This window comes from Rhinopithecus bieti, unplaced genomic scaffold, assembly GCF_001698545.2.
Source record: "Rhinopithecus bieti isolate Rb0 unplaced genomic scaffold, ASM169854v2 scaffold_5476, whole genome shotgun sequence".
Classification (NCBI taxonomy): Eukaryota; Metazoa; Chordata; class Mammalia; order Primates; family Cercopithecidae; genus Rhinopithecus; species Rhinopithecus bieti.
In genome coordinates, this window is record NW_016805433.1 from 2,365,313 (window position 1) to 2,437,401 (window position 72,089).

Here is a 72,089-nt window from a genome sequence, read left to right on the forward strand (position 1 = left end):
AGGATCTAATTAAATTAAAGAGCTTCTGCACAGCAAAAGAAACTATCATCAGAGTGAACAGGCAACCTACAGAATGGGAGAAAATTTTTGCAATCTATCCATCTGACAATGGACTAATATCCAGAATGTACAAGGAACTTAAACAAATTTACATGAAAAAAAACAAACAACCTTATCAAAAAGTGGGCAAAGCATATGAACAGACACTTCTCAAAAAAAGACATTTATGCAGCCAACTCACATATGAAAAAAAGCTCATCATCTCTGGTCATTAGAGAAATGCAAATCAAAACCACAATGAGATACCATCTCACTCCAGTTAGAATGGCAATCATTAAAAAGTCAGGAAACAACAGATGCTGGAGAGGATATGGAGAAATAAGAAAACTTTTACACTGTTAGTGGGAGTGTAAATTAGTTCAACCATTGTGGAGGACAGTGTGGTGATTCATCAAGGATCTAGAACCAGAAATACCATTTGACCCAGCAATCCCATTACTGAGTATATACCCAAAGGATTATAAATCATTCTACTATAAAGACACATGCACACCTTTGTTTATTGCAGCATTGTTTACAATAGCAAAGACTTGGAACCAATCCAAACGCCCATCAATAATAGAAAATGTGGCACATATACACCATGGAACACTACAGAGCCATAAAAAAGGATGAGTTCATGTACTTTGCTGGGACATGGATGAAGCTGAAAACCATCATTCTCAGCAAACTAATACAGGAACAGGAAACCAAACACTGCATGTTCTCACTCATAAGTGGGAGTTGAACAATGAGAGCACATGGACACAGGGAGGGGAACATCACACCCTGGGTCAGTCAGGGGTGGGAGGTAAGGGGAGGGGTACCATTAGGAGAAAGAGCTAATGTAGATGACGGGTTGATGGGTGCAGCAAACCACCAGGGCATGTGTATACCTATGTAACAAACCTGTATGTTCTGTACATGTATCCCAGAACTTAAGTATAAATATATACATATCTATACATATATAAATATATATGTATATCTATACATATATAAATATATATGTGTATATATATACACACACAGAGAGAGAGAGAGAGAGAGAGAGAAATATAGCCCCAAATTCTTTGACACTTCTCCCATTGAGAGTGAGGTATATGTCTTCTCCCCTTGAATATGGGTGGATTTTGACTGCTTCCTCCCAAAACTGTAGTGGAATTGATGCTATCATTTCTCAGGCTACATCACAAAAGGTGATACTATTTCCACTTTGCTACATGGCATGTTCATTTTGGATCCCAGGAGCCACCCTGGAAGAAGTCCAACTATCTTGAGCTACCATGCTGTAAGGAGGACCAGGCCATATGGAGAGGTCACATGTCGAGACTCTTCTTGATACTCCAGCCTAGTTCTCAGCCAACATCAATGTTAACTGAATCACCGAGAGAGTGACAGGTTATGTATGCATTCTGGGACTTAAAAACATCAATATAAAATATCAATATAAGTGTGTTGGAATAACGTCTCTGAATTTGTCCATCAAATATTTATTTTCCAGTTTTCCTCCAAATCTAAGATAACTCCTATAATCAATGAAATTATAAGTGCCTGAAGTGATGTATCCAACAGAGTATTTTTTGTAACTTGAATAGAGGCTACATTTGTATCAAAATAGAAAAAGTATTTTTACTCTGAAAATGCTAGGAAAAGTTTGGCACCATGAAACTGTCTAACCTCAAAGAAACCATCACTAGTATTTTGAAATATCAGAGAAATGAATGGACTTTAATAATTTGAATGTTGGTCTAGAAGGCTGACTGGTGGGCTCCAAAAAGGTGTGTTCATGTCCTAATCCACAGAACCCATGAAGGAACTGTGACTCTGGAAAGAGGATCTTCCCAGATGCAATTAAATTGAAGATTTCAAGATGAGACCATCCTGGACTATCCAGGTAGGACCTAATTTCAGTGACAGGTATCCTCATAGGAGACACATGGGAGAAACTTAACAGACAAAAGAGAAAGCAACGTAACCATGGAGGTAGAGATTGGAGTGAGGCTGCCACATGTCAAGGAATGTTAACAGCCACCAGAAACTGGAAGAAGAAAAGGACGAGAGCCCCTGGAGTGTAGCCCTGGGAACACCTTAACTTTCCAGAAATGTGAGAGAATAAATCTCTGTCCTCATAAGCCAGTTGTGGTAATTTGTTACAACAGCCATAGAAAATGAATACCGTTGGGAAAAGTATTTCCTTATCTACTTCCTGCTTCCACATATGTGCAAAATTTAGTAAGTTGCAGTTTTTTATTCTTTAAACTTCTCATTAGGTTTCTACCTACAAAAGAGTTTTCAGTTCAAAATGTTATTCCTATAAAATGTCAGATTTTATTACTATTGTTTCTTTTGTTTAATGTTTTGCACACTTTTCTCTTTTCAATGTATGACCTAGCAGTGATTTTTTTTTTTAAGGCTCTGTTTACCAGCAATCTAGAGTACGAAGTGAAGGACTTGACTGAGCATTCTGAATTCTGCTGAGAGTTCATTTAAAATATATGTATTTGAGGCTGGGCGCAGGGTCTCACACCTGTAATCCCAGCACTGTGGGAGCTGGAGGCAGGCGGATCACCTGAGGTCATGAGTTCAAGACCAGCCTGGCCAACACAGCGGAACCCCGTCTCTACTGAAAATACAAAAATTAGCCGGGCGTGGTGGAGCACGGCTGTAATCCCAGCTACTCGGGAGGCTGAGGCAGAGAATCGCTTGAACCCAGGAGGTGGAGGTTTCAGTGAGCCGAGATCTTGCCATTACACTCCAGCCTGGGTGACAGCACGAGACTCTGTCTCCAAAAATAAAATAAAATAAAAATATTTGGAGGGTAAGTGGTGAAGAGTGGAGCCTTGGTACGGAAAGGAAAATGATACCTTTGCTGTAAAGTATATGGGGTGTAGGGAAATGTCTGTACATTTAAGAATGTCTGATGCTTTAAGGCTGTCTCACATTTCAGTTGAGGGATACCCTACAAAATACTTGACCGATACGACTCAAAAACGTCCAGATGTCAAAAATGAGGAAAGTATGAGAAACTGTCATAGCCAAAAGGAGCCTACAGAGACATGGGAACTAAAGGTAATGTGGTATCCTGAACAGAAAAAAAAAAAAAGGGCATTAGGAAAAAATTAAGGAAATTTGAATAATGACTTTAGCTCAGAAGAATCTACCAATATTAGTTCATTAATTTCAAAAAATATTCTATACTAACACAAAATGTTAATAGTGGGTGAAATTGGGTGCTGAATATATGGGTATTCTTGGTACTATCTCAATTTTTCTGTAAATTGAAAACTTCTAAACAATAAAGTCTATTTTGTAGAAAATCTATCTCTACCAACATTCATATTTTAAACAAGAAACTGTAGGATGAAAGAAGTGAAACAGTTAATACAAATCAGTGGTGTTGAGGAAATTTTCTAGACTGTCTCCCAGAATGCTAGTCCCTATTGCAAAGAATTACTTTTTTATGTAAAGCTTTTTCCCTCCTAATTATTTGCAATGTGCCGAAAAGGGAATACCAAAAAACATTTCCGGATTTGCCACACACACACACACACACACACACACACACACACAGAAAAATTGCTGGTTTGGCTTCCAGTCTGGTCTCCACGGCTAACTGGCGTGCCATCTGCTCACAGCAGAGCGGTAACCATGGTTCTTGTGTCACACCAGCGTGCGGTGTTAAGAAGTTTGCGCCGGCAAGTCTGGACAACTCCGCTTCCGCACAGGTTGCTGAGGGCGGGTGGGGATGGCGGCACCAGCATCCAGAGGGTGTAGATCGTTCTTCCAAATCCCATCTGCTTTCCTCTCCTCTGGCTGTGCCCGGGGTCCCCGGGCGCGGCAAGCCTTGGGGACGTGCGCGGGTCTTCTATGCATAACAAAAGAGCCCTCCTCCTCCTCCTCCTCCTCTTCCTTCTCCCGCCGCCCCGCGCCGCCCCCACCTTGGCTTCCCGCGGCCTCCCGGGCCCGCGTCCCCAGCAGGAATTGGCTCCCGGGCCCGAGGTTTCCAGGTACCCGGAAGGGGGAGGGGGCCGAGGCGGCAACAATTGGGCGGGTGAGGGCAAAACGCGCGACTCGGAGCGCCAAGACTACGAAGCGCGGTGAGCCCGGGCCGTGCCGCCGCACGATTGGCCGGGGCCGCCCCGCCGGCCGCCGCTGATTGGTGGATTCTCAAATTCGGTCTCAAGGCGCCAGAGGAGGTGTTTTAGCGGGGACTACGATCCAGGCTGGAGTCGCGCTCGGCCGATCTGAGCGCTGGCGCTGTCGGGACGCCGCGGGGTCCCCGGCAGCCCAGGGCACTCGGCGCGGGGATCTGCGCACCTAGCTCTCCCTTCCCGATGCCGCCGCCCGGCTGCTGATCGCCGCACCACCTTCCCTCATCTGCTTGGGTCGGTGGAGGTCCCTGCAGAGGCAGGAAGCCTCCTTCGGAAAGCAGGGGTAAGCGGTAAGCGTGCGGCCCCAGCTCTGGTGGGGAGGCGGGAATTGGGATACGGGGACCCCTTCCGCCCCGGCTGCCAACCTGCCACCCCTCACATCCCCCGGCTGGCGAGGGCTCGAGGTGTTTCTGCCGGGGGACCCGGTGCGCAGAGGGTGTGCCGGGCGCAGCTCTCCTTCTAGCCCGGCAGTAGAGGGAATTTGCCCTTCCCCACAACTTGGGGCTTTCATTGGAGGAGTTTATTTGGGGGATCTGCTTGGAGGCCTGGGAAGTGGCTGCGCTCAGCGCTGAGTGGGTTTGGTCTGGCGATCGGGTTTCCTTCCCCCTGATTCAAAACCCCTCAAAGCCGAATTCCTCTCAGTTCTTTGCGCCAAAATTAACTGACCTGGGAGACCCTGTACTTTCTGACAGATTTGCCCAACATCCTTCCGACTTGGTAACTTTATTTTGCCGTCTAGCTTTTCATAAAGAAGTACTGTTTTTGTAGATTTTTTTTCTTCCCAGATTTTCAGTATTACTAAGCACACTTGAGGTGTTTGAGTTTGTTCGTGTGTTTTAGAAAGTTGAGGGTGGCTACAACTCCTGGAAATGCCCAGGATTTGCTTAGGCAAGGGGGAGTTTCATACTGACAAACAAGTAACACATATGTAGATATTTTTGTTTGAGGAAAAGGTACCTAAATGCAAAATCATTTTCTAGTGTAATTGTGCATTGCAGATGGAGGTAAATTGTTTAACACTAAAAGACCTGATCAGCCCCAGGCAGCCCAGACTGGATTTTGCAATTGAAGATGGGGAAAATGCACAAAAGGTAAGCTAACATAAACACCTTAGTTTCTAACATATTAAGGATGGTGATGTTGAATTCAATTAAGTGTTCCAACATGCCATTTGTATTTGCATTTAAGCATAATAAGTAATATTGATAAACATTATAGAAACATTCTTTTTTAGAAAATAGAGCGATCCAAACCATTATTGTTGCAATTCTACTCTCAGATATAGTGGGAAAAATAGGCGAGGTTACATGTAATGTTGTAACCAATTTATATCCGTCAAAAATATGCTGGCTACAGCAATCAAAGTTTATAATACAGTTGTCAAGGGTAGTGTAGCTAATGCTCTGTAGGAATGCTAAGCCTCAGTTCCCAGGAAAATAGACCTTTGTAGGCATAAATGCTGGATTATTAAAGTGCTGTGAAATGTCTTCATACCGATGAACTAGCTCCCAGAGACTGTTCCATTCACAGTCTGTTCCATTCACAGGTCCTATATGGTAGACCTGTGCCTACCATATAGGGAGATAAAGTGGCTGAACTCATCAGTATATTCTGAATATTTTACCATACTATTGCTAGTTTTGCACTGAGCCATTCCCTTACATTTTGCACTCCTTGTGATTTGTAAGACCAAGGTGTTGTTTTCAAGAAACATTACAAAGAAACTGGCCATAACAATGTCTAAACTATCTGAGCACTTTTCGGCAGAGGCAAATAGAAATAACAAAATAAGTTTTAGAAACTTTGAATATAAATCTGTGAGTAGCAACTTGGGCATTGAACTTCTCTGAGCTCCTGGTCTTATTTTTAGGCTTAGCATCAACAGTGAAACTCCTTGGTTGCAAAGCAACCCATGCTCATATGAGCCTTTGAAGAATACTTGATAATTGTTAATTTAGGATAGATGCAAATTGTATGCTCCCCCATCTAGGGATTTTTTTTTTTTTTTTGTCCAGCATTTTGATTTATTTTTATTAGGTAAAGAAATACAGTAGTCCCCCTTATCCACAGGAAATGTGTTCCAAGACCTGCAGTGAGTACCTGAAACTGTGGATAATAGTGAACCGGATTGTCATTAGTTGGAACACATTTCTGCTTATTCTGTTTATGTTTTCCACCCCCAAATTTAGTGCCTTTTCCATCTTAACTAAGCACTTACGTACCATAGCTATAACTTTTGCAGTTTGGGGTATGACAGCAAAACTAGCATGAATTTCTTTTTCATTCTTTACAATTTCACAGATAGGAAATTAATTCTTACAGTAGATCTTAGCAACCTCGGCATATCTTTCCTTAAGTCAAGAACATTCACCTTTTCACTTAAAAGAGCACTTTATCGCTTCCCTTTGGCATATCCAAATGGCCAGCATCACTACTCTTGTGCTTTGGAGCCATTATGAAGTCAAATAAAGAGTTACTCGAACATGAGCACTGCAATACCATGACGGCCAGCCTGATAGCACAGTGGCTGCTAAGTGATTAATGAACGAGCAGGTAGTGTCTACAGTGCAAATACGGTGGACAAAGGGGTGAGTCACATCCCAAGCAGGACGGAGCAGGATGACGTGAGATTTCATTACACAGAACTGCACACAGTCTAAAACTCATGAATTGTTTATTTCTGGAATTTTCCATGTGATATTTTTGGACCACAGTTGGCCACTGGAAGTGAAACCACAGATAAAGCGACGATTATTTAAAGTGGCCCTTTTTTTTTTTTTAATCATCTAAGTCGTGAGGGTGGAAATGCCCAGACTTAAAGTGTATATTCAGAGTTTTGACTTTTAGAGTTTTAGAGCAAAACTTTGTTTTCCTTTCCAATTTGGATGGTTCAGCCTTGAAGATATATATATCCATACATTTATATAAAGTCTAAGTTAGTGCTTTACTTCTCTTCCTCTGGGTCAATGACTTTTATCAAGTACCTTCAACAAGGACCCTTCTCCTCTAGCATCAGAAAGTGCTACTGTGTCCAGTTGAACTTTCACATTCTAATGTGTGTAGGAAAAAAAACTCAAGTGACTTAAAGAGATTGGGAAAGCAGTGAAAATGTTTGAAATAACATTTATAAGCAGGGATTATGTCACCTCAAATAGAAGGCAAGAGATGAGAATAGTGTGCTTTCATAGAGTTACTAGGAGGGGCTTCTGTCTCTCGTTTTCATGCTGCTATGAAGTAAAGGAAGGACGCTTTCTAGGGATAATGAAAACATGGGGTTTAAGAGCCAAGGGGTCCTGGGTTTGATTTCCTGCTTTGCCATTTGTTAGCTATGTGACCTAAAACAAATATACTTACAAGGTCTTTCAACAAATATTTTTGTTCCAGATGCTGGCGATATGGTGATTTAATGAGTTTCCTAATCTCCCTAAGTCCCATTTTTTTCTTCCATAAATTGGAATTAATATATAATACTCCCCACATTGAGTTTCTGTAAAGCACCCATAGGCACATAGCCTTCACACTGTTTGGAATCAGACTGATAGCCTAAAGATGAACATGATGTCCACCCTGCCCTCAGTTAGCAGGGAGACTTTCAGAGGCCCAAATGTAAAACTATACTGTGATTTGGTAAGTGCTATACTAGGAGTAGGAATAAATGACCTGGGCAGAAAGAAGAGGAGGAAATAAATTCATGGGAAGTTCAGAGAGGGTTAAAAAGCTTCACAGAGGAAGGGACATTTGGGCTAAGCATTAGTGGATGAGGAAGCTCAACCTCCAAGAAAGCAAGAGTGAATGAGATGGACATTTTAGGCAGAAGAAACAGCATGAGGTATGAGCATTCAAAAAATGTTCAAGAAATCAAGAGTGACTGGAAGCTAGTGGTGCTGAGTTGTTCCTTCTTGGAATCTCTCTGGGGAATACCTGGAGTGGTGTCTTGCTGGATCAGCGGTCATTTAGAGGATTTCTTTCTTGGCCATTTGCCCTTTGGTCAAGGTCTGTAAGTACTGCATTATGCATGCACCTTCTTACCAGTCATGGAGAAACTTTTCTTTAAAACATGAAGGAGTTTCCGACTTCATTATCCAAAGTTACTATGCCTCTTACCTGTTTACAATGCACCTGAGACAACAAAAGTAGAAAACAGGTAGTCTGGAGCAAAGAAGCTAGGAGAGCTTTGTGAAGGAGCTAGCACTTGAGCTGTGGCTGGAAGGAAGGAATACTGAGTCTCAGGCAAGTAGAAGAGGGGAGCTAGTGAAGAAGTGGAAATGAGCATGGCATATTTGGGGACAATGCCCAAACTTAATGGACATGGGTGTTCTTTGAAGGTCATTCATCTCTTTTGGGAGTGGGTGAGAAAGAAGGTGCATTCAGTTTAGAATATGTTTGTAGCTGTGTGATTTATAGGTAAATAAATATGTGCAGAAAGCAGCAGGTAGCCTGATTTTGGAATTCAGGAAAGGTCGTAATCAAGTCCGAACGGGAATTGTCAGCATATAGGCCGATTTTAAAGCTTTATACATGGGAGTGGCAAATAGTGAGAGAGCAGCAGAGGGTTGTGTGTGGACTCTTGCGGTTTGGTTTGTAAGAGTGAAAATAGAAGAAGGCTGAGAAGGCACAGTCAGAAGTATGAGAAGAACCAGGAGAGAAAGAAACAGTGGAATCTCACAAGTTAAGGGCTGAGAGTTCTATAGAGCAAAGAATAGTCAACAGTCTTAACTGCTGCAGTGAGGTCAAGTAAGATATTTTGCTATTGACTTGATCTGGCAATGGAGAGGTGACATAAGTAAGACCAGTGGATCAGAACAGACTGGTAGTTTGAGGGACCCCCTAGGAGGTAGGCAGAGAAAACCCTCAGTGGGGATTGCTTCTAGAAAGTGTGCTCTGGAAAGAAGGAGAGTTGTTGGTCTATAGCTAGAAGGAGACACTTTCTAACATGTAGTCGTTGCAATGAGACTTAAATAGTAGACAGAATTTCAACAGGCAAAGCCAGTGGCATTAAAGAGGAAGTGGTGGTGTGAGCACCAGCTTTGCTGTGATAAAGTGCAGGGCAGGTCTGAGTAGCAAGGGGACTGTTTGGGCAGAATGTGGGATGTGCATGAGAGGGAACTGAAAAAGGTTGGCTAAATATGGCCCAAGCTAATATATACACTTGACTGTGTATATTGTTTGAGATAACATGATCAAAGCCGTATCGGACACAGGAGCAGGACTAGAACCAAGACAACGAAGACCTTTCTGTGGCAGCACAAACCAGTTTACCTATAGTCAGTGTGCTGGTGTTATTAGTAATAATAATGAACATTTGTATAGCACGTCACAGATGACAGAGTGCTTTGACCTTCAGAGCCCATCATCACAGCAACTCTATGGTAGGTAAGCCAAGGTGTATTACCTCTATTTATATAGAGAACTAGAGGGCCATTTCACAGGATACATTTCTCCAGACACTCTAATGGAGGGAGTGATTTCCAGGCTGTTGCAGGTTAGATTTCCTGAAGCAGATCTTACCCAGAGGTTAAGTGTGCAGGAGGTTTATTAGGAAGTACTCTTGGGATCAATGCCTAGGGAAGGGACAGGAAGGCATGGAATTGGACAGAAGGATAAGTGGAGCTGCAATACAGTCACAGTGGAAGTTACCTCTGGGGAGTTCTAGGGCAGCCATCAGAGGAGTCCAGAGTTGGGGCAAGGAGGCCCGGCTTTTTTTTTTTTTTTTTTTTTTTTTTTTGAGACGGAATCTCGCTCTGTCGCCCAGGCTGAAGTGCAATGGCATGACCTTGGCTCACTGCAAGCTCTGCCTCCCGGGTTCACGCCATTCTCCTGCCTCAGCCTCCAGAATAGATGGGACTACAGGTGCCTGCCACCACGCCCGGCTAATTTTTGTTTTTGTATTTTTAGTAGAGACGGAGTTTCACCATGTTAGCCAGGATGGTCTCCATCTCCTGACCTCGTGATCTGCCCACCTTGGCCTCCCAGAGGCCTGGCTTTTATATGTCTGTGCTACTTCTACCAGCCAGTGAGTACAGGAGAGGCTTCCCAGGAAGTGGTGTGACCTTGGACGAGTCAGCCGTTTTCAGCCAAAGCCTTCTGGTTATGGGATGACTGTTGGCATTACTTCCAGCAGCCGGGGAATGAGTCATGTCTGAAGAGATAGGCTGCATCCCAGCATCCACTCCACAGCTATGCAGCCTTGCTAGAAAACCTTGGAAATAGACACTTTCATCTAAATTCCTCATTTCATACATATGGAAACCTGGGCCCAGACAGAATAAACAGTTGTCCAGGATCAAAAAGATACAAACAGCTGGGACACAAATCAGGTTTCCATTGCAGTGCCCTTTCCACAGTCGTATGTGCTGTCAGCATAGCAGGACAGACAGATGGAGCAAGGTGTGACTAGATTGCAATTGACTTTCTGTCCACCTGAGACCCTAGAATACAATTGGCTTAGCATTTTTTTCTCTTGATGTAGAGGTGTAATACAATCATAACCTACCACATGACCTAACTCCCATCCTACTTGAAGTATTCAGTAAACTACAGTGAAAATATATCAAAGTGTATGAAGAAATAATCCATTTTCAATTGCTCCCTCGCTAGGGAAAAAGTAACTCTGTTGGAAGCAATGGAGAAGGCTTGTGAATCTCTGTCCACCCAGCATGCCTGGACCACACCCTCCACCATGAGGATACCTTTTGGAATAACTCATCAAAGCACAGTGTTCTTTGAGTACCTGCAGTGGGCAAGGCATTGTGCCGAAAATTGTGACAAACAGGACATGTAGAACTTGCTTCTTGACCTTCTCAAGAGCACAGTCTTATTATTGAGACAAGACACACATCCAGGAAGTTAAATAGCAATATGATGTGCTATAGTATATTTAGCTTGAAATGCGAGTGAATGGTAATAAAGAATAGAAAAGAGGGAAAAGATAATAGCTAAGTTTTATCGAGCACTCCCTGTAGTCCAGGAACTCATCTCATAACCCTTGAGATTGGTATTTTTATGAACTTCATTTTCAGTTGAGAGAAATAAAGTATAGTGAGGTACAGGAACTTGCCACACTCACCCCTGCTGATATGTAGCAGGGGCAGGTTAGCTGGACCTACATCCTGCACATATAACTATTTCCCCATGCTGCCTCTCCCTAGGTGCTAGTGGGGATTAGTGGCTTGCTGGCTACCTTTGGTTGGAGCTGTGAAAAAGATAACTTCCTCCCACTCTGTACCCAGGACACAAGCTCGTTTTTAGATGGAGAATTTCAGAAAGTTCTGCCTTCAGCTATTTCTTGCATACCAATGATTTTACACTGAATGAGGTCATAGGTGACCTCAGGCAAGTTATTTGACTTCTCTGTGCCTCAGTTTCTTCATCTATACAATGGAAACATGTTAATGCCTATGTCACAGGATTGGATGAAGAGTCAATACATGCAAAATACATGAAACAGGGTGTGGCACACAGTAAACAGTAATTTCCCTTGAGAGTTCACCTGTAGAAGCCTTTATCAGAATAGCACGCTAACAGGGACTTGTTAAAAGAGGTGGGTAGATGCAGCACTCTGGGCTGGGTACTTACTGTAGTATGAGAAATCGCCACTTCCACTGACTCCTCTCCTTCTGCTTACACTAGGACTGAATGTTGCCATGACTAGCTTGCAGCTTCTGCTGATCCAAGGAGCAAGAGTTGCCTTGCCTACACAAACTCCAGTTTCTCCCAATATTTTACCTCTTCACACATTGCTCATTTATAGGAAAACACTATTGTAAACCCCTGCTCAACCAAAACACAACCATTCAGTAGCTGTATGGAGTGTACAGGGAGAGAGTGACAGATAATTCATCTACCTTTGTAATTATGTAAGACACTGTTGACTGGAAGGGAATACTACAGAAAGCAGAATCTTTCTGTTTTTGAATATTGAATTACCAAATTCTCATATTGAATTTTTGAAACTTTTTTAGGGGAAAGATATGTTTTAATTACTTGGTAGTTCCAAAGGTGGATTCTATATACTTAGTCTTTTTTTACAATGGGCCCATCGTTAATCTTTTCTTAGAATTATTTAAGACATTCTAACTCAAAGTGTGGTCTAGAGGCAGATGCTATTCCACAAATTATCACCAGGGTGCAAAAAAGAATGAAACTTGGGAGTTAAGCACTTAAAAACCTCAGTAGTCTAGGTGTGGTGGCTCATGCCTGTAATCCTAGCACTTTGAGAGGCCAAGATGGGATGATTAGTTGAAGCCAGGAGTTTGAGATGAGACTTGGTAACACAGTGAGATCCCAATCTCTACAAAAAATTTAAAAAGGCCAGGTGTGGGGTCTCATGCCTGTAATTCTAGCACTTTGGGAGGCAGAGGTAGGAGGATCACTTGAAGCCAGAAGTTCAAGACCAGTCTGGGCAACATGGCGAGACCCCGTCTCCACACAAAATTTTAAAAATTAGCTGGGTGCAGTGGTGTGCACTGGAAATGGTGTGCACACCACTGTACTATGCACACCACTGGAAATCCCAACACTTTGGGAGGCTGAGGTGGGAAGATCACTTGAGCCCAGGAGTTTGAGGCTGCAGTGAGCTGTGATCATGCCACTGCACTCCAGCCTGGGTGACAGAGTGAGACCCTATCTCCAAAAGATAAAATAAAGTATTGGATGTAGTGGTGCATGTCTGTGGTCCCAGCTACTTGGAAGGCTAAGGCAAGAGGATTGCACATGCCCAGGAGTTTGAGGCTATAGTGAATCACGATCACACCACTGTACTCAGGCTGGCCAACAGAGTGAGACCCTATCTTTAAAAAAAAAAAAAGGAAGAAAAATAAACCTCAGTAGCAATTCAGTATTGCCACCATATCTAAGCTTATGATTAGTGGTCTCTTGTTGAAGAAGCTATGGGTCAGTTTGAGTGACAAACTCAAATGGCAAATCACATCTGGTGGAAGTTGTGTTGCATATTAGTCCTATGAAGTAAGGTCACATATCAGTTTGCAGGAGTTTGGAAATCTAAAAAAACGAGTCCTTTACCATGGGTAGTTTGAGATGCACTGCTCTAGGAGAATGACATTAGAGAGCTCTCTAGGGTGGCTTAAAATGTGGGATTTTGTTGGATGCTCTTCCATTAACTGGTCCTGCTACTAAGTGCTGTATTAGCAGTGGTGCACATTGAACTACAAAAGCATTGTTGCTCTTCACTAGTCAATGCAAACTTGTAAGTAGTGTTTGAAAAAAGATGACACTTAGAAACAATATGGACTCAACCGGCATTTGCCCTCATAGTCCTCATCTGTTACAAACATGCAACAGTAACAGATACGTTGTGATTTCTCTTACAGAGATATCATGAAAGATAGTTGTAAAAGGAGTAGCAGATTATAATCTACTTCTCACTGGAGCCACTCTTCGATTCCCATGACGCCTTCTACTTTTTGTTAGTCCTTTCCTGATACTTTTCAGCCCTAAACATACGGTCCTATTTGTATTTTCAAGTCTTAGTGAATGGTGGGAACAAAGTGTACTCTTAGCTGATACCTGCCCTTTCTCATTCTTGCTAAAAGTCTCTTTTTTAAAATAGGAAAATATATTTGTTGATCGATCAAGGATGGCCCCGAAGACTCCAATAAAAAATGAACCAATTGATTTATCAAAGCAAAAAAAATTTACTCCAGAAAGAAATCCCATTACTCCAGTTAAGCTTGTTGACAGACAGCAAGCGGAACCATGGACACCCACAGCTAACCTGAAGATGCTCATTAGTGCTGCCAGCCCAGATATAAGGGACCGGGAGAAGAAAAAGGGACTATTCCGACCCATTGAAAACAAGGACGATGCATTTACAGATTCTCTACAGGTAAACAGACTGTGCTTTTCAGGGATTTTATAGAGCTTAAACAATTTTACTTGATTATTAAAAAGTCATAGAACTCTCAACTTTTCAGCTCCTATTAAGCCAAAAGCAATGGCAAACTGAATATCTTTTGATTTATAGCAGAATTCTCATTCTATCTTATTTTTCATAACGAATGCTTTCTTTTCTGTATGATAGTCCCTGGACCAGGGCTCATTTTAAAATGATAAATTATTTTAAAGTAATGATATTTAATCATTTTTATTTAATGAAGGAATTTGGATTGTTTAAATGCTGCTGTGAATTTTAATTTTGCCCAAATTTTAGGGATAATGTCAATGTAAATATTTTTTATTTAGGAAATTCCATTATTATATATGTTCAGTTTGTTAGTTTGGGGCTCTATTGAAGTTAAGCCATCTTTAAATTACCTGTTCTGTGGGGAACCAGTGCTGTTGAATAAGCAGTATGTCTATACTTTGAAAAAAAAAAAAAGTCAATTATTTTCACTTCCCATCAAGCTTTTCCCAGACTTTCTAAGAAAAGTTTTGCAGATTTCAGTATTCTTAGCCATTTTCTCTTTTGGCGGATTTTCAAGCTATAAAATTGCCAAAATGAAATAATTGGGAAGAGAGAAAAAAGACGTCTTGAATTACAACTTGAAATTCATAGAACAAAATGAATTTAATCGGTTATATATATTGCAGTAGTAGATTAGTGCTAGTAGTAAGAGATTCTTTCACGTAACTAAATACAAATCACACAGTAGTTCCTACGTGCTTGAAGCCAGAGGAATTTCACAATTCCTTTTTTTAAGTCTGGGCTGTTCTTTGGCTTCCTTTCTGTTTTATATTTGATGTGCAACACACAAGGAGCTGGTTTCTAAGGCCTTGGGTTCAAATCACTAGCTGCGTGAGTGGGGGATGTCACTCAGGATCTCTGCATCTCAGTTTATTCGCCTGTAAAATGAGGGTGGTGGTACCTGTCCTGGTTTTATTGGGGTTCTAAAAACTAAATAAGAATATGCCTTTTGTTGTCAAAGGCATATAAGTATTAGATTTTTTGTAATTTTTTTTGACAAAAATATAGCAAAGTGAAAATCAGCCAGTGGGAATTGTTAGTGACCTCTTTCAGAAGGTAACATTACTTTGGTAGAACTAGTTGTTCTACCAAACATGCCCCTAAAACAATTAAAATTTTGGTTTCTACCCAGGCTTTATAGAGAGATTTTAGCTGATCAGTCGCTAGAAATGTTCACCACCTGCAGGAAATAAATGCCTAAAATTCTGGCGGATTTAAAACTGACTTTCTTTTAAAATGTAGGGCTTTAATATCTTTCAGCATTGTTTCACAATTTTTGGTATAGAGGTGTTATACATCTTTTGTCAGGTTTATCTCTAGGTTTCCAAATTTTTTGATGCCATTGCAAATTTTTTGTTTCAATTGCCAATAGTTTGTTTCTAGTATATACAAATACAATTGATTTGTGTGTGTGTGTGTATTGATCTTATATCCAGAAAACTTATTATACTGATGCTTTTAATGTCTGATTTATGAGATCAAAGTCAAGTATTTTAAGTAGGTTTTTCTTTTTTCCTTTTTCTAACTTTTATTTTAAGTTCATTGGGTACATGTGCAGGTTTGTTACATGGGTAAATTGTATTTTGCGAGTGTTTGGTGTACAGATAATTTGGTCACCCAGGTAATCATCATAATATCCAATAGGTAGTTTTTCAATCCTCACCCTCCTCTCACCTTCTACCTTCAAATAGGCCTTGGTTCTATTGTTCCCTTCTTTCTGTCTCGGGGTACTCAATGTTAAAACAGACTTTTAATACCTTTTTTAAACTAGTCTTTGTTACCTTTTGATAGGACTATTTGATCATCTAAAATACACTTATCCTTTGCAGTGCCTTTAACACCATGAATCTACCTCTCAGCCCAAAAATGGGTACAATGTAATTAATTTACATCTCCCTCCCCAACAGAGTAACCACTCTTCTGAATTTGTATGTATAGTCTTAGGGGACTTGCTTTTGTCAATCAACATACATCCTTAAGTTTTTGCATGTAGCTGTAGTTCTTTCATTGCTGTATGATAATCCACTGCATGACTACACCACAATTTATTCATTCTCCTGTTTGTAGCCATTTGGGTTGTTTGCAGTTTAGGGCTAATACAGACTCTGCTATGATATTCGTTCTTGTTTATGTCTCCTGGTGTACATACACAACAGTTTCCCTTGGATAGTGATTCTCAAAGGGTCATCTGGGGACCTCAGTGTCCACAGACAGTTTTCAGAGAGTGAGGAGGTCAAAACTCTTTTCATAATTATACAAAGACCTTTGCCATTTGAACTCTCATTCTCTCCCAAGTATACACTGGAGTCTTCCAGGAAGTACATGATGTGGATATTGCAACAGACTGACTACAAAAGGCAAACACAAGAATCAGTTCTCTTCTATTAATCCAGAAACTGAAGAGATTTGAAAAATAATATTTAAAATACGCCTTTCTCACAAAACATTTTAACTGCCTCAATTTTAATTTCTAACATGGTAGCTATCAATAGATAACCCACATAAACAAAAAGCCCTGTGGAATCCTCCGTAATTTTTAAGAACATGAAGGGGTCCTGTGAGCAAAATGTTTGAGAACTACTGTTTTGGGTACATACCTACTGGTGGAGGTGCTAGGTCATTAGATATGGAGATGTTCACAAGATAATGCCAAATTGCTTTCCAAAGTACTATTTGCCTCCCCCCAGAAATAAAGTTTTAGTCATCCATATCCTCTCTGACACTTGAAATTATCTAATTTAGTAATTTCTGCTAATCTCATGATTATACAGTATATATCTTTTTGTGATATTCATTGGCTTTTCTTTGATTACTCATGAGATTAAGCTTCTTTCCACATGTTTACTGGCCACCATGTTTTTTGCTTCTCTGTGAAATGCCTGTTTGTGTTCTTGGCCAATTTTAATTGGTTTTTGTTGTTGTTGTTGTTGTTATATTGATTTGCAGGAGTTGATTATATAATGATACTAAACCTTTATTATATGTGTTATGTATCTATTCTTTCAGTTCGGTAATTGTCTTTTCCCTTTATGTTATTTCTTGATGGACAAAAGTTCTTAAGTTTAATATAGTTCATTTTTTCCTTTTAAGGGTAATGTTTTTTGTGTCTGAAGAAGCTCTTCCCTATTCCAAGGTTAGAAAAATATTCTCCTTCATTTTCTTCATTTAAAATTTGCTTTACATGTTGAAATCCTTGATCCATTTGGAATTGCTTTTTGTGTATGGTGTGATTCAAGAATACAACTTTGTTTTTCTGTACGTATCATCAGTTGTCCCTGCACCATTTATTCAGGAGATCTTTCTCTTCCCCTCAGCTCGCAGTGCAACTGCTTTCATATCAAAATTCCATTTACATGTGTGTCTGTTTCTGAACTCTTCCTGTTCTGTTGTCCATCCCTGTCCTAATACCCTATTGTAATAAGCACTGATAATCAGGTAAAACAGGACCCTCAACTTATTTTTCTTCAGAGTGTGTGGGCTACTCTGGGCTGTTTGTTCTTCCATATGTGTTTCAGATTGGATTTTATTGAGATTGCATTTAATCTAGAGATTAAGAATTAACCTCCTTAAGATACTGAGTTTTTTATCTATGAAGACAATGTATTTCACTAAATTTTAAGTATTCTTTAAAATCTAAGTTTTAGGATTTTATGCAAATAGATTTTTGCTAGATGTATTTCTAAAATCCTTACCATTTTTGTTGCTATCATAAATGATGTCTTTTCGATGTATTTGCTGTTACTGTTGTATAGGAATGCAGCTGATTTTTAAAAACATATTATCTTGTATTCAACTACCCTGCTAAATTCTCTTACGATTTTTAATGATTTGTCTGAAATTCTTTTGAGTTTTTGTGTGAATAGTGACATCTTCTGCAGAAGGAAAGTAGCTGATTCCTTTCCAGTCCCTGTGCCTCAGTTTCTTTTTCTTGTCCTCATGCATTGACTAGGGTCTTCAATATGATATAGAAGAGAAAGTGATAGTGGGCATCCATATTGTTTCCTGACTTTAGGGGAACACGTCCAAGGTTTTATAAATAGATGTTTTCATGAATACCCTTCATTGAAGAAGCTCTCTGTTATTCCTAGTTTTTTTTATTATTGTTATTATTATACTTTAAGTTCTAGGGTACATGTGCACAGTGTGCAGGTTTGTTACATATGTATACAAGTGCCATGTTAGTGTGCTGCCACCCATTAACTTGTCCATTTACATGTAGGTATATCTCCTAATGCTATCCCTCCCCCCTCCCCCACCCACGGACAGGGCCCGGTGTGTCTTAGTTCCTGAGTTTCCTATGTTTTTTTGTTTGTTTGTTTGTTGTTTGTTTGGTTTGTTTGTTTTGAGATGGAGTCTCGCTCTGTCGCCCAGGCTGGAGTGCAGTGCCAGGATCCAGCTCACTGCAAGCTCCGCCTCCCAGGTTTACTGCCATTCTCCGGCCTCAGCCCTCCGAAGTAGGCTGGGAACTACAGGCGCCCGCCACCTCGCCGGGCTATAGTTTTTCGTATTGTTTTGAGTAGAGACCGGGTTTCACCGTGGTTAGCCAGCGATGGTCTCGATCTCCTGAACCTCCGATCGCCCGTCTCGGGCTCCCAAAGTGCTGGGAGTTACAGGGGCTTGAGCACCGCGCCCGGCCTATTCCTAGTTTTTTAAAGGTGTTTTTGAAAGTCGTGAATGACTGTTAAATTTATCAAATGTTTTTTCTGAATCTATAGAAATGATTATATCACTTTTCTCTTGAATCTATTTGTCGAAAAGCCTTTTACTTTCTTGGGGCTTGAATGGAGCCCCTTTCAAATGTGGGTTGAGACAGGATGATAGTTTAATGTATTTACAAATAAAAGGATAAGGAAGAATATGATTGGACTGCCTTCATTCACTTTCATCAACCTTTGGTCAATTGTAAAATCTAAAGCAGTTTGGTGACAGAATGTAGGCCAGTGCATCTAAAATTTCCACGTCAATAAAAATTACCTAGAATCTTATGAAAAGGCAGATTCTGATATAGCTGATGCCTGAGCTTCTGCATCTCACAAGCTCTTGGTGATGCTGATTCCACAGGCCCAGTGAGCGCACTAGTAGCTAGACCATAGCAACCTGTAAATGATTTGCATTTTTCATTTGTCAAACTTTTCACTAATAGACTCAGCCTCAAATTATAAAGGAGAAAAAAAAATCAGTCCAGGGAAGACAATAGATAAAACATTCAGGGAATTAGATTAGGAAATGTATTTTAACCAGAATCTAAGATGGTGTGGATTGAGATGTCCCCCCAGTTTGCCAGTACTGGCCATTGCCATTTCTCCATTAGGATGTTAACTGTGACATCTTCCCCCTCCCTTCTATCTGCCCTCTGTAGCTTGATGTTGTTGGGGACAGTGCTGTGGACGAATTTGAAAAGCAAAGGCCAAGCAGAAAACAGAAAAGTTTAGGACTCCTGTGCCAGAAGTTTCTAGCTCGCTATCCAAGTTATCCCTTGTCAACTGAGAAAACTACCATCTCCCTAGATGAAGTTGCTGTCAGTCTTGGTATGTATCATCAGATTACCTGGAGGCCTGTCTCCAGTTACAGTGGGAAACTGGTTTCCTTGGGCAGGCTGAAGGTTGAGGTAGTGTGAGCCCCTCAATTGGGTGAAGACAGAGGAATAGGCAGAGCTTCCTTTGTCATCGTCAGATTTGTTTTCATTATACACAGAATTTCAGGGAGACTTTCAGACCTCAGGACCAAATGAGAATGCAGTCTCTTTTAACCTTAAAATATATTTTTATAATGAGTAATATTTTTATAATAGAGTTACATTACAAATTAGTATCTCATTTTAAATTCATCCTACTTCAGACAGATGCAAAACTATTTAGAAATAGCCTGCTTTTTATTTTTAATAATGCTTCTAGGAGTTCAGAACTGGTGTGATTTCAACTTTGTAAAGCAAGATTTGAGAGCAAGAGCATTATGTTTAAAGCCCTATACGATGATTGGCATAGCAAGTGGGTCAAACTAGAAAAAGGTCATTTGGACATAACTCAAACAACTAAATCTTATAACAAAGAAGAATCCGTGTGTTCACGTGCATGAGTGTATGATGTGAGATGGGTGTATGTGCTGGAAATACGTATACACCTGCTTCAGAATAGAGACCCCTAGTGGACATTGCAGTTAGTTCCAGAATGAATGTATTGTTGACAATCGTTAAGTAAGCAGAAATCACAATGACTTGAAGGTGTCAGGGTGTCCCCTTAAAAATAGGAAGGTTTTACACACACACACAAAAAGAAAAAGTTCTGAAGAAATCAGCGAAATAAATGATAGATTATAATTTTTAGTTTGTTTCTTAGTTCTATTTCTTCCATATCCTAGAGAAATGTGCCCAAGTAGAGGAACGTCAACTTGAATTATTCAAGCTGAAAGCTAAATAGATTTTGGTTGTTGGAAACTGAGAAGAAGAGATAGTGGGTTATGATAAGAAGACCATGGGCTGGGCTTTGGGTCACATGGGGCTAGATTTGAAGCCCAGCTCTCTAACTTACAGGCTGTAAGAGCTTTAAAAAGTGAATTAACCTTTTTTTTTTTTTCTTTTGGTCTATAACTTAGAGACCGCAGCACCTACCTTGCAGAGACATAGCAAAGTTAAGGATAATGTCAGTAACATGCCAAAGTCAATGGCTGGCATGGAGAGCTCTAATTATGTGGAGCAGTTTCTACTCAGCTCTTACTAGAATGTCGATACCCTAGCTGCCTTGTCCATCTCTATAGGAAGAGGAAGTAGAGTGCTATGGTTTGGGGGCCGATTTGGAGCCCAGAAGTGTAATATATTCTAGAATTGGGGGCAATTAATCAAAAAAGGAAAGTGAGCCAACTGAGCATCAAAAAATGGGGTCCCTTGCTGGCCCTGGGGTATATCAGTTGCATTCACATGGCATTTCTAATGGGAGGGTGTATGGAATGTTATACTCTCTCAACAAGATGTGTTAACATATGAAAACAGACTGGAATAAAGAAGCAGGCAGTTTTGGGCAAGGGACTATTGACTGCTCCTGCCAGCATCTTCCAGTAGGCATGGTGAAGAGCCAGTTGAGGGCTTTTGGGTCCAGGGTCCTAGAAACTAGTCTTACAGTAATGAAGATAAAATGACAGATTGTCTGATACCCTTCTCACTGGGGTTCATGAAGCCTACTTCCTCCATGTACCCAACTTCCATTAAGGAGTCTTGCACTGGTGTCCCTGCAGAAGACAAAGGATTAGATGTTTGAGGGCTATGTTGCATCCCAGGGAGGACAGAAACGTAGACTCCTACTTTCATATGACTACAGATGGTTGTGCACACCCCATGTTATGGCTGCCTGGAGCAGAACTCTAGAGATTTTTACAACAGCTTCCCAGTGCCTCCTGATCACCCAGACCTGCTAAACAAGCATGCCATCTTTTCATGTGACATCATAAAATGGGGTCCCTTGCTGGAAGCTATTTCACTGCCGACTGTCTTTTGGGGTTGAGTCTTAACTCTGTGCTACATCCCAGGTTACAGATTGCAAGATGGTATTTTACTGAGGATGTGCAGAGCATTCAAATTGCATTGTTTTCCAGATTCCAGTGCTATGTAGATTTGACATTGGATATCATGGGTAACAGTTTAGAGAACTGGGAGTAACTTAATAGCACAGCCTAGGAAACTATTTTTCTGGACTGAGAATTCTTAGTAAGTCCCACCAGCAACTAAGGGAAGCATAGCAAAAATTAGTAAATCCTTGACCATATAACTAATGCCATGATTGGGGTTAATAGAATGACTTCAATACAAAAGAAAAAGAAGACTGAATGCAGGGAAAACCGTTCTGACAGAGCAAGCCCCCAGAGTAATCTATGGGTCTTGAGACTTGTGAAATGGAACCTTTTAGTGCACCAGCCAGTGGATAGTTAAGCTCAGTTCAGATGAAAGAGGTAAGGGATTGTGCAGACAGGCAGCTGTCATGTTGGTTTTCACCAAAAGCACCTACTGAACAGCCACTATGCATCCTGAGAATCATCCGGGTGGTCAGAACCTTTTTTTATTTTCCCTTCTTGGGATGTCTAGCCACTAGATGGAGACTTAACAGCTTGTCGTCAGATATCAACTAACAAAACAGCAGGCATATGGCTGGCCCTGGGATGTCAGTTGCAGTCACATGACATTTATAATGGGAAGGTTTATAGAATGTTATGCTGTAAACAAGATGTGTTAATACATGAAAACAGACTAGAATAAAGAAGCAGGCAGTTCTGGACACGGAGCTGCTGCCTGCTCCTGCCAGCACCTTCCGGCAGGCATCTGGCACCAAAGCCTGAGCTTGTGAGGGTAACGAGCCTTTCAGGGTCATGAGCTGAAATGTTCTGATTGACTGTGAAATGCTTCTTCATGCATGTGATAGAACTTCCTCTCAGCTCTGGAGTTCTCATTGTAATTTGGTATATTTCTCATGTTAAATTTTTGAAGGGCCAACAGCTACATTCAGAGTCTGCCCTGATTATATAACAGCTCCTGGCAAATGAAAGAAGGCATCTTTGTAGCTGGGCTGGTTTTCTGCAAGATGCCTGGAGGCTTTTGCTCTAGGCCCAAGGGCCTGTTAGATAACAGAATGAATCACAGACATGAGATTTTTAAAATCTGTTTCTACTATGACCTCTCATGCTAGCAGGGATTTTAGGTATAACCAATGTCATACCAAAAGTAATGACAAAAGTATTTATTTAAAATTAACACCTACTGGGGACTCTACAGTTACAGTTAGATTTCATCCTCATTATTATATAAGATAAATACAAAAACATAAAAAGGTTAAGTAACTTCCCAGGATCACTCAGCTACTAAGGGATTTATCAGGGATCCAAATGTAGGCAGTCTGACCCCAGAGCCCCCCCACCTTAACCACTATAAGTATTTTTGCTAGGTTTAATGGACAACTTATAATCCTAGCTGCCTTGGGAGTGTTGGGAAAGTGAGTAGTGAGCTGCCGAGCCTCGTGGTCAGCTTGTACTGGAGAATCTGTGCTTCACTTTTGGGCTGTTTGCCAGGTTATGGTGAATGAGAACACAGAGAATTGTTAATAGCCATGATGAACAAAAGGAGACTCCCATGTTGTTCCAACCCCAGCTCTGGCTTCCTTCAGCAATATGAGAAGGGTATTCAAGCCTTTGACACCTGCATTTCCAGTTCAAAATAGAAAACATAATATTTGCATCCATTTTCCTTACTGGTCCATTGAGAGCGTTATCGAGGTAATATTTTTATATCATTGGAACTTCGTGAAAGGATAGATAGTATTGTCTAATAGGGAATTGTCAGTTATTGGACACAGTTGATTTTATAGTCTGCATAATTAGGAGTACAAGTCACAGTCAACCATCCATTCATCAAGTGTCCATTAGGCACACTGTTACGTGTATTGCTCAGACCACCAATTTCAGCATGCTGAAATGTTTGTGTGGTTTGCCTGATGGGTCTAAAGAGCAGTTGCTGTACTGTTTATGTCAGACAGATGGAAATGTCACCATCTCTGGATAGATGTTTTATTTTAGATCTGTTTAAGGGTTGGATCTCAAGAAGGAAAAAGAAAAATAATTTCTATTGGTTGCATCCTTACAGGTTGAATTTCTTGAGCATCCACGCAGTGGGCATTATATTGGGGATCAGACAAAGTAGTTCACAGACATAGTCCAGGCCCTCAAGAAACTTCTCTTCAAAAATGTTTGTCTGCATGATGTCCATCGGCCTCTGTTTTTAAACAGGTGTGGAAAGGAGACGCATCTATGACATTGTAAATGTGCTGGAATCGCTGCATCTGGTCAGCCGGGTGGCTAAGAATCAGTATGGCTGGCATGGACGGCACAGCCTGCCAAAAACCCTGAGGAACCTCCAGAGACTAGGAGAGGAGCAGAAATATGAAGAGCAGATGGCCTACCTCCAACAGAAAGAGCTGGACCTGATGGATTATAAATTTGGAGAACGTAAAAAAGATGGCGATCCAGATTCCCAGGAACAACAGTTATTGGATTTCTCTGAACCCGACTATCCCTCTTGTGAGTCCATTGTAACTTCATGAGTAATGGCAGAGAAAGAGCGAGTGATGGTCTTTTCTGTAGAGATTCACTGCTCGGATGGGAAGTGCCAGGTTGACAAACCTGGAGGGATATGTCCTCTTATTCTCTTCACTGAAGAAAGGAAAGCAGATGACTCCCCAACTGGACTGTCCACTCGACCTCATTTAAACAAACCTGGCTGATGGCAGTTCACTCGAGTTTGGCCTGTTGGGAGAATAGATCGCTAGCAGTACTCCCATTTTTAGATTGGCAGCCCCATGCTGCTTCTTTTTGTGCAACTGTAAGATTTACTTTGAAAAAGTTATATTTTCAAAGAATTTTATCTAATTATATACTGAAGTAGACTTAGACTACTTAGAAAAGAACTCCATTCGCAGAAAATGTTGATAAGAAAGACAGACAACCTCTGCTTTCATTTGGTGCAGAATTTTTATTTACATCGGCATCATTCTTCCTTCCCAATTCATATTTAGCCTATTCTTGTTTTAGCCATTGATCTTCATCCCTGTTGTTAAGATGACAGAGTACAAGTGTCACGTCTCACTTGCAAATATAAGAAATGGAAAGAAAGGTGGGCCTGGTTTTCATTAGATTCACTGCCTCATGCCTTTTAGTTCCACCTCATGAGCCAGTACTTATCTTAATAACCAGAGAAGACAGCCATCTGTCGGAGATGGTTTGCCTGCCATCCACAGGAGCACATATCTAATCTGTCTCCTGTTTATATATAGTTCATTTATTCACATATTTTCTGAAAAGAAGTGGAAGAGGCGGGCATCTACTATGTTTAGGGTATAGTCTAGATATTGCAGGCACAGAGAAATAAAAACGGAGTAGCAATTTGCCTTTGAGAGGAGAGTTGATGTTCTGAAAACAATTCTATATTCCTACCCTATCTTTTTATTATTCTACGTTAATCTTTCCAAGAAGTTGCCTCGGTAAAACTACCGTATGGATTCTATTATAGGAAGTATAAGTATAAAGCATGGAGTGGTTTAAAATATGCATCTCAGAGTTTATGCCTACTGTAGAGTAATTTTACGAGCCACAAGAAAATCGGCCTCATTTCTTCCTGAGCTGACTTCTGCGATGTGTATCCAGTAAGCTTCTGCCTATGACAAGGGTGATCCTTCCATCTGCTGAGAGGGCTAGATCATTTTGGGAAGCTGCAAGTATAGTCTTTCTTGTAGAAAATCACGTGCTTTGATGCTTTTGTTTCATTCCTTATGTAGCATCTGCAAACAGTAGAAAAGACAAGTCTCTGAGAATTATGAGCCAGAAGTTTGTCATGCTGTTCCTCGTCTCCAAAACCAAGATTGTCACTCTGGATGTGGCTGCCAAAATACTGATAGAAGAAAGCCAAGATGCCCCGGACCACAGTAAATTTAAAAGTAAGAATCTTCACCTACATCAACTTACTAGTACAAAAAGGGTGGGATTTCATGTGTTGATATTTTCTCCTTCCAAGATTAAAATATATATATTGTTTTTGACATACGTACTCCTTTCCTGCATTCATCAAGGTTTTTGGTGCTGTGACAGGTAAGTTAGTCACCTACTAGAATTCAGCTTAAAGTCCTGTCAGTGCCTTTTTCTTGATGATTTCAATAGAGTGAAAAACAGAACACTATCCTGAGAACTCCGGTCAGGGAGGGTGTGAATTATTTTGCATTTCTCTTTAGTAATGCTGCATCCAAGACAGAATGTCTGAGTTTTCTTTCCCCTTTTTTCCCCACCCCCTGCATACTCTTCTGAAGGGTGGAGATGAAAATTGTCTACAGGTAAGAACCAGAAGAATGCCCAGGGTAAGGGTGGTGGGACATGGACAGGGAGAGAGTTTCCAAGCATCACACCCAGTGCATCCTCCTTTTCTGTCCAGCTTGGATACTGAGCCAAATGCCCTGGGCTGCTGGTAGCCTGTAAGCCCCGGGAAACCATGAGCTGCAATACTCTCTAGCTATTTTTTGTTTCCAGCTGAAATTACAGTCACCCTGTGGGTGAAATGGCTAGATAAAATCAGGATTGGGAAGAAGAAAGCTGCATCTGGGGTGAATGCTTACTATTTCTAGATGATAATTCAAACTTCTTTGCTTGATCTTAACACCGAGGTCAAGTGGGTTTCCTACCTGTAAATCCATTTATTGAATAGAAAATACTCTGTGGTCATTATCCTGCCTGTTTCATGTGCTACCACCCCTTCTGAGTATTTCCTCTACTTTGTACATATTTAAGTGTTTCTCCCAAAGCCACTTAAGATTCAGGTGAGGCCCATCCAACCGCTTCTCACTGGGTAGCTGGAATGCTACGATTTCAGGTGAGGAGCTGCCTGTCTTTAGCACAGTTGTACTGTTGACCTTGAGCATCCTGTGTGCCCAGGAGTGCAGCCTGGCAGGAAACTCTGGGGAATCTTTGTCATTTTCACAGATCAGCTGCCTGGTGGAGCTGGCACCACAGTCTCCTGCTGGGAGAAACTCAGGGCATGCTTTTGACGTGCCATGTCAGAATTACATTTACTAAGCCTTTAATTACAGCCTGTTCCCTCCCTTGCTGTTTTTGCAATCACAGTGCTCCCTATGTGTCACCAGGTGCCTCTTGTAAGAGGTGTGAAGTTGTGGGAATGGAAGGACACACTGACCTTCCCTTAGCCTTCAGATACTGCAGGTACATAAATCCTGGGTGATTTTATGACAGAGCCACTGGTCTTCTCATCCCAACTTGCTGCTTTCCACCCGAGGTTTATATGGCAGCCGAGAAAAGTTACCTGTCACATAAACTAAACTGTTATGGTGTCACAGGCAGCATGATCATAATCGTGTTTTATATCTTCAAGCAAAGGTACGACGCCTCTATGACATAGCCAATGTTTTGACCAGCTTGGCTCTGATAAAGAAAGTGCATGTAACAGAAGAGCGAGGCCGTAAACCAGCCTTCAAGTGGATCGGGCCTGTGGACTTCAGCTCAAATGGTAAGGTGGCGTGGTTTTGCTAGCAGGCTGTTTTATTTCGAATTCTCAGTTCCTTTTTCAGGTCTCACATCTACTACACAGTGAGACTGATCTTTTCCCATGTCACATACAAAATAGACTAGTGACTCCACTCTTGGAATGGTTAACATTAGCCTACAAATTGTGCGTGCTGGTTTGCCCACACACGGTAGGAAAAGAAATACTGAGCGTTTATAACGTGGGAGTTTCTCTAACTACTAATTTATAGCTCTTTAACTGTTTAAATTTTGTTCTGAAGCTTTTTCCTGAAAGTTTGGGACCCAGAATTAAAAATGACACCTCTTTTGAACTTCAGTTGTTGCTACATTAGCAGAATAAAACGTGGTTTCTCTTTGAAATTCTACGTAATGTAAAATTATGAGTAAAATCACATCAATTACTATCACAAAACTTATATGTGGTAAGATTGCATCTAAATGTAGTATGAATATAATGGCCTTTTTTTTATTTAAAAGGTTATAAATATAATTTTACAAAACTGGAGTCAAAGAGGATATTATCTTCTACTTATTTCATGGGTAATATATGAGCAATCAGGGACTAGATCCAACTGCACTAGCTATTTTACATACAGCTGTACTGCCTGGGAAGAAGCCATTAAAGTCATTTTTAAATTACCCTTCCAATTTTGGTGTTAGTGGTATAAATGTGAGCCACTTAACCCAGACTTATAAATATATAGCTCTCCACCTCACTTGTAGCACATTATTCACTTAGGATCTAGATGAAACCACTTAAAATCAAGTATAACAAATTCAACCCAGTGCATACAACACTGTGTGCCAGTGACTATATTAAGGGCCCTGAGAGACTGAAGATGTGGGTGACACAGTCCCTGCCTGCATGAAGCATACAACTTTGCCATTTTCTCCTTTCTGCCTCTGTTTTCTCCCGTTCTTTTCACCTGTGAAGCCCTCTTCTTTTTAATATGAAAATATTCTCAAGCTTCAAGATCTGGCTCAAATGTCAACTCCTCTATGAAGTTTTCCCTGATAACCCAGAGCAGAGTGTCTCATCTGAATGACTGCAATTGAGTATTGTGCGGTTTGTGCTGGATGAGGTTGATACGGTGGTGTCATCCCTACCCTACACATTTGAGACCAGACATCATCTTTATTCATCCTTGATTACCCCATAGTATCCAGAACAGTGCCTTACTCACTTTACTTGGTTAATGAGCTTCTATAATTAGGCATATAGTTAGCATACATTTGAAAGTTAGGAGAGCAATTACACTCTAGATGGGGTGGTACTGGCTCTATAGGCATTCAGAGAGGATACAGATTAAGTTCTGATGGGCTGTTAGGTTTTGGAAGGATGAAGAGAACATGGGATAAAAAATAATGAGATACAGTGTTACAGTGTGATCACTGGGGACTGTATTTTTGGAAGGCCTCAAAAATTAAGGCAAGAAATTTGGACTAGATGTGATAGAATTAACCAAGAGTCTTCGGACAATGATTAAAAGAGAGGAAGGACTCAAAGGTGGTCGTACCATTGAAGAAAATTAGATAGCTGGGCTGGGCACAGTGGCTCACACCTGTAATCCCAGCACTTTAGGAGGCCAAGGCGGGTGGATCACCTGAGGTCAGGAGTTCGAGATGAGCCTGAGCAATATGATGAAACCCCGTCTCTACTAAAAATACAAAAATTAGCCAGGCATGGTGGCATGCACCTGTAATCCCAGCTACTTAGGAGGCTGAGACAGGAGAATTGCTTGAACCTGGGAGGCGGAGGTTGCAGTGAGCCAAGATCGCGCCATTGCACTCCAGCCTGGGCAACGAGTGAAACCCCGTCTCAAAAAAAAAAAAAAAAAAGAAAGTAAGATAGCTGGAAGATGAGCAGCTGTTGAGAAGTCGAGACGTTCATGTATTTGCACTACGGGACAGAACGGGGAGAACTCTCTGATTTGACATGAGAGAAAGACTTTGGAGGCAGGTGAGGAAAATTAAATTGAACATATTTCCTCTGCCCTCCAGAAACCTGATCTTTCTGTATTCCCTAGTGTCATTACTGATAACATCAAGTTTCCTTTGATTCCTTGAGCCATTCTCCTTCATCCCTTGGCTAGCCATTTCTCACAAATTTTATAAATGTCTTCCTCCTCCTCTTTCCTACCAGCATAGCACAGTGTATTATGAATGGTGTTTTCTTTTTAACAGCTTTATCGAGATGTCATTGATACGTAATAAATGGCAGGAAGTTAAAGTTACAATTTGATAAGTTTTTCATATGTGTGTACCTGTGAAATCATCAAGATAATGAACATATCCATTACCTTCAAAAGCCTCCTCCTGCCCGCTTTGTAATTCCTCCCTTCTGGTCCCCACTCCCATCCCCAGGCAACCACTGACCTGCTTTCTGTCACACTGGATTTGTTTGTATTTTCTATAATTTTGTTGTAAGTGAATCATATATAGCCAATCTTCATTATTTACAGATTTCTTATTCGTGAATCTGTCTACTTACTAAAATTAACTTGTAACTCCAAAGTCAGTACTCAGGGTGTTTCCACAGTCAGTTGTGGTCATGCACAGCTTGGTGAAGAATTTGGGTCTCCCAATGCACATGTTCCCAGATGAATCAGGCAGTACTCTGCCTTCTTGTTCCAGCTCTCATACCATAAGCCAGCATTCTGTTTGCAGTCTTTTTAGTGCCACTTTTTCACATGTTTGTGCTTTTTGGCTCCCAAGTATTGCTGTCTAGTGTTTCTTAACACAAGAAAGCTGCATTGTGCCTTACGGAGAATATACATGTGTTAGATAAACTTTGATCAGGCATGAGTTATAGTACTATTGGCCAAGTTCAATGTTAATAAATCAACAAATATTAAACAGATTTCTTTAAAAAGAAACACACATAAACAAGGTCATATATTGATCAGCTAATGAAAATGTTGTAACCAGAGGCTTACAGGAACCTAACCCTTTATGTCCCCTAGAAGCAATGGGTCAATATTTGCTAATTCGGTGTTTGCAGTGACTTTATAGAACATAACTACTGTGAATAATGAGAATCAACTATAACTGTACCCTTTTGATCAGGCTCCTTTCACTCAGCATAATTATTTTGAGATTTATACATATTGTAGCATGTATTAGTAATTTATTTTTATTGCTGAAGAGGCTATTATATATAAAGCTCCTGCAATTATTTATGTACATGTCTTTATATGGGCATATGTTTTCATTTCTCTTGGGTAGATACCTAGGAATGGAAAGGCTGCAACGTATGGTAGGTGGATGTTTGAAATTTTTGAGAAACTTCCAAACTGTTTTCCAAAGCAGTTATGACATTGTACTACCAATAGTATATGAGAGTTCTATTTCAACCATATCTTGCCAAAACTTGATACGGTCAGTCTTTTTAATTTTAGCCATCCTGATAGGTGTGTAGTGGTATCTCATTTTGGTTTTAATTTGCATTTCTCTAGTGATTAATGATGTTAAGCATCTGTTTTGCCATCTGTTTATCTTCCTTAGTGAAGGATGTGCTCAGATCTTTTGCCCATTTGTTGCTATTGGGTTGTCTGCTTTCTTATTATTGAACTGTGAGAGTTGTATATACATTCTGCACACAAGTCTTTTATCAGGTATATGATTTCCAAATATTTCCCCTCCATCTGTGGCTCTGTCTTTTCATTTTTTTACCAGTGTCTTTTGAAAGTCAGAAGATCTTAATCTTCAGGAATTCCACTAATATATTAATTTTATTAATGTTTTCTTTAGTGGGTCATGTTTTCAGTTTTTAGGTAAGAAATCTTTGCCTAACACGAGATCACACATGTGGTGTGAGTTATGGATCAATGGGGTGCTTTTCTGAGAGGATGGGAGGTTACATATTGATATCCAGTTGTACCTGCATCATTTGTTGAAAATATTATCCTTTCTCTCCTAAATTTATTTTGTGCCTTTATTAAAAATAAATTGACCACATATATGTATGGTAATGTTTCTGGACTCTCCATACTGCTGCATTGATCTGTTTGTCTATTTGCTGTCATGCTAATACTGACCTCTTAAAACGAGTTGGGAAGTAGTCACTCCTCTTCAGTTTTCTGGAAGAGTTTGTGTAGAATTGTTATTATTTTTTCCTTAAATGTTTGGAAGAATTTATCAGTGAAGAATCGATAAACAAAGAATTTTCAGTGAAGCCATTTGGGTCTGGTTTTAGCTGTAGTTAAAACTTTCTATGTGAGAAGGTTTTAACTACAGATTATATTTTTTGAATAGCTATAGAGCTATTCAGATTATCTCTTTATAGCTCCTTTAACTTTGAGTTCAATTTGTTCTTATTGTAGTTTATTAAGGTAGAAGCTGAAATAATTAATTTGAGACCTTTCTTCTCTTCCAATAAGCATTTAGTACTATAAATTTTCCTATCAGTACTGCTTTAGCTGTATCTAACAAATGTCGACATGTGTGTTTTCATTGTCTTCCAATTCAAAATACTTTCTATTTTCCCTTTTGATGTCTTCTTTGGCCCACAAATTATTCAGACACGTGTCATATAGTTTCTAAATATTCTGGGATTTTCTAAACGTCTTTCTCTTATGGATTTCTAATTTCATTTCATGTAACCAGAGAATATACTTTGTATAACTTGAATCTTTTAAATTTATTGAGACTTGTTTTGTGGTACAGACACAGTCCATCTTGGTAAATATACACAAATATACAGAGTATATATTCTGTTGTTGTTTGGTAGAATGTTCTATAAATGTCCAGTTCTTTTATATTCTTACTGATTTTATGTTTACTTGTTCTAGCCATTATTGATAGATGGATATTGAAATCTTTGATTATAGTTGCAGATTTGTCTGTTTCCTCTTGCAGTTCTTTAAAGTTTTGTGGAATGGATTTCGAGGCTCTTCAATGAACTCTGTCTGCATAAATATTTAGGATCACTATGTCTTCTTGATGAACTGACCCTTTTATCATTATAAAATTACTCTCTATTCCCGGAGATAATTCTTTGTTCTGAAATCTACTTTGTCTCATAGTGATATAGTCACTTCAGCTTTCTTTTTATTAGTTAGCATAATATATATTATCCTTTTATTTAAATAATTTCTGTCTCTATTTAATGTGAGTGTCTGGTGGGCAGTATACATAGTTGAATTCTTTTTAATCTAATCTGACAATTTATGCTTTTCAATTGGGTTATTTAGGCCATTTACGCTTAATGTGATTCTTGATCTTGAATTTTAATCTGTCATCTTGCTATTTGTCCTATTTGCTTATTGTTTCTTTTTCCTCTTTTTCTTTCTTTTGGATTTATTAAGTATTTTTTATGCTTCCATTTTATCTCCTTTGTTGATTTCTTGGCTATAATTCTTTGTTGTGTTAATGGTTGCTTTAAGGTTTATAGTGTACATTTTTAATTTGTCACAGTCTACTTTCAAGTGATAGTATACTACATGTATTGTACAAGAATCTTACAATAACTTGCTTTCATTCCTCCCTGCCTGGACTTTGTGCTATTGCTGTCAAACATTTTACTGCTATATATGTTACAAACCCCATGGTGTGTTACTGGGGGCTTTTTGTTTGTTTTTTTGGTAGAGACAGGGTTTCACTATGTTGCCCAGGCTGGTCTCGAACTCCTGAGCTCAAGTGATCCACCCGCCTCAGCCTCCCAAAGTGTTGGGATTAGGGGTGTGAACTACCACGCCTGGTCCACAGTTAATTACCTTTTAAAGAAACTTTAGTAAGAAAATTTCCTAACCCTAACCCATGTTGTTACCATTTCCAGTGCTTGTCATTTTTTTGCAAATGTAGGTTTCCATCTAATATCATTTTTTTTCTGCTTGATGAACTTTAACATTTCTTTTAGTGCAAGTATGCCAATGATGAATTCTTCTAGCTGTTGTATGTCTGAGAATGTCTTTATTGTGCCCTTGCTTTTGAAAACATTTTGCTGGGTTAAAATTCTAGGTTGACGCCAGGCACCATTGCTTATGCCTGTAGTCCCCGCTACTCAGGAGGAAGGAGGTGGGAGGATTGTTTGAGCCCAGGAGTTCAAGTCCAGCCTAGACAATTCAGTAAGGCCCCTGTATCAAATAACGAAAAGAATTTGAGGTTTGAAGTTTTTTTTTCCTTTAGTTCCTTTTTTTTTTTTTAATTTATTTTATTTTTTTTAGAGACAAGGTCTCACTCTGTCACCCAAACTGGAGTGCAGTGGCATGATGGCACGATCATGGCTCACTGCAACCTCAAACTCCTGGGCTCAAGCGATCGTCCCACCTCAGCCACCCGAAGTGCTAGGATTACAGGTGTGAGCTCACACACTCAGTCCTTTAGTTCTTTAAAGAAGTTGCTCCACTGTTTTCTAGCCTGCATAGTTTCTGGCAAGAAATCAACCATCATCCTGTTCTTTATATGTTAATGTGTCATTTTTCCCTGGTTGCTTTTAAGTTTCTCTCTATGACTGGTTTTAAGCGATTTGATGATGTATGACTTGGTGTCCTTGTCTTCATGTTTCTTGTACTTAGATTTGTTGAGTTTCTTGGATCTTTGGGTTTAAAGTTTTCATCAAATTTGGCTAATTTTCAGCCATTGCTTAATCAAATATTTTTCCTGTCCCCTCATCTGCTGTTTTTACAGATTCCACTTATGCTTGCTTTTGGTTACCTAACGTCCCACAGTTTGCTGATTCTTTGTTCATTTCTGTCTTTTTTCTAGTGTTTCATTTTTGTACAGTTTCTATTGCTATGTCTTTAAGTTCTCTATTTATTTCTACGCTTTCTAATCTGCCATTAATTGTATACACTGTATTTTTCATCCCCACCATTGTATTTTTTTATCTCTAGAAGTTTGATTTGAGCCTTTACATTTTTGATGTCTCTAAGACAACATATCCAGTCTTTCCTCTAGTGGCTTAAATTTATGGTATGCAATACTAATATATGTTTTAGTGTGCTGGTCTACTTCCTATCATCTGCTTCACTTCTGGGTCCATTTCAATTGATTTTTCTCCTCATTGTGGGTCATATTTTCAGTTGTGTGCCAGACACTGATAATTATACATTATTAGGTGCTAGACATTTCTGTATTCCTAAAAATGTTTTAGCTTTGTTCTGGGAAGTTATATGGAAACAGTGATCCTTTTGGGTGTTGCTTTTAAGTTTGGCTCAGCAAAACTCTATGAGCTTTTAGTCTTTAGTACGTTTTTCCCCTTATTGGGGCAACACCTTTTTTAGTACTCTAACCAATCCCTCCTGAATTAGGTTTTTCTACTGTAGCTATTGGCAACAGGCACTTTTCCCAGTCCTCTATGAGCTGCAGACATTGTTCCCTCTAGTACTTTCTAATGGTTCTTTCCCTGGCCTTGGGTATCTTTCTCACATGCATCAGTACTCCAGTGAATGTTCAGTTTGGACCTTTGCAAATCCCCAGCATTCTCTTTCTGTATAGCCCTCCTCTCCAGCATTCTGCCCTGCAAACCCTAGCTGCCTTGACTTTCCAGGACTCCCAGCTCTATCTTCAACTTAGGGGGACCTCCAGTCTCTGTCTAGGTCCCTCTCCCTACATCCCAACCTAGAAACATTCTCCAGGCAGTAAGCTAAAATCATCATAGAGCTCACCCTATTTGATTCCTGTCTCATAGAGATCACTGTCCTACATGTCCTGATGCCCAAATGTGTTGAGAGCCACAGTTTTATGCATTATGTCCAATATTTTGTTTCAGGAAGGAGGCAAATGTGGCCCCTATTACTGACTTGACCTGTTTTCTTTTTGATTTTGTAATTTCTTATTTTTCTAACTGGGCTTTTGTTCTAAGAAAAGAAAACTGTAAAGATTACTTTTGTTGTTATTTTCATTTCAAAGTTTAATTCATGTGAAATGCATGTTTTAGAAAATGTAAATCTAGCTGGGCCTTTCAGTTTATTAAATCAATTCTCTAACTAAAATGTGCATGCTTTGAGCTTAGAAAAAAATTAGCACAAATGAATAAGGTAGAGATGACCATCTGTACAACATGGATAGCTGCCTGAGTCTATATAGAAAGTTCTATCTTAACCCCACATACACTCCGTTAAACACAAACAGTGTCTCCAGGGCCTAACCTTTCGAGCCTCCTACTGCATAAGAAAGAAATAATAAAGCATAACAGAAAATAGAGATTCTCCTATTCATTGCTGTAGATCTGTGGCATAGGAAGCTGATCTCAGTTAATCTTGAAAGTGAATCTCAAAATATTCATTTTGGGCTGAGCATGGTCGGGCTTTCCTTTGATACTCTCTGCCCAAATAGAGCATCTAAAATGTGAGGCTCATTCTAATTCGGGTTGAAGAACATCTTGCTGTACTTCTGTTGCAGTTCAGATAATTTTAGAATATACATGGATTCAATCTCATTTTATAGTCATCCACTAACTTAAAAAAAAATAAGTACATTGAAAGAAATTGGGGTTTGAGACAAGGCTCATAAAATTCCTTTGATTGTCTTAGTTTTTGATTTATAGGGTAGTAGCTCCATTACAATTATAGGTTCAAAGCCATCTCTTAAATAGACTAAAATTATCCTGAATTACAGCTGTATAACAACACTACCAATTCTCTCATTTATGTAGATGAAGAACTGGTGGATGTTTCTGCATCTGTCTTACCAGAATTGAAAAGAGAAACATATGGCCAGATTCAAGTCTGTGCAAAACAGAAGCTGGCTCGCCATGGTTCTTTTAACACAGTTCAGGCTTCTGAGAGGATCCAGAGGAAGGTGAACTCAGAACCCAGCAGCCCGTACAGAGAAGAACAAGGTATCTGCCCTTGCATAATCTATGGAGTCCATCAGTTGCCATGTAGCTGTAGCCCATGCCAGTGCAGCACCCATGTGCTGGCGTTTCCAAACAAACTGACTCTCTCAGCCCTGCCTGTTTTTTCCAGTGGTCTACTTTTTACTTAGCTAAAGTCAAGCAATTATTGGAGGCAAAGGAGATGCTGATATCACAGTCTATGAACATGACCCCTTGCCTAAAATTGATCCTAGTCACCTTGTAGACCAGTTGGTTTGGCATAGTTGGCCTGTTTGATGTATCTCAGAAACTCGTTAGACCTACCAAGCAATGCTTTTTTGAATAATTTTTTTTTTTTTTTTTTTTTTTGCTTTGTGAGAGAAAGGTCACTCTGTCACCCAGGCTGGAGTACAGTGGCATGATCACAGCTCACTGCAGCCTTGACCTCTCAGACTCAAAACAGTCCTCCCACCTCAGCCTCCCAAGTAGCTGGGAGCACAGGCATGCATCACCATGCCTGGCTAATTTTTTATTTTTTTGTAGAGATGGGGTCTCCCTGGGTTTCCCACGCTTATTTTGAATTCTTGATGAGACCTGAATTCACCATGAACAGTTAGCTTCTGAAAATTTCTCTTTGAAGCAAAACCATAACAGTTTTGAGTAATCTCTGAGCTGAGAATAATGAATTCTCAGCTATATAATTCTCAGTATATAGTTGGTATGTATAAGTCTCTTGCTATATTTGTTAAGCCTTCATCTTCCTTTTCAGGATCAGGTGGCTACTCTTTAGAAATTGGAAGCCTGGCAGCTGTCTACAGACAGAAAGTAGAAGACGATTCACAGTAAGTAGTCTATAAAAGCTCAGAGTGTATTCTTTTCTGTCTCCTAGTGTTAACTTTGACTAAATTGCAATGCCACCTATCAAAAGAAAAAATTTAGGCCAGCCGTTTATTTGTTAGGAATTGGTAAGTTTTCCCTTTGTGCCCTACACTGTGCAGGAACTAGCATCAGGGACACCAAAGTATGAAAAATGGATACTGTAAGCTATGATGGCTTCTAGGAAACAGATAAAAAGACCAACATTGAAAAGAGACAATTCATAATTAACATGACCCTGAGAAATGATGTATCAGAGTTCCATGAATCACTTCATCATTATCATAGTTGGCTTTGCCACTACCTACCAGGTATACCGTTCCAGGAGCCTTAGTGTATATTGACTCATCTGATCATAAGAGCAATCCTTTGAGGTTTTACAGAGAGGTATTACCCTCATTTTACAGAGCGGAAACTGAAGTGCAAAAGGTTATGTAACTTGCCCAAAGTAACATTGCTAATAGGTGACAAAGCTGGGATTCATATACCCAGGCTGTCTGACTTAAATTTGGGGCCTGATTTTGAAAGAAATCATGTATCACCAGAGAAAGCAGAAGAAACACTAAACAAAGTAATTAGAAAAGTGTTTAATGACAGCTAGCTTCTGAAAAACATAAAAGTGTTTAATGACAGATATGGGAAGAAGCAGATTACAAGGCAGGGCCAGGGAGTAGAAGACACCAAAGCCTGACTCGTTTTGCTGTCATGGTTTGTCCAAATAGGACAGGAAAAGGAAAAACCATTCAGCAGAAGAGGTTAGGTGTTGGAGGCAAGCAGATCAAGTTGACAAAAAGTTGGCAAAAACTAGATCAAGTTTGAAAGCCAGAGAAGAGTTTGGATTCATCAGGGAAACCATAAAGAGCTACTATAGGTTCACTGATGAAGATCATCCTGGCTACTTTTCGCAGGTGGGATTAGGAGTGGAGAAAGGCAGGCCACAGAACAGAGCATTTGCAGTCGTTCTGGTCTGCTGTGGGGCAGAGCTGAGCTGTGCTCACCGGAGGTGGAAAGAAAGGGAAACCAGTGTGAGACAGTGAGTTGGCAAGGCTCGCTAAAGGAGACAGGCATTAGAAAGAATGTCTGCATGTCAGGTGATGGTGATATCATTGGTGGAGATGGAGAAGTTGAAGGTGGATGGCTAGGTGGAGGGATGGTGGGTGATATACCCAGGGTGGGCATGTTCAGTTTCACAATGCTGAGCAATCCCCATTACTCAACCAGAGGCAGCTGATTAGAGAGGTGATTCATCTCTGTGGCCCAGGGTGCTCCATTTTATTCTCAGCAGCACAGTGGGCAGTGAGATGGTGGGCAAAACAGGTCTTCATGATTCTATCAGAAAGACGGAAAGAAATCCTAGTCCTCTGTTTACTGTTTTTTTGTTGTTGTGGGTGTGTGTTTTTTTCTTTTTTCTTTTCTACTTTTTGCTTTTTCTTTTTGGAGACAGAGTCTCACTCTGTTGCCTAGGCTGGGGTGCAGTGGCATGATCTCGACTCACTGCTCCGCCTCCCAGGTTCAAGTGATTCTTGTGCCTCAGCCTCCAGAGTAGCTGGGATTACAGGCACGCGCCACCACGCCCAGCTAATTTTTGTATTTTTAGTAGAGACGGGGTTTCGCCATGTTAGCCAGGCTGGTCTTGAACTCCTGACTTCAGGTTATCCACCTGCCTCAGCCTCCCAAAGTGCTGGGATTACAGGCGTGAGCCACCACGCCTGGCCCTCTGTTTATTATTTCTTAAAGGATCGTTCTTCTCTAGTCCTAAAAATATACTAAGAACATAAACATGGTTTTAAATATTTGGAAATTTTTCCAAACGAAAGGCTCCAACATTGTTTATATCTTATTTATTTCATTTTCTTATTTTAGAGACAGGGTCACCCAGGCTGAAATGCAGTGGCAGGATCGTAGCTCACTGCAGCCTCAAACTCCTGGGCTCGAGCAATCCTCCTAGGCACCCCACAGGAGGCATGAGCCACCGTGCTGGCCTATAAACTTGCACATTTATGGGACTTAATTTTGACTGTGTGCTGCCTAAAATGTTGTTAACAACACAGAGCAGAATGGGACAAAAGTGGTAGAAAATAATAATTGAGAAGATACGTTTGTTTCCTCACTGCCCACTCCATTTCTTTCATACTGGATTTGTGAAATGAGACAAATGAGATTAATCTTTTTTTAAATCAAAGTCTAGTCTCTGTTACTCTCCCAGGGTCTCTCACAATCACTGAGAACATGGGTTTTGCCATCAAACAGATGTGGGCATGGGCCCAGCTTCCCACTTCAGAACTGGCTCATCCAAGACGGGGTGATCAACCGCTGCACTTCAGTCTTCCTCACTAGTAAACTGGAGGAAATGAGAGTAGCTTTTTTTTTTTTTTTTTTTTTGAGACGGAGTCTCGCTCTGTTGCCCAGGCTGGAGTGCAGTGGCATGATCTCGGCTCACTGCAAGCTCTGCCTCCTGGGTTCACGCCATTCTCCTGCCTCAGCCTCCCGAGTAGCTGGGACTACAGGCACCCACCACTGCACCCGGCTAATTTTTTGTATTTTTATTAGAGACGGGGTTTCACCGTGGTCTCGATCTCCCGACCTCGTGATCCGCCTGCCTCTGCCTCCCAAAGTGCTGAGATTACAGGTGTGAGCCACCGCACCCAGCCAAAGAGTAGCTATTATTATAATAATTGCATACAATTGTTATACTATTATGCTAATTATAATAGTATGTACATGCCTGGCAAGGATGTAAGTGCTTAGTAATTGATAACGATCAGATGTGGAAGAGATGGAGGAGGAAGGAATGTTCACTCTAACCTGAGATTCCAATGGCTCTTCCCACATCGGCTCTCCTACCCCATCCTAACCATTTATCCAAGCCATACCTGGGTGTCTGCCTCTGGCATGAGCTAACACGTGCTCAGCGAGTGCGCTTTCCTATCTGCCTGAAGAGTATTATCTCATTCCTGATTTGGCATGGCTCTCTTTGGGAAAGTAAAGGGTCAGGAGTTGGTAGAATGTGCTAACTTCATTACGTTTCTTTTTATTACAGGGGAAAAGCCTTTGCCAGTAAGAGAGTGGTGCCTCCATCAAGTGGCTTGGACCCTGTTGCTCCTTTCCCTGTCCTCTCCGTTGACCCAGAATATTGTGTTAATCCTTTAGCCCACCCGGTATTTTCTGTTGCTCAGACGGACCTGCAGGCATTCTCTGTGCAGAACGGTCTGAATGGACAAGTGGACGTCTCACTTGCTTCTGCAGCCTCTGCTGTGGAGAGCCTGAAGCCGGCACTCCTTGCTGGCCAGCCCCTAGTGTACGTGCCCTCTGCCTCACTGTTCATGCTGTATGGAAGTCTGCAGGAGGGACCAGCGTCAGGGTCAGGGTCAGAGAAGGATGACAGAAACTCAGAAGCCCCAGCCACAGTAGAGCTGTCATCCGCACCCTCAGCTCAGAAGCGCCTCTGTGAGGAAAGGAAACCTCAGGAGGAGGATGAGCCAGCCACGAAAAGGCAAAGCAGGGAATATGAAGACGGCCCACTGTCGCTCGTCATGCCCAAGGTAAGGGAGTGCAGGTGGATGTGTCTGGTGACATCCTCTTAGCCCTGAGCTGCTTCCTAATGAAGATACACTGATATTAATAAGCGATGGAGTCTGGAATATGGGGCTATTTCATGTCACTTGCGTAATTAATTAAGCACTGGAGTGGCTCTGCCAAAAATCTTGCCTTAAAATAGTGCATAAGAAAGGTGATTTTATAAAACTCACACTTTCTATAAAATGCTAAAAGTATAAAGAAGAAAAGTTACCCAGAATCCCACCACATAGAGGCATCACTGTTAACATGTTTATATATTTCCTTCCTGTTTTTTTACATCCTTTTTTTAAAACAAATTAGGATCACTGAAATAAACATTTTAATCCAGGATACAGCTGAGTTCCAGAGGGAGGAATGTGGGTGCTGTCTGGCTATCAGATGTTATGCTTGGTCAGTTCTCTTCACTGCTCAGTGATCCTGTTTCCCTAGCTTCAAAATGAAAAGAACAAAAATATGAGCTGTCCACATCTCCTGCTTAGTAGCCATTCAGAGGTTAATGAGATATGACCAGTAAAACTCTCAGAAAGCAGGAGCACTGTCATTACAGTGGTTTGCAGTGGGTAGGCTGGGCACACTTCCTGGAAATCATTACACTAATTAAGAACCTTTCTCTATTTTTTTCTCCTGCCAGAATGAATCTTTCTCATTTTGTAGATAGCCTGGGGTTGCAGATCAGAAGTGAAAGACTGGCATATGTCTTAGGTAACCAAGACATCTTGGGGCAGCCCACAGTTCTTATGAGATCCCAAAAGACTAGTAGCAACACCCTTTATGTGTGTTACTAGCTCAGAAATATATCTCACAGTCTAACCACCATGGCCAGTTTTCCATTGCTAAAATCTCTATCATTTCTCTACTTTGAAATCACAATACTATCAATGCACATGACATGACATTTTCAGACGATTCCTACAAATACAATGGAAACCACTGACATACACAAATCAGCGTAGCACGCAGCTGTATGCTACCTTTATGTGTTAGCAATATTAAGAGAGCTGTTATTAAGATTTACTAATCCCAGCCAGGCGCGGTGGCTCATGCCTGTAATCCCAACACTTTGGGAGGCTGAGGCGGGTGGATCACGAGGTCAGGAGATCAAGACCATCCTGGCTAACATAGTGAAACCCTGTCTCTACTAAAAATACAAAAAAAAAAAAAAAAATTAGCCGAGCGTGGTGGCGGGCGCCTGTGATCCCAGCTACTCAGGAGGTTGAGACAGGAGAATGTTGTGAACCCAGGAGGCGGAGCTTTCAGTGAGCCGAGATGGTGCCTCTGCACTCCAGCCTGGGCGACAGACTGAGACTCCGTCTCAAAAAAAAAAAAGATTTACTAATCCTAGTAATTTGGGAGTCTGAGGCGGGTGGATTACCTGAGGTCAGGAGTTCGAGACCAGCCTAGCCAACATGGTGAAACCCAATCTCTACTAAAAATACAAAACATAGCCAGGCATGGGGGACACCCCTGTAATCCTAGCTACTTGGAAGGCTGAGGCAGGAGAATCACTTGAACCCGGGAGGCGGAGGTTGCAGTGAGCTGGGATCGTGCCACTGCACTCCAGCTTGGGCAACAGAGCGAGACTCCGTCTCAAAAAAAAAAAAAAAAAAAAAAGAGAGATTTACTACTGGAATTTTGACTTACTTTCCTGCTTCCTGGTTTGGTTGTGTTTAGAAACTCTCAGATTCCACAGACCTTGCCTCTCCCAAGACTATGGGTAACAGGGCATCTATACCCCTCAAAGACATTCATGTGAATGGCCAACTCCCTGCTGCAGAAGAGATTTCAGGAAAGGCAACAGCAACCTGTTCTGTTTCTTCTGAGTGGGGAAATCCTTCAAGAAATACAGATGTTGAAAAGCCTTCAAAAGAAAATGAAAGCACCAAAGAGCCTTCTTTGCTACAGTATCTTTGTGTGCAGTCTCCCACAGGTAAGGGGTATCATCATGTCTTAGAGTCCCTTGTGGCAGTCAGATCATGAATTGGATTTTTAAATTTTTGTCTGTGTCACCTGACCAAAGTGGCTTATTGATGTGCCTGAGTCATTTTACTCCTAGCTCCTTTGTTTTCTCCATCTATAAATGGAGAAGCTGATTCTACTTTCACTAACTTCAGAAGTAATGGGAAAATAGTTGAGGCAGATGATTAAAAAAAAATACATTAAACATTTGGTGAAAAAGCACGGTAATTCAGCTGAATCTAGCATTGGTTTAGTATAACAGTATGAACCTGTTGGCCATTGTGTGCAGCTAGTGTTTTGAGGTCTTGAACATCTAGAGGTACTGAGTATGTAGCATCATGACCAAGCGCCAGGTCTGGAGTAAGAGGGCTTGACATTTAAAACCACTTATTATTGCGTGAACTTAAGTATTCTTCATCCTCATTGGTTAAACAGCAGTAGTAATAGCACCCGCTTCATATAGATGCTGTGAAAATTGAATTAAATTTAATAAGATAATACATCTAAAGCACTTAGAATAATAGCACCTGGCACTTAGCAAGACTCAATAAATGCTGTTACTATTTTGAATTAAAGCTGAAATACAGTAGACACCAGATTTTAAAAATATATACTTTGTACATAAAGCTACTCTTGATGCAAAGATACCTAAATTGATTTTCCTCAATTCCTTGTTGGCTTAAGCCTAACCTGCTAGAATAGGTTAGGTTAGTATTTATGATTATTCACTTATCTAGAAAAAAATTCTTTATTCCTTTAGTAAATATCTTTTAGTGCTTTCTCTAAGCACTGAATATTGGGGATACACGGGTGAACAAAAATAGATTCAGCCCCTGCTGAATGAAAATTACAGCCCAGCACAGGGATTTTTAACTTTTTCTGTGCCATGGATCTTTTGGCAGTTTGGTGAAGGCCATGGATTCCTCCTCAGAATGTTTATGGATACATAGAATTAAATTCATGGGATTACAAAGGAAGCCAATTATATTTAATGCAACTAGAACAACCATTTTTAAAATTACTGATAGTAATAAAAAGACCTGGCAGCAAGCCCAATACTGTCAAAATTTCCAAGTTGTGATGAGCTTGACAGTATATTAAGAAATCTGTAATAGCTTTAATGTAATTTTCACATGTCTGTACTATTTCCTAGTGACAAAGTCAAGGTACTGTTAAAATTGTTGATTTGTTGCCTGTGATAATTGAGGGAAATAAAAATTTTCAGTTAGGAACTTATGAAGATATTTTGGCCAGACACAGTGACTCATGCCTGTAATCTCAGCACTTTGGGAGGCTGAGGTGGGAAGATCACTTGAGCCCAGGAGTTTGAGACCAGCCAGGCAACATAGGAAGACCCTGTCTCTACAACAAATAAAAAAAAATTAGCGGGTGTGGTGGTGTGCTTGTGGTCCCAGCTACTCTGCAGGCTGAAATGGGACGACTGCTTGAGCCCAGGAGGTTGAGGCTGTAGTAAGCCATGATTACACCACTGCACTCCAGCCTGGGTAACAGAGCAAAACTGTGTCTCAAAACAAAACAAAAAATAATAATAAGTAAATAAATAAAAATAAAGATGTAATCTTTCCCATCCAAGCTTTTTGCCTTCTCAGTTTGGGTTCAGTGGAACTCATGTTAAAAACTTCACAGGCATCAGATAAATGTGGGATTACAATCTTGGCCACAGCTGTGAAGGAGCAGGGTGTGGGCTGTTTGGCCTGGGGGAAGGCCTCATCATTCTTTGATTTATTGTGGACTCCCGTTTGAAAGGGCCATGACAAATGTGAGCTTGAATGGTATCCTCATGATGACATATATTGATTTTCACCTGTTCTGCTTTTCTTTCAGGATTAAATGGTTTCAATGTACTTTTATCTGGCAGTCACACCCCCCCTACTGTGGGCCCGTCCTCAGGTCAGCTGCCGTCTTTCAGTGTCCCTTGCATGGTCTTACCATCTCCATCTCTGGGCCCTTTTCCTGTTCTCTATTCTCCTGCAATGCCGGGCCCAGTTTCTTCTACTCTTGGTGCTCTCCCAAACACAGGACCTGTGAATTTCAGCCTGCCTGGCCTTGGATCAATAGCCCAGCTTCTCGTCGGCCCCACAGCTGTGGTTAATCCAAAGTCGTCCACACTCCCTTCTGCAGACCCTCAGCTTCAGGGTCAGCCCTCACTAAACCTGAGTCCAGTGATGTCAAGGTCACACAGTGTCGTCCAATCTGAGTCCCCCGTTTACATGGGACATCCAGTCTCAGTAGTAAAATTACATCAGGTGAGGCCTGAAGTTTCCTGAAGACACTGTCATTCTGGGAAGGGGTATGCCTGTGTTTAACTAGTTTTCATTTTAGCCACATGATTGCCGGACAGAGGCACTAGGTCAGGCTCCACCTGGCTTCCATTGTAGACCTAGAATTACCTGCTCCTTTTATAAAGCACTGAGACATGAGGTGAGAGATCCTGTGCTTTAAAGACAAAAATGTATGTTTTTAGGTGTCATTCTGTTTCTTTTAATTAGAGGGACCTGTTTTAGGCATAGTTCGGGGGGATTTTTGAGGAATGCTAAATAGTTGTATTATTTTGATGATCTTCAAGCTTTTATTTCACTAGGTCAATAAAAGAAGCCACCCTAAATTTTAATTATACAGCTATAAAAACAATCAAAAGAAACAGAAGTCTTGATAGTAACTCAGAGATGCTTAGCCTGTCAGTCATTTCTTAAGATGTGATGTTTAGAGACTGTGTGTATGTATAATGTCTGTATGTATATACATCTATACATACTCAGAAAACATAAAAATATACATAAAGATATATTATCGATATAAGTTAATGAGTCTATATTTGTTCCCCAACCTCCATTTGTGGTTCAGTCAAATATTTGTTGAATTCCCATTATACATTAGGTTGTTCACGGTGATTACTTACTCTCCCAAATAATTATGTTTAGCCAAAAAATATTTTAGACAAGTTATTCAGAGGCTCAAAAGTTTGCAAGACATTGAAATGAACATGTTAGGTTTAAAACAAGATGATTATAGCATAACACAGAATTTTCTATCACCATGTGCCAGGCACCGATCTAGGCAATGAAGATAGAGCCGTGAACAGGGTAATGGTCCCTGCCATCTTAGGGCACATTAAGGGAATAAATATTTAACATTTAACATTAGGGGACAAATATTAGCAAGTAAAGAGAAACAGCCAATACACAAACCCTGTTGGCTTCACATGCTCTAAAGTGCTTTACAATTATTATCTTATTTAATTCCTACAACCTTGTGAAGTCAGTAATTTTACCATCCCTGCTGGATGGAGGAAGAAACTGAGGGACAGATTGCCTTGTCAATGGTCATAGAGCCCAGTCCCTGGCTCTAGATGCCATACTTGTAACCTCTTTGATAGACTGCCTTTCTGCACCCAAAACAACAAATGTGAATTTAATTTTCAGTTGTGGTAAGCAGGGGAGACAAACGGCATAAGTATGATAGGAAAGCAAAGAAGAAGGAACATCTGCCTTGGGATCCTAACACACAGGTCAAGAAAGGGCTGCCTTTCTACTCAGGGATCAGAAACAATGTGACTTCACTTCTGCTTTTACTTTTTTCTTTTTTTAGTCACCAGTTCCAGTGACCCCCAAGAGCATCCAACGCACACACCGTGAGACATTTTTCAAGACACCCGGCAGCCTTGGAGACCCTGTCCTGAAGAGAAGAGAAAGGAACCAGTCACGAAACACCAGCTCGGCCCAGAGGAGACTGGAAATCCCCAGCGGCGGGGCTGACTGACCTGCTGCTTTGCCAGGTCAGGGAGGGATCAAACGCCCTGAGAGTCCCGGATGTCCGAGACGGAATGCGAACCTTCCCGTCCTGAGCACGGGTCCTTCCTCTGTCTTTCATCCACACTTCTGTTAACTTCCCACCATCATCAATCATCTGATTTCCTGAAAGTAATTAATTGTGCATTTAATACCAGTTAGAGTTCCGACTCTCTGCATGGTGTCACAGTGAAAGCGCCGACTGACTTTAGTGGTTTTGATTCAAGAATCGTCTTATTGCTGGAAGTAGATCTGAATAGGCTACCGGAGCCTTGTGGTTTTTCTAAAGAGGGGCGCTGTCTAGCACTTAACTAGGGTAAGCATTCTTAACATGTATTTCCACTTACCCTGAGTAAATCTGTGGTGAGAGAAGCTTCCTTTCTGCAGTTTAAAAAAGCTACCGCTTCCTTAGGCTTTATCAGGAAGCCACCTTCAGTTGTGAATCCTATGGTATTATTTATTTTGTTCCTGAAATGGGATTTAGTGCAAAAAGTTTACAACTACAGTCTTTAACACATTTTTTTCAGGGTATGACGACTTGAATGTTTGTACTTTTATTCTATAATTTGCCCTGCACTTATTCTACAACTTAGTAATAATGTGGATAAATGTATCTACATGACACATGTCAAGACCAAAATAACTGTGAATGACACACCTTGCTGTAAATGAACTGTGCTAACCCTGACTGTGGGCATGAGAACAAAGATGAACTCTAGAACTCTAGCAGCCTAACTGCTGCTTCTCAAATAACTGTGTGAACAGTGAGATATTACTGTTCGTTTCTAAAAATCCTACTGTGCCCAGTTTCCTTCACTACATGCCCTGCGTTTTTTATTTAAATGTTTAGCTGTAGAGCTATGAGATATGGATGTCTTCTAACAATTGCTGTGTGTAAAAATCAGGATGGTAGAAAGTGATTACATGGGAAATTGGAACCTGGATGAGACCTTTTCGTTGAATTCTGAAGAGTAATTACGTGAAAATTGATATAGGGCAAGAGATGATTCTTTTGTTTTTCTTCTACTTCATGTGCGGAAGAGTAAGAGGGAAAATGGACATATGTTTCATAACCAAGGATATTCAAACCGTAGTTAGATGGTACCTCTGAAAAATAAGTATGGTGAGCACAGGGGTTGGTTGGTCTAGCATGAATACAATTTTGGAAACTGTTATGCAATTTCCCTTTTTTAACCCACATTACTTTGGGGGTGCATTAAGTAGCCAAACTATACTAGTTCTTTGTATTCCTAGACTTGCTGATATTTACCTCTCTCTTGTCTCTTCAGAGAACAAGGGAGCCATTCTCTCCTTCCTACTTTCCTTCATTCCCTTTTCCTTCCCTCCTTCCTACTTCTTTTCTTCCTTCCTTCTTCCTCTCTTAAAACTTCTATCTTAGATGTAGAATCCTGGTGTAGGGTTTTATTTTATTTTAATTTTTTGACCCAATAAAATGTTATATGAAAGAATAAAAATATTAATTTAAGAGACTCTGGGAGTCTGAATAAAGTAGCTTTATATTAACTACAGGATAATATTAGCCTTATTACCCCACAAGATTTTTTTAAACTTGAGGTAGGTAGCTACATTAAATAAATTTGCTACTTATATAAAAATTTTTATCAACACTAAACTTTTAAAGTTTACAAGATTTTTTTCCCCTTTTTTACAGTCTTCTATAGAGTTAGGTTAAAATGTGGTTTTAACCACATCAACAATTGCATGGTACTGATGATCCTGAACTAAAACTGATGGGTTCTCTATCAAAACAAATAAAAATATACCTTTTTCAGGTTTCAATCTGTGCAGGGTGTATGCATTTTAACTCTCCCATGCTTAAGAACTTCCACAAAATATTTCATGGAGAGGTCTACATTTAGATGGAAACACAAATTGCCTTTCCCCTCGCTGTTCCTGAATGCTGTATGCCTGTTTTAACATTTTTGCTATCTTTTTTTATTCTGATCATGATATAACCATCTTAACCTCAGAATTCATATTTCTTGAGGGGTGTTAAGAAGCAGTCCCATTGGTGAGGATATTATGACTTGGTGACCATACTTAGGAATAGAAAACCAAGCACAATTGCTTCTGTATTCAGTATCCACTTCTTAATGTGGCTTTATATGTAAAAATAATAATGCAGTGGTTGTTTGTCAGGAAAATGAATCTTACAGAACAACTGGTGGAATTGAAGCTGCTGCGCTAGACTTGGATATTTTGGGTAGTGAAGAAGCAATGGCAATCTTAAGTCTATTATTGTATAATTTAGTAAAAGAAAAAAATAATCGGTGGTGGTCCTACTAAGAGAATGCAGCTTTTTTGAGTTGTCACAGAGGCTGTGTGTGCCCTACACTGACCAGGGTTTGTAAAACCCTTTCATTCTGGTACAAGAGTCGGGGGTATAACTTTTATACTTGAATCTACCTACCAAGTTTACATTTCTCAATTCCTTTTTGTAAGGTGCTATTTCTGTATTTAAATAACTTTCTTTTAACGTAAAGCTGCTTTCTGCTTATCTTATTGCACTGCTAGTTGTATGTAGGTATTAATTTTATTGCTGCTTACTGCTTTTGTTTTCTTATTATTTAGCTCTGTTCTTTTTCCTAATGGCTATATTATGTATAGCTATTTACTTGTAACTGTACTACATGTAAACTGATTTTTTTGTCCTGATTCTTTTCTAATATTTTTAGGAAATATTAAGCTTTATAAAATAGCAATAAAAAATAATTCATTTAAGAAGAGATGGTGGTTGTATTTTTGGTAGGCTTTTTTTGCATACTGTTTTGAGTAAAACCATTAACAGCTACAACATAGCCAACCAGGCCCTCATAAACGTAAGTCAGATCTTTTTGCTGACACCACCCTGTGGTTGCTAAATGCTGAAACTTACTGCATCAGAATTTCATGGGAACTTGCAGGGGTTGAGGTACTGTGTAATTGAGCTTCTGATTTCTTCTAAGTCCCAATCTCTGTAGGTTTGGAGCTTCCAGATGATTCTGATGTTTATCCAACCTAGGAATCACAGGTAAATGCAGACCACCCCTCAACTTCTTATGGCATCCATTAAGTCAAATGCTTCTCAGTGTAGCTAATGCTCACCTTTCACTGAAAGCCAATTTCTATCGTTAGCCCTCACTTTTAAATTGACCTGCAAGCAGACTTAATCTGATGTCCCCTAGCTCTTTATATCCCCGGAGTGATCTATGTTGCACTGTTGTCGGACTCCCCTGCTAAATTCTGAGGTGACACTTGGAGATGTTTGAGCTGATTCACATGGAGAATTCTTCAAAGGCCTCATCTTGAGAGCATTTGCCTGAACTGTGATACAAGCAATACATATTCTTCCAGCTGCAGCTCTCCCTCTGCTGCTGGTTCTCCTGCTGCCCATTCCACACAGACCCTTGGGCAGGATTTTGAATGGTCCTAGTCTGGCCCCAATGTGGTTAACTGAATCATGGTGGTGGTTTCCCCCATACTGTACTCGTGGTAGAGAATACGTTTCGTGAAATCTGATGGTTTTATAAGAGGAAACCCCTTTCACTTGGCTCTCATCCCCTTTGGCTGCTGCCATGTAAGGCGTGCCTTTCGCCTTCTGCCATGATTGTGAGGCCTCCCCAGACACGTGGAACTGTGAGTCCATTCAACCTCTTTTTCCTTTGTAAATTACCCGGTCTCAGGTTCATCTTTATCAGCAGCATGCAAATGGACTAATACAGGCCCTATCTCTTATCAACCACATGCAGTGATCTTTACCTTGATTCTAGGAGAGAAAACCCAGCCAAACACATAGGCTTCTCCCTCCCTCCACTGCCAAAGCTGCTGGGCCACTCATCTCCCTTAGGTCCCCTAGGTGAGTCAGACACCAGAGCATACCTCTCACTGCAGGAAAGAGGTGAGAGAGAAGCATCACCCTGAACACCTCCCCTTATTGGCTCGTAAGTGGCAGAAACGAAGAATTACAGCATAACTTCAAAGAGATCCTCACTAAATCCATTTCTTTTTCCATCCCTTCAACCCTTTCACAGACTTGTAGGTGAACGCATTCAATACTTGGTTCACTAGTTTTGTAAAACTTCCTCCATCAATCCTGCAGAGTCCAACACTTTTGGAATGCAGCATTTCCTGTGACTAGGTGATATAGCCAAGCTTCCCATTCAATCTCCTGTTACAATAGTTACAAGCTGCCATTGTCCAGGATGTGCAGTTACGGCACTCCATATTTCACACTTATCAGAGTAACTTTTGACAGCTATCAATTTGTTTTTAGTGTGAAAATCAGTTTGATTAATTTGATGTCCTTTTCTACCCGAAAATGCTTCTGAAATTAATAAATCATACCCAAAGCTAAAATTATTTTCTGATTTTCATTCTCTTACATCAAAATCCTCTTTTTGTAACTAACCCACTGATAGTCTTTAATTTGACTGTCTCTTCTATTAATGTAGAAACATCCAGTCTTGCCCCCACTGCGCTCTGAAGAACTCAATATTCTTAATATTAAGATATTAACTCAATATTCTTAATAGTAAGAATCAAAAGTGGATAATACTGGTAAAACAGTTATTTTTTTACTGTAAGATTAGAGACATAAACTTATAAGAGGAAATATACATTCAAGTTTTTTAACTGGTTTGATTATGAGACCATTTTTTCTTAGACTATCTTACAAGCAGCAGAAGATACTCCAAGAAGCAAAGAATCCCCTAAACAACCCCTAAAATTTGCTTGCTCTTCACTGAAAAGAAAAACAATATTAGCTTTGTAAGGGCAGAGCCCCTAGGCGACTTATATCCATATTCACCATACCCACCACAAAATGTGTACCCAATACAAAGTTGGGGGGAAGAATATGGGATGGATGAGTTAGCACAAACATTGTTTTTTAAAAACCTTAGAGGGCTCTTTCATTGCACGGTTCCGCGTACGTAGCTTGTTTGTTTTGTTTGTTTTTGTTGGTTGGTTTTAGTTTAGAATGGCCTCCACAGCATCACCAATGTTCATAAAACAAAATTAATCATGATAATTGTGCATTTAAACTTTTTTTTTTTTTTTTTGAGATGGAGTCTCGCTTTATTGCCCAGGCAGGAGTACAATGGCATGATCTCGGCTCACTGCAGCCTCCACCTCCCGGGTTCCAGCAATTCTCCTGCCTTAGCCTCCTGAGTAGTTGAGACTACAGGCGTGCACCACCACGTCCGGCTAATTTTTGTATTTTTAGTAGAGACGGGGTTTCACCATGTTGGTCAGGCTGGTCTTGAACTCCTGACCTTGTGATCTGACTAACCTCGGGCTCCCAAAGTGCTAGGATTACAGGCATGAGCCACCGCGCCTGGCCTCTGCATTTAAACTTTAGTGGCATGACATGCAGCGTTTTCCTCTTAGGCATGCCTTTCCAGTTCCTACAGAGTCTACCCTGGCTCTCAATTTGCCTGCCAGCTGTGCAAGATATTGCCTGTTGACCCTCAGCATTGATTTTCACTCCTTTTCTAAGTTTTTTTAATCACAGGGGCAACAAGGTAGGCAACTACATTTCCCACATTCCCTTGCTACAGATGATTTTGTTAGTAAAATAGACTCATGCAAGATTTGGTAGGTAGAAAGGAAGCTGAGGCTGTTCTCCCTCTTACAGTAGAAGCAATTCATGCACAAATTGCAGCAGACTCAGTTTTTGCAGCAGCCATGCTTTATTCTACTGTCTAGTCCAGGACTGTGTATCAGTTGTGACACTGGCAGTGGTTTTACACTGTTTCCAGCCATCGTGCAGCAGCAGCATTCGCCCCATCCTTTGAGTAGCAGCCATGGTGGCATGATCCAGAAACACTTCACAACAGCCCCTTAATTTCCACTTTCCCTTCCCTCCTACAATTGTGTAAGCACCTAATTCCCTGTGTTAGAACCTTCCTGTTAGAAATACCTAGAGTGTTTTCTAATTTCTACAGAGAACCCTGCAGTGCTATTTCCCACCTCTACTCCCTTCTTCTCCCCACTCCTCTGCCCATCCTGTCACTCTACTCTTGGTGATCACATTCTTCATCTTATTTTATTCATCCATGCCTTAGTGCCAGCCATTCCCTTTTTCTAACATGCCCTGCCACCCCCATTTCTCTTCCTCTGTCAGGCTACCTCATATGCATCTTCCCAAACCCATTTCAAATGCCCATCCTTCAGAAAGAAGTTGTTTTCCTCACCCCATTGTGAGATCCTTCAAGGCAAGAATTCACTTTTTCTCATCTAGGGCCCAGCATTGGGCTTAGTATATGAACAAATAGTCAACCATGCTGAAAAGGATACACAATAGTGCACCCTGACTTATTAGAGTAGCTGTGGTTAAATATGCAATGGCAACATGAAAATAGTGAGTACAATAAACAGAAGCTTCTCACCAAAATCAAACATTTTATGCATAGCCCTACTGCACCATAGTCATGCTAATTATTTATTTACTCAATGAACATTCATGGTTCCTATGCAAACAGAAGAAGCCTTGGTGGGAGGGCATTCTACCCTCTTTTTTTCTCTTTAGTAACGGTAGAGAACTCTAGAAACTTAATGCCCAATGGAACTTTAAAAATTGTCTTATTTGTGCACCTATTTTACAGGGAGGAAATAGAAACAAGGAAATTAAGTAACTTGTCCTGCATTATACAGTAATTTAACCACAAAGCTGAGACCAGAGCACAAAACTCCAAATATCCCAGTCCTGCACACTCACCCCATGCTATGCCACTTACCAAACTAAGACAAATTGTTTTAACAAAATGTGATAGGTGTAGTCCATGCAAACCCATCCATACAATTCTCAGATTGTATGAATTTTATAGACAACACACTTGTATGTGCAGGAAGTTGTAATTTTATTATGCAGACAGTCCTCTCTTTACACAGTACTGCAAGACCATAAAAACAATCATGCAAACTGAAAATGTGCAAAGCATTCTTCACATTTGAACTGGTCTTGAAAGATGCCTATTAGATTGCTAGGTGGGAGGCATTTTAAGCCAAGTGACTGCTGCAAAAGCATGCATGCATAATTGCAAGTGTTCTGTGACCTCTTAAATTTTATCAAGATATTAAAATTCTCTTACTGTTGGCTATAGAGAAATGAAAAGATATTAAAACTAATATTTATTTAGTATATAATTTTTAATATTAGATTGAAAATTAAAGTGTTTTATTTCTTTGTAAAAACTTATCAAGAGCAGCTTGAAGAGCACTTACCTTCTCATCAACATATAACTTATGATAAGTACTGAACATCTTTTCTATGCCTTGGGGAATTGTCATGTTCCTTTCTAAGTTTGGATCAGCTTCCAACATTTTATCTTTTGCACTTTTGATTGCAGAAATATCTCCAAGAGTTCATTTAATGGATAGTTTTTGCAGACATCTCTTTCTCTAGGACACCTTCATTGTTTTCATCACAGCCATTTGCCTCACAGGTTGATACATTCACCCTCATTAAGTTTCCATAACTACATATCTACAGTTTCTCATATGGTGCTTCACTTTCGTCTTTACTGGCCAATTGTGTCTCCTGATTATTCATTTTATTAAATGTCATGTGTTTATCACCAGGAAACAAACAGGCAACATTACTCCATGCTTTGCTGTCTACATGAAGAGAGACTTTGTGCATCAACAACAGACTTTGAAATAAATGACATGATTGCTTGTTGGTCATGATGGGCATCTGTTATTTATGTAGAGAGGGTATCATAGTAACTAAAATCTGAACCATATGTGTATATATGTGTGTGTGTGTGTGTGTGTGTGTGTGTGTGTGTGTGTGTATTTCTGGCATTGAAATTAATTTCTATTTTAGGCCCTCATTCTATCTTCTGGCAGAAATTATTCTCAGTCAGTTCAGCCCCCACTCTACACACAGCTCCCTGAAACTCTCTAGAGGCAGTTGAAGTACTTTCAGTGGCAAGTATTTGAAAACATAATTCAAACAGGCTTAAACAATAAGGGGCATTGTTGGCTTACCTCACTAAAAGCACAGAGGTAGGGCAAGGACTCCAGGTCGTTTCAGCTCCAGTTCATTTGGTTCTGCTTTGCTCCATATGTCAGTTTAATCCGCAGGCTGCAGCCATGATGGTTCTACACAAGCCAAGTTCAAAGGAAGAGAAGAAAACAACTTATGAAAGTTCTTCCAGAGGGGTAAGAACTTTTTCAGAGTTCCCCAGTAAGTCTCTCCTCAATTCTTGATGGTCCAAACTGAGTTCCATACCCATTTCTACATCAGTTAGGTCCAGATAGGATTATCTTTATTCCATTTAGACCTACCCTGGAACTGAAGCACATGGGCTCCTGGGACCTGGGGAGGAGGGGTAACACCTGACCAAAAATCAGGTTCTATTAGAATGGAAAAGGCATAAAATAGATGCAACAGCAATTTCACTACAGCCCTGAACCCGCTTCCTACAGTCACACATCAAGCCATGAGCAAGGGCAGACTAGTTCTCAGTCCTTACCTCTTCAAATTGTCATCAGCTGAGATGTACATTTTCCCTTCTGCTCCTTGGCCCCAGTTATCCCTTTTTTGCTCTTTGGCCCCAGTTATCCCTTTTGATGTCACAGCAACTTCCTTGGGCGCCAAATTCACTACCTGGAATACCTGGCTAGGCCTTGCTCGGCCCTCCTCATTGGAAGGCAAGGCCACTCTAGCTCGGCTGGCTCTCAGTTCAATGTCACCACGGCACTCACAGGCTCTATGAAAGCTTTCTACTGCCTTACTCACCACTCAGGGGCCCAGGAGAGGCTTATGAGGCTGTCTCGGCTTCCTTCTGCCAAGAAAAGCCACAGTTTTATTTCCTGTGAACTCTGGCCCCTTGGAGCCACCATTGCTAAAGCTGCAACTTGAAAAGCAATTTGCTTTTTAAACCCTACAAGGCCACTCTCTGAAGCCTTTCAATTATGTTGTGGGCATAAATCTTAGAGAAACTCTCGTACACAGAGAGACAGGTATAACGGTGTTCACTGTGCCATTGTTCGCAGCAATCAAAAGATATAAACAAATTGAAGTTCCAACAACATGGATAAATAAATTGAGATCTATTTCCATAATGTACTACTACTAAATAGTTTAACTGAAATAACTAGATCTATATGTAACAACATGGATATGTCTAAAATATCTACTGCTGACTGGAAAAAGCTATAAATATAGCAAATGTTAACAGGTGGTAATTCGGGGATATAAATTCTCATGTCTTTTTTGTATTGATCTCTGTACCTTTCTGTATGATGGAATAATTTATAAAATTAAATGAATACAGTGGACCCTTAAACAATGAAGGGGTTGGGGCTGCGAACTGCATGTAGTTGAAAATCTAAATGTAACTTCTGACTTCCCCAAAACTTAACTACTAATAGTCTACTGTTGACCAGAGGCCTTACCAATAACATAAACAGTTGATTAGCACATATTCTGCATGTTGTACGCATTATATACTGTATTCCTATAATAAAGTAGGCTAGAGAAAAGAAAATGTCATTAAGAAAACTACAGGAAGAAAAAATGTATTTACTATTCATTAAATGAAAGTGGATCATCATAAAGATCTTCATCCTCATCATCTTCACATTGACTAGGCTGAAGAAGAGGAAGGAGAGGGGTTGGTCTTGCTGTCTCAGGGGTGGCAAAAGCAGAAGAAGTGGAGAAGGTGGAAGCAGAGGCAGGAGAAGCAGGCTTGCTGGGTGTAACCGTTGTTGAAAATCATTCCCGTATAAGTGGACCCACACAGTTCAAACCCATGTTGTTCTAGGGTCAACTGTATTTTTAACCATTTTAGAAAATGACAACCATCTGTTTACTGTGGTTACCAACAGTTCCTAGATTTTGGAATTTTGTGATAAGTTATTACATTGGCTTGAAGACCTGTGATCTCTTCCTGGAGGAAGTTTGTACATCCTTACCATGTTGAACTCAAGAGAGGCCATGAACTTACTTTTTCTAAAGAAACTAGACGGAAATTATGTGTCTTCCCTTGGAACAGAAGTTTTGAAAGACTGCTCATGGTTTACAAGATCTTGTTTCTCTGCCAAGAAACAAGATGCTCCAAATGGGCTGCTGCTCTGTTACTGTCTTGGGCAAGAAGCAGAGCTGTAGCCAAATTGTAATGAACAAGGACTTGTCTTCAAGTTGTTGAGTTTTGGGGTTGTTTGCTATCTCAACCTAATTTAGGCTATCCTGACTGGCACAATTTAATAATAATAAGTGAGGGGACCAACACAGCATGGCCAACATGGGATTTTAGAAAACCAGAGCTTTCAAAATCATTGCTAACATTTTCCAATACCATCTTTTGTTGTTGGTTTGGTTTTTTGGGGTTTTTTTAGGCAGAAGTTATTATAGCAAAATAATAGTTACTTAAACTCAGTGAATCCAACACTGAAACCTTAACGATGCCCCCTCAACCCCTACCATGGCAGCTCATTTGGCATCAGCCTTATGAAAAGCTTCCTTATAGACAAGCTTTTAGGATAAACCAGTGATTTCAGCATTGGTGTGGAAAGACTTTTCAAAGGATAGATCTATACAGATAATTTTAGCGGGATTAATTTATTTATATCTTCAAATTCCATCTGTATGCATCTCTAAAATGTATTTGCCTAGGTAATCTCTGGTCAACTGTTAAACTAGTTCTCTGTTCCCATCGCCCCTTTCTCTAAATATTCCCTCTCATTGCAAAAGAAGAGCTTACCTCCCATGCAACTGAAGGTTACAAAGGTTCCCTGTCTGGGGTATAGAAACCTCTAGAACATCCATCACAGGAATGATTTGAAATATTAGTGTCTGTGCTGAAGGAGTAAATGATTCTGATGACTGGGCACCAAATCCTGCTGCAGGTCCTGTGGTTTCTGATTCTTTGGCTGTCAACAACCTTGAAGCAAAACCTAATCGGGTTGTCCACTGGTCATTAAAAAAAGAAAATTATTTAAAGTGTAAGTCAGCTGGCCGCAGTGGTTCATGCTTACAATCCCAGCACTTTGGGAGGCCGAGTCGGGCGGATCACCTGAGGTCAGGAGTTCGAGACCAGCCTGGCCAAAATGACAAAATCTCGTCTCTACTAAAAATACAAAAATTAGTCGGGCTTGGTGGTGAGCGCCTGTAATCCCAGATATTCAGGAGGCTGAGGCAGGAGAATCTCTTGAACCCAGGAGGTGGAGGTTGCAGTGAGCCAGGATTGCACCACTGCACTCCAGCCTGGGCGATGGAGCGAGACTCTGTCTCAAAATAAAATAAAATTTTTTAAAAGTATACATCATTTGAGGCAAATAACTTGGAAATTGTTCTAAAATTCAGTTAATGCTACCTAATAAAATTTCTTCCATTCTTAAGTCTGTGAGTGAAGTTTCTTGAGGCTTACAACTAGAGAAAATGATAAATATGAACAGTATCAATCTAACCCTTGTCTCATTCTAGCAATATGAATATTCATCATGGATATGTAAACTAATTTTTTAAAGCCTCGTATATCTAAAGTATTACTTTTAATGTTTAATAATTATTGATAAGTATTTTAACATATTTGTGTTTCAATCAATTGTATACTTTAAAATGTAGATAACTAAAGCCTTGTGGTCAACAGAAAATCATACTTTAAATTTTAACTTATATATTTATTTTGTTACAGAGAAACATATAGTATTTTATATATACATAATATTAAATATAGCATTATATATTAAAACATAAATGTGTGTACAACAGAATTTAAGTCTGTTGGGGAAATGGAATTCAAATATAAGTCCAAGGAGGAAAAGGAATTATGTGAAAATTACCCATTTAAAAAAGCTTTTTTGTGTAATTTAAAATAGCTGCTGGTGAATATCAAATCCCTCTGGTATTTAAATTCCCTTCTATACATTTAAAGGAGAAATAGAGCAATTTTATTTTGAAATGTCAATATTCATAAACCATAGGAGATTATATTCTTTACAACCATTTAAACTTATAATTAAAATGTTTACATATCAACTTAAAAGCTTTCAAAATTATTTTCAGGGGCACATGAGCAAAACCATCGGAAGGCCTCAGAGATGGAGCTTCTCATACCCATCCCTCAGCTCCCGCTAGGCTCCCTGCATTGTCCACACGGTGGCAGTAGTGTCTGTGCAGCCTGAAGGATTTCCAAAGCTAGATGACTTCTAAACCATTTCCATATTTCATTTGCAATCAACGTGTTAAATAAACAGTTTACATTTCCCCTGCATTAGAGCAATAAATGTCCACTGTGACTTACCACTGCTGAATTTCAAAATATTTCATTAAAATTTCCAGTCATGTAACAAATAAATAGCTATAAATACCAGAGCTATATAAATCACTTTTCACCCACCTGGGAATGAGCCGGACATTAAATTCATTTTACACTCCTCCCTGCTTCTCTCTTCCCCACTGTTCACACAGTGTCTGCCCACCCCTTAGCTTCAGTTGCTAAGCAACTGAAAGAGCTTTGCTGTTCTTGAACACTAACCATTAACTGCCCTCATTTTCTCTAATGAGAACATGCCTGCAGCCCAAATTACCTCCTTTTCCTGAAAACAGACCAAGATGCTTATAACATATGCTAATCATAAGGCAAATCCCATCCCAATAGATAAATGCAAGAAAAGGAAATCCAGAATACTTGAGCAAGTCTGAACATAGTACACAAACACTGTATTCATAAGGGCCAATTTTGCCTTATTTAAAAGATTATTATTTTATTGAACACCTATTATATGCTAGGCACTATGCAAGTGCTTAACATGCTTTATTTTAATACTCAGTCCCACTTTTGAAGGTTTTATGCCTCAGAATGGGACAACTTTTAAGACTGAGTTGGACTTAATTGTTTTAAGGAAAGGGAAATAGGAATGGAAACTGGCTTGCCAGTCAGTCTTAGGAAACTCTGGTTTTCTATCTTTTCTGTTTTTTTGAGACGGAGTCGCGCTCTATCGCCAGGGCTGGAGTGCAGTGGCACGATCTCAGCTCACTGCAAGCTCTGCCTCCCAGGTTTACACCATTCTCCTGCCTCAGCCTCCCGAGTAGCTGGGACTACAGGCGCCCGCCACCTCACCTGGCTAGTTTTTTGTATTTTTTAGTAGAGACGGGGTTTCACCATGTTAGCCAGGATGGTCTCGATCTCCTGACCTCGTGATACGCCTGCGTCAGCCTCCCAAAGTGCTGGGATTACAGGCGTGAGCCTCCGTGCCCGGCCAGTTTTCTATTTTAATTTTTACTTTAATTATCTGGATTGGAAAGCTCAGGCCCTTAGAAGTTAAATGACTTGCCTAGATTCTGTCAGAACCTAACCCCATTGTGGCACATTGCCTCTTGCTCATATTGGACACAGAATGATGTGGGAATTACTATCTTTCAACATCTTTGCCCAACATGTAGAAGTATGATGAAAATTTCTACATTAAAATTCTGGTAGTCTCTTGATGCATGAAAGAAATGTTTGTGGTATGAGGGGAGTTGAAGTGACCCCAGTTTGACTCTTGTTCTGCCACTTGCATAACCTGAGAAAGTCCCCATCTCATTTGGGGCCTCAGTTTTTCCTCTGTAAAAATAAAGAGTATCTACCTCATAGGAATGATTTGAAGATTAATGTTGTGTATTAATTGGAGGATGTTAAACTCCTGTAACAAACGGACTGCAAAGTGCAGAATGATTCAAACACTATGCAGGTTTTCTTCTCGCTCACCTTGCAGGGCAAGGCAGGCATGCCTCATCAGCAGCACACCTCTGCTTCAAGGGAACAGGTTGATGGCGGTTCTGCGGTCATCAACACAGGACTTTCAAGGTCGCCTAGGCATCATTTTTACCCAGGGAAGCTGGAAGCAGGCAAAACGGGAAAGAGCATATTTGAGAGGCTTCTGGAAGTCAGAACAGGAGATGGGACACCACTTCCACTCACATCCCATCAGATGGTACTCAGGCACAGAGACACAGCCATCTACAGGAAGCTGAGAGATATAACCTGCCCAAGTGCCCAGGAAGAAAGGAACCCAGAATTTGGAGAATACCTAGCAATCTCTGCCAAGGGTCATGTTTCTGTAATCATTTTTTACTATGCACACAGTAAGAGTTCAGTTAGTGTTAGTTTCTTGCCTTCTCTCGTTCCTTTCTCACCTTTCTCTTTCTATCATCCATTCTATTACATAAATCATATTTCTCATCTAAGATATTACCATTGATTACAGAATAAAAACTCTTCAAATGATATTAGCACAGCAAAATAGAGATGAGATGATTTTTATAAAAAACAACCTCTTGCCAAGAAGGGATTTAGGCTTACTTATATTTGTTGTTTTAATTATGATTATAATTACCTCTTTTCTAAGACATCATTGGCTACAAAAGACTTGCTAAACTACAAAATAAAGAAATATTCAAAACAATACTGGATTCTCCATGTTTTATTTTGTAAATATTCTAGAATGTCATAAGTTCAAGTGTTTGAGAGGCCTTTCAAGATCAGTTTATCAAATCTTCCCTGTTTAGAGGTAAGAAAAAAATAAGTGTAAAGGGAGGTGACATGCCTAAAATCACAATGCTAGTCAGTGGCAGGGCTGAGGCTCTTGACTTTTGGTCAAAATTATGAGGAAAATGTATCTGAAGCCCTTATCAGGGCTCCAGAAATGGTGATAACTATTGAAGAGGCACACGGAAAGTGCTTTGCAAATCTAGGGCAGCTTAACAGAAGCATGGACATAGCTGATTTTTTCAGTAGGCTGATGCAAAAATACCAGTTTCATCTAGAAACAATATCAATTTTGGTTGAAGTCATTTATCAAATTAGCTACACAATTTTAGAGCAAGAAAAATAAAGAGTTCACATTTGACGGGGAAATAAAGTGAGAATTGAGGAAGGTCCAGATCAGGGTGGGAGAAGAGACTGGAGAAGCAAACCTAAGGGGAACAGAAGACATTTGCGTGAGTTGAAACAAGATGATGGCGGTGGTGGTGGATGGGGCTTCAGCAGCCAAGATGGCGGCGGTGGTGGTGGATGGGGCTTCAGCAGCCAAGATGGCGGCGGTGGTGGTGGATGGGGCTTCAGCAGCCAAGAACCACCATAAAGGCTCTGAATAGCTAAGGAGGAGAGTCTTTTTCACCTTACTTATTAAACACAAGAATTTATACAGCAAAAAACCTTAGAAGACAGGTAGACAAATGTCATCATGCCATTTTAAAGACAAACAAATTCACGCTTAGAGAGCAAAATGATTTGCCAAAGACAAAAGCAGAGCTTAGACTTAACCCTGGGTCCTTGACCCCAAATCCACCCATCTTTCCACTAACATATACTATAAAAAAGGAAAAAGTGACTTACCAAAGACAAACTCTATTCACATCATGATTTCACAGTTACAGACTATGCTAGATTGATCATAAACATGGCTCCTATTCTCTACTCACCCCCATTTATCCATGCTCATTGCAGTTCTTCCTGTCAGCTGGTAGAGTCTATTTCCTCACCTCTTAAACCCAGCTGGCTTTGTGACTTGCTCTGGCTAATAGAATACAGCAGAAACGATGACATCAGTTTGAAGCCAGACCACAAGAGAACTCATGTGCTTCAGTTTTCTCATCTTTGGATTCCTGCCTCAACCCTGTGAAACTGTCTGGGTTAGCCAACTGGAAGATGAGAGAGACTACTTAGAGTAGAGTAAATTCATGCCAGGAGAAACCCTCCTCAACCAGATAACAGAAAACACATGAACAAGCCCAGCTAAATTAGTAAAGCACAGCCCTTAAAACAACAACTCTTGGCCAGGCATGGTGGCTCACGCCTGTAATCCTAACATTTTGGGAGGCCGAAGCAGGTGAATCACCTGAGGTCAGGAGTTCCAGACCAGCCTGGCCAACAAGACGAAACCCCATCTCTACTAAAAATATAAAAATTAGCCTGGCATGGTGGCAGCCACCTGTAATCCCAGCTACTGGGAGGCTGAGGCAGGAGAATTGCTTGAACCTGGGAGGCGGAGGTTGCAGTGAGCTGAGATCGTGCCATTGCACTCCAGCCTGGGTGACAAGAGTGAAACTCTGTCTCAAAAACAAACAAACAAACAAAACTCTTTATTAGTATTCCCTAGTCTACTGGGCAGGTCTGTTTATCTTAGAGTTCTACCAACTGTCTATTCCCAATAGACTAGGGAATAATAAAGAGTTGTTGTTTTAAGCCATTACATTTTGGGGTAGTTTGTTATTCAGCAATTGCTAACTGATACAAGGGAAACCTGGCATTCAGAGCCAGATTGAGGAGCAGGCTAGCCCAACAAATCCACAAAGATTCACTCAAGTATCACAGAAACATACGTGTGTGTGTGTGAGAGAGAGAGAGAGAGAGAGATGAAATATATGCCAACTACCTCTACTTTCCACAGCTTTCTTTTGTAACTGGCAAAATGTGTATTGCTCCTGCTTCTGGGAAAGTAGAAATTATTACTATATGAAAAACAAAAATTACTCCTTTTAGTCACACCACACCACTGTTAAATAAACATTTAATAAACACCTAAAAACGTTGTTGTTATTGTTGTTTGAGACAGAGTCTCGCTGTGTTGCCCAGGCTGGAGTATAGTGGTGCGATCTTGGTCCCCTGCCCCCTTCCAGCTTGAGCAATCCTCCTGTCTCAGCCTCTCAAGTAGCTGGGACCACAGGCGCTGCCACCACACCCGGCTAATTTTTTGTATTTTTTTGTAGAGACAGAATTTCGCCATGTTGCCCAGGCTGGTCTCGAACTCCTCAGCTCAAGTGACCCACCTGCCTTGGCATCCCAAAATGCTAGGATTATAGGTGTGAGCCACCGCACCCTGCCAAATACCTAAAAATATTAAACCAAATGGTACCAAGTAATCAGACGCCCCAGGTGCCCCTATGTTTCTGTTCAATTGCCTGCTTTGTATACATATCATGGCATAAAAATGCTCCTAGAAGAATACACTAATTGTCCTCATTTCCTCGAAAAATAGCAAAAGTAAATGACAAGAGGAGTGCTTTTCTAGTCCAGAAACAGAAATGTTAGGGCTCTGAGAGGTAAGATCAGGTCAAAATGTGATGGCCGAAAAGGATGTCTCATTCCCCCCAATCTTTAAGTCTCCCTTCCTTCCTGAATAACTTGCCTTGTGTAAGAGGCTGGCCTGTAGAATATCAATTCCAGATACCAACTCATCTTTCGACTTTGCTGAGTTTGGAGTTTGGAGGGTCAAGTTTCAAGAAAACCAGGCAAAGTCATTTACGAGCTATGCAAGAGTGGAAATTCCATATGGTTTCTGACTTATAATAAGTAAAATAATATTTTTAAAAAACTATCTTCTCTACTTCAACTTGTTTTCTTAAAGTATAACCTTGTCTTGTTGTTACTCTCTAAAGGGAAGTATTTTTAAAAGTCTTCCCTGGAAATAAACGTATTCAAGTTCAAACTTTTGGTCTGTGTTAGCAAGTATTTGCACATACTGTTTGCCAGCAGGCTGTTGGTGCCATACAATTAACTGAAGGCAGACTGCCTTTCTTCAGACCCAGGTTGGATGGAAAACGGAGAATAATACTGACAGTTACATTTTAGATCTAATTAACATGGAAAACATTTAAATAGAGTGTAAAGAGCTCAGTTCTCTCATGCCAGAGGCCAATTATTTCCTCCACTTAACTTATGAGAAGGGATTGTTCAGTGGTTAGGAGCATGGGCTTGGGATTCCAGTCCCTGCTCTGCCATTTACTTGCTGTGGGATCTCAGTTTTCTCCTCTGTACAATGAGGATAATGTTTATGTCACAGAGATATCTTTAGGAAAGTGTGTCAGGTATGTAATAATAAATAGCTAATATTTATTGGGGTGGGGACTGTACTAAACGTGTGACATCTTCTGTTGTGTTCGAGGCATTATGCTTTCAGGTCTATTTGGTACAGCAGTTTGATCTGCTCCAACCAATACAGCTGACAGGTACAGAGTAAAAAGCCAAAGATGCGAGTTGAATGGTGTGAAAGGCTAGCGGGATCAATCAGTGATGGCCCAATATCCCACCTGCAGGAGGGAAACGTATGGAAGAGGCAACAGAACAAGGAGCCAAGGGCTCTTTCATTTCAGACAAACTTGGCTGAAGCCCCGGCTCTGCCACTAACTAGCTGTAAGTAGCAGTTAAATCATTTAACCTTGCTGAGGCATGGCCAACCCAAGTGTAATGTGGGGATGATAATAATCACCTGAGGTTTTGCCAGGATTGAATGATGTTATGACATAAAGTACTTAGCACAATTAATAGATTTCATAACAGTAATGCTATGTCAGTATGCCAGCCTATGGGTGGGAATGCTCCTACCAGCTGCTCAAAGCACCCCTGCTAATGGGCTGAGCTGGTGACACCCACTCAATTCCATATTCTTCAGGCTTGCTTCTTGTCTCTGGCTTACTTCTCCCATCCTTCATGTTCCAAGAGTAGTCCTCCAGATGTAACAGTAACAATCATTAGGGAACCACTTTTTATCACATTCCATCTGGATTTGATTAGACTTCCAGTCCTTGCCATTCTTCCTATGATACTCTTGCACTTCTCTTTAACATATTCATTCATCATGGGTTATCTGTGTCATTTTACTAATCAAACACTAAGAGCAAGATTATTTGCCTTTGTCCATGTTCTGATGCATACTTCCAGTTCTAATACTCAAGTAATTACTTTATTCTCAGCCCCAAGCACTAATCACACATATTCAGTTCAAGGCTCACATTGCCCACTTATCAGTGGGAGGAAGCCCAGATGGAAAATATTTTCACAAACCAGCTAGCATATTCCATGGAGTGAGAACTCTCAGCTCCACTGACAACAAGTAATGTCTACCACTAGAGAATAGCCTCATCTGGTCAGGCACAGTGGTTCACGCCAGTAATCCCAGCAAGTTGGGAGGCTGAGGTGGGAAGATTGCTTGAGCCCAGGGGCTCGAGACTGGCCTGGACAACATGGCGAAACCCCATCTCTACCAAAAATACAAAAATTAGCCAGGTGTGGTGGTATGCATCTGTAGTTCCAGCTACTGGGGAAGCTAAAGTGGGAGGATCACTTGAGCTCAGGAGGTCGAGGCTGCAGTGAGCCATGATCACACCACTGGCCTCCAGCCTGGGCAAACGAGTAAAACCTTGACTCAAAAGAGAGAGAGAGAGAGAGAGAGAGAGAGAGAGAGAGAGAGAGAGAGAGAGAGAAAATAGCCCCATTTGAATTTTCTAAATCAGACCTGGCAATGACATCATCTATATACTCTGCATCACTTTGAAATGAGGAAGTATATCAAGCTGCCATCTATCTTCATTTGTACTGATGAGAGTCTCAGGATGAGCCAGACAAAGAGACAACCTCAAAGGGGCACGTGTTCCCTCACCGAGGCTGCCGCTGCCATGAGGAGAATGTCCCTGGATCTTGAAGACTTTGTTTCTCCTAAATTCCACTTTTTGCTAGACTCTTGGGGTACCACAGTTGTATAGCAGTCTACACAGTAGGTTTCTCCCCTCTCCGCTGCCTTCCCCTACAGATATCCTACTAGTGCCTTCTCACGTCAGGCCATTCAGTGGCGTGTCATTCTCCAAAGGTAAAACCCTCTTTCTCTAAGTACCATTCTCACTGTTGAATGCTGTTTAAGGATCTCTACTTTGTTTTGTGTCAGCATTTCTTGTCATGGACTAGATGGCACAATCAATAGGAGTGCTGGTTATTCACGAAGGCAATCCTGCTCTTTTCCATCTTTTCAAGTATTGAGTCAAGTCCCTTAGGTTTCTCTGGGGTCTAATCATCATGGTCACAACCAGACTTCCAAGTTCATGAATATCTTCCATAACATATTAAATTGTACTCCAGTGCACTATTTTTACTTGACTAAATTGGCACTACTTGGTTACCCCGTATGACTGTTACAGTATTTCCTGGAATGGCTTCAACATTTATTTCACTGTAAAATGCTACAAACCACATTGTGTTCACAGTAATATTCAGCTAGGACTTTAACTCTAATATGCCTGGCACACCTAAACTTCTCCTTTCTCTTTTCTCCCATTTTAGTGCTCTTCAATAGCTGAGATAGAAAGGGAAAGGCAAGAGTTATTCAAATCAGTAAATTTAATTTCTTGGAAAAGTTATAAATTTCATTTTCTTCTGATCTACAATTAAACCAAAGTTTCACTGGACTCTTTACTAAAGTTCAAAGGAATTTAGGTAGCTGTATGTATTTCTCTTTTCTTTTTTAGAAATTTCTCAGTGCTATACATCAGGAGTTGGCAAACTAAAGCCCAAAGCCAAATCTAGCCTGCAGCCTGTTTTGCAAATAAAGTTTTATTAGAAAACAGCCTTGCTCATGTGTATATGTATTGTCTGTGGCTGCTTTCACACTTCAACAGCGGAGTTAATGGCCCCCAAGACCTAAGATATTTACTATCTGGTCCTGTACAGAAAAAAGTTTGCTGACTCTTGCCATAGACGAAAGACTTAAAGTGAATCAATGTATGTGTTTGAGGTTGGGGATGGAATGAAAGAGATGATTTCCATTTAACTGAAAGGCAGTTTGAGATTTCCCTCCTGTATTGGGTCAAATCGAATTTCCTTCCTGTATTGGGGTAAATAGAATTGAATTTCCATTGAACTGAAAGGCAGTTTATACTTGAGATTTCCCTTCTGTATTGAATAGAGTCCCCCACCTTCATGTCCCCTGGAACCTATAAATGTGAGTGACCTTATTTAGTAATAGGGTCTTTCCAGATGTAACCAAGTTAACATGAGATCATACTCAATTGGTGTGGGCCCTAAATGCAACAACATGTGTTTTCATAAGAAGGAGGAGGTTTGGAGACACAGAAGAGACACACTTGAAGGAAGAACATGTGATGACACAGGCAGAGACTGGAGTGATGCTCCTATAGCCAAAGAATGCCAAGGATGCCCTCAGCCATGGGAAGCGAGGAAGAGACGAGAAAAGACGCTTTCCTAGAAACTTCAGGGTGAGCGTGGTTCTGCTGACACCTTGATTTCAGATTTTTGGCCACCAGAACTATTAGAGAATAAATTTCTCTTGTTCCACACCACAGAGTTGGTGGCAATTTGTTACAGCAGCTCTAGGAATCTAATATATGTTTACTTGATGTTCTGGTTTTGACGTCTCTAGACTGCTTTTCTGTTTTACTGTGAAAGGAAGACCAAGTAATTAACACAATTGTAGGTCACTGATGCCCAGGAAATTTTAAATATATATAAAGATGATATAAAATAATTTTTCAACTTTGTGAGTGAGGGTTGGGTTATAGTGGAGTAAGGGGAAAATAATTCTAAAATTAAAGGGGAGAAATCAGACAACTAAGAAAGCGTATGTTTTCATACTGTTCATATTTTCTACCTCTCAGAACCACACATTGAACATTTTCTTCCCACTGGGCATTCTCTTCTGCTTTGAGCGCTGTTGTCCTGATATGTACATTGCTCACTCCTTCACTGCCTTCAGGTCTCTGCTGAAGTGACACCTTATCAAGGAAGCCCTCCCCTGCCACCTCATATAACACACACACACACACACACACACACACACACACACACACACACCTTGCCCTGTCCCTTTGCAGCCTCTTTACCATGATTTTCCTTCCTAGCATCTATATTTATTTCATCTTCCCCCATAGAATGTAAGCATTGAATGGTCAGGAACTCTGTTCTGCTTTGTTCACTTACGTATCTCATGTTTGTGTTTATGAAACAGGAACATGAAAAATCAGTGTTAAGCCCTGTGTTTAAATTTTGGAACTAACATCTAGCTGTGTGACCTTCGGTGAGTTTCTCATAGCTCTGAGCCTAATTGTCCTCACCTATAAAACAGAAATCAAAAGACTGGTTAAAAATATATGCTTAACACATTGTAACTTCTGATATAATATTATTCTGAATGTGGAGATAGGAGCCTTGAAAGTAGAGTAATTCTAGTATTCATTCTCTAGCTTCCAGAGTGTTCAGGGACAATAACGGCTTCATAATTGAGATATACCTAAATAACCTTTAAAAATAACTACTCCAAGAAATATGCTGTATAACCAAAATGTCTTCATCAGATTCACTGAAATTCTTAAGATTCATAAGAATTGATTCAAATCTCTATTGGGTACATTAATTGGCAAAATTGAATTTACAGCCAAAGCCCTAGCTGCAGGGGAATCTAGGAAAAGTAGTTGTCACTTTTCAACCTCCCCTCTTGGAAGAAACGGTGGAATACAGGTTATCTGAACTAATATATAGTATCTAGCATAAATGGCATCCTTGGTTGTATATATTTTTATGTAGTATGACTCACAAGAATGAATTCACTATTTTATCTTCAGATTTTCCTCTATTTACAAGAGGAAAAACAAAAAGTGTTTTAAAGCATTCTGATATATTAGTGGTAAAGGTATACTATTAAGATTCTTTGATTTGGCCAATTTACTGTAAAGTCATTGGATTAAAGATACACAAATCAAATGCAGCCAGAAGCCTTCCAACCCCAAATACCCAAGCAAAATTGGTTCAAACTCCAACTCTGGATACTACAACCTGCAAGCCTAGAGCTTACCCCAAAATATCTGTGAATTCCACATGAACTTATGTTCCTAAATTCAACTTGACCTTGCGACTCCTACTCCCACATGTGCTGCCTCTGTTATGTCCTTTTTGATCCAGATGAGAAATTTAACCCTTCTCTAATTTCCACAAGATTCCATTCATAAAATAGTAATAAGATAACAGACTTTACTAAAAACAATCCTGCATTGCAAGGTCTAAGAACACAACACAGTTCTTACCAGAGACTCTGGCCACTAAAGCATTAAATGCATGGAATTTAGCAGCCTCTGGCTACTAAAACATTGAATGCTAGATGTTATCGTTCTTACAAGATCCTCTGGCCACTCCACTCCCACGAGTTTTAATGCTCCTAGTTTCTATTTAGTGACAAGCATACTCCATCCTGTCAGCTGATTCATCTGTCTCAGGTACTCTCCTTATCTCATTCAGGATTGTTAGTCTTTATTAATTGACCGGAACACATTTATCTGCAAGTATCATAAATTAAGCTACAGTTACTTAAACAAATAGAGGTTTACTTTTCTAATATAACAAGAATTAAACAAATAGAGTGACTGAAACAAATAGAGGTTTCCTTTTCTAATACAACAAGGTGTGCAGAGATAATCAGTCCAGCACTAAAATAATGGCTCAATAATTCCATCACAATCCCAGGCTCTCTCAGTCTTTTTGTTCCACTATTATTAGATATCTTTTGTTCTCATGTGTATGGTCTCATGGTTACAAAATGCCTGCTGCACTTTCAAGCATCAAGTCATTTTCTAAGTGATTCTAAGGCTGAAAATCAGGTAAGTGCGGACTATGGCATGTGTCATATGTATTTAAATACCACAAATCACCTTACACACAACATTTTAGAAACTAAGTTAGTTTTTTAAATATATAATAATTTTCTGAGCACATGCAAATTGAGATTCTAAGGCAGAGAAACTATAATAAACATTTAAGGAATTGCAATAAGAGCTACTGCATCTTGAATGTCTTTCTGTGTTATGTACCAGACATTGAAATAGACATTTTACATGCATTATTTTACTTCATTCTCATGACTCATCATTATGAATCTGACGTTCAGAGATGTAAAGTGATTTTCAGAAGGTCACACAAACCCTATGCCTGGTGAGTCTAATTTCAAACTTCATGCTGTACCTTCCTTCAGGGGCATGGAGCCTTCCTTTTGCTTTACACCAAAATCCAAGCTACAGTCCCTGAATGCTTCCAACTTCTGCTTATGCACCATGATTTCTAACATATATTAAGGGAATGGAGCACGCTTTATAAATTTTCTACTTTAAGGTATTTTGTTGGTAGTGTAAAAGTTGTTACATTGAAGCATATCCACAACATTTAGTTATGCTAGGTTATGGACATATTTTAAGACTAGATTTCTGTGGCCCAGACATTACACTAGAATATAACCCTGCCTCCATTAAAAACTGAGTTTAAGAAAATCGAATAAACATTGTATTTAATTAAACTTCATAAATTATACAAAAGAGATGCCTGTATTTGCAGTTGTATGACAAATTACCCTTCAGAGTTCTAATGACACCAGCCCAACTAAAAGAACAAAGTCAATTACAGCTAGACACAGATTAGCATTCCATATTCATTACTTTTTTGCACCTTACTCCACTTCCCCATCCTCATGGATTTCCTTCCCTTGTTTTAGGTACCATAAGACCCCCAGTTTCCCTCACTACTTTGCTCTATCAAAACAAGGAAGGATTTATTAAGGAGGTATATGAACTTGTTGAATGACTAATGACCTTTTGCTGAAACATATTCAAACTAAATATTACTTCATCTAGACATTTACATTTTGTTTTTTACATTGAATTGTATGGTGAAAGATTATTTCCAGTAAAAAAAAAATGGCATACACAGTAAGTAAGGAAACATGGGAAGAGAATTAGCCAAGGGACTCTTGTTTTTTGCGTTTTGTGTTTTTTGAGACAGTCTCATTCTGTCGCCTAGGCTGGGCTCACTGCAACCTCTGCCTCCCAGGCTCAAGCGATTCTCCTGCCTCAGCCTCCCTCAGGAGTAGATGGGATTAAAGGCGCCTGACACCATGCCTGACTAATTTTTGTATTTTTATTGAGATGGGGTTTCACCCTGTTGGCCAGGCTGGTCGCAAACTCCTGACCTCATGATCCGCCCTCCTTAGTCTCCCAAAGTGCTGGGATTACAGGCTTGAGCCACCACGCACGCCTGGCCAGGACTCTTAAAATTAGAATAAATCTCTTCTGTTAAACCTGAAGACAAACCTAATTAAGTTCTTTTTTTTTTTTTTTTTTTTTTTTTGAGACGGAGTCTCGCTCTGTCGCCCAGGCTGGAGTGCAGTGGCCGGATCTCTGCCCACTGCAAGCTCCGCCTCCCGGGTTCACGCCATTCTCCTGCCTCAGCCTCCCGAGTAGCTGGGACTACTGGCACCCGCCACCTCGCCCAGCTAGTTTTTTTTGTATTTTTAGTAGAGACAGGGTTTCACCATGTGAGCCAGGATGGTCTCGATTTCCTGACCTCGTTATCTGCCCCCCTAGGCCTCCAATAAAGTCCTTTTAAGGAGCTTTGGGGATGGGAATAAAACGAACTGGTAACCTCCTTTTCTCCTCATGATATCTATTCCAAAATAGAGGATACCAGAATATTGATTATTTTCATTATCATCTTTGTTGATGCCACTGTCATCATCCTAGCATAATAAGTTCCTTCATCTGCAATATCATCTGAGATCTGAGAGACCCCTCCTACGTCTATCTCTGTTACACTGAAATAGACAAGAACTGGCACTTCTGCCCAATATTCATGTGCCAGGATTATGCCCATTAGTTCACAGGCATGATCTCATCTCTCAGTATTTCCCAAAAGGTGTTCAAGAACAGAATATATCAGAATAACGTGAGGCACTTATTTAAAATGCAGATGCCTGGGCCCTGCCACAGTTTTATTGAATCACAACATTCTGGATCTAATGCATAGTAAATTTTGGGAAGAGCTACATGCAATTTCAGATAGTCTCTGACTTAACAATGGTTTGACTTACTTATGATTTTTTGACTTTAAGGTGATGCAAAAGCCGTATGCATTCAGTAGAAACCACACTTCTTCAAGTACTGCCTTAATCCATTTTCTACTGTTATAACAGAATGTCACAGACTGGGTAATTTATAAAGAACAGAAGTTTATTTGGCTCAGAGCTCTGGAGACTGGGAAGTCTAAGAGTATGAGGCCAGCATCTGTTCCGCATTTGATGAAGGGCCTCTTGCTGTGTCAAAACGTGGCGGAAGGGTGGAAGAGCAGGAGAATATGTGAGACAGAGAGAAATGAGGCCTAACTCACCCTTTTATCAGGAGCCCA

General features: G+C 40.3%; 1 protein-coding gene across 1 annotated transcript; it reads left to right on the plus strand.

Moving 5' to 3' along the window:
* Positions 1-4,356: 4,356 nt before the first annotated feature.
* On the plus strand, positions 4,357-48,891 carry E2F7 (E2F transcription factor 7). Its single transcript, XM_017872510.1, has 13 exons — positions 4,357-4,476; positions 5,192-5,284; positions 13,762-14,037; positions 19,475-19,643; positions 23,878-24,168; positions 25,422-25,580; positions 27,020-27,154; positions 35,768-35,953; positions 36,699-36,771; positions 39,846-40,347; positions 42,056-42,311; positions 44,186-44,607; positions 45,950-48,891. The coding sequence occupies exons 2-13, from the start codon at positions 5,192-5,194 to the stop codon at positions 46,118-46,120; spliced, it is 2,733 nt and encodes a 910-aa protein (XP_017727999.1). The 5' UTR covers positions 4,357-4,476; the 3' UTR covers positions 46,121-48,891.
* The last annotated feature ends 23,198 nt before the right edge of the window (positions 48,892-72,089 follow it).

Bases quoted from the DNA above. Each gene is read 5' to 3' on its own strand.
- E2F7 (XM_017872510.1), top strand. From the start codon at position 5,192: ATGGAGGTAAATTGTTTAACACTAAAAGACCTGATCAGCCCCAGGCAG. The intron at 24,169-25,421 runs GTGAGTCCATTG...TTCCTTATGTAG, and splicing joins TGAACCCGACTATCCCTCTT to CATCTGCAAACAGTAGAAAA. The intron at 35,954-36,698 runs GTATCTGCCCTT...CTTCCTTTTCAG, and splicing joins CCCGTACAGAGAAGAACAAG to GATCAGGTGGCTACTCTTTA.